General features: G+C 50.0%; 7 protein-coding genes across 10 annotated transcripts in view; all 7 read left to right on the top strand.

Moving 5' to 3' along the window:
- Positions 1 to 611, top strand: part of HOXD12 (homeobox D12) — a 1,069-nt gene extending 458 nt beyond the window's left edge. The window contains exons 1-2 of the mRNA XM_065638222.1: positions 1 to 104; positions 373 to 611. The exon at positions 1 to 104 is cut by the window's left edge and continues 458 nt beyond it. Coding sequence (XP_065494294.1) covers positions 1 to 104; positions 373 to 611 — 343 coding nt within the window. The remainder of the gene's footprint in view (positions 105 to 372) is intronic.
- Positions 612 to 6,866: 6,255 nt separating this feature from the next.
- HOXD11 (homeobox D11) lies at positions 6,867 to 8,281 on the top strand. Its single transcript, XM_065638027.1, has 2 exons — positions 6,867 to 7,473; positions 8,046 to 8,281. Exons 1-2 carry the CDS (start codon positions 6,867 to 6,869, stop codon positions 8,279 to 8,281), a joined length of 843 nt encoding a protein of 280 aa, XP_065494099.1.
- A 7,481-nt stretch (positions 8,282 to 15,762) lies between these two features.
- HOXD10 (homeobox D10) lies at positions 15,763 to 18,254 on the top strand. The gene is made up of 2 exons (XM_065637738.1): positions 15,763 to 16,519; positions 17,904 to 18,254. The coding sequence occupies exons 1-2, from the start codon at positions 15,778 to 15,780 to the stop codon at positions 18,179 to 18,181; spliced, it is 1,020 nt and encodes a 339-aa protein (XP_065493810.1). The 5' UTR covers positions 15,763 to 15,777; the 3' UTR covers positions 18,182 to 18,254.
- Positions 18,255 to 20,710: 2,456 nt separating this feature from the next.
- Positions 20,711 to 23,770, top strand: HOXD9 (homeobox D9). Of its 2 annotated transcripts, XM_065637741.1 has the most exons (3): positions 20,711 to 20,787; positions 22,188 to 22,781; positions 23,181 to 23,770. In XM_065637741.1, the coding sequence occupies exons 1-3, from the start codon at positions 20,784 to 20,786 to the stop codon at positions 23,420 to 23,422; spliced, it is 840 nt and encodes a 279-aa protein (XP_065493813.1). In that variant the 5' UTR covers positions 20,711 to 20,783; the 3' UTR covers positions 23,423 to 23,770. The 2 variants fall into 2 exon arrangements, with proteins under 2 accessions (XP_065493813.1, XP_065493812.1); XM_065637740.1 differs by lacking the exon at positions 20,711 to 20,787 and having other exon boundaries at positions 22,139 to 22,781.
- A 4,464-nt stretch (positions 23,771 to 28,234) lies between these two features.
- Positions 28,235 to 29,963, top strand: HOXD8 (homeobox D8). Of its 2 annotated transcripts, none has more exons than XM_065637338.1 (2): positions 28,235 to 28,781; positions 29,382 to 29,963. In XM_065637338.1, the coding sequence occupies exons 1-2, from the start codon at positions 28,235 to 28,237 to the stop codon at positions 29,672 to 29,674; spliced, it is 840 nt and encodes a 279-aa protein (XP_065493410.1). In that variant the 3' UTR covers positions 29,675 to 29,963. The 2 variants fall into 2 exon arrangements, with proteins under 2 accessions (XP_065493410.1, XP_065493409.1); XM_065637337.1 differs by having other exon boundaries at positions 29,379 to 29,963.
- A 15,975-nt stretch (positions 29,964 to 45,938) lies between these two features.
- HOXD4 (homeobox D4) lies at positions 45,939 to 47,120 on the top strand. Its single transcript, XM_065637339.1, has 2 exons — positions 45,939 to 46,362; positions 46,766 to 47,120. Exons 1-2 carry the CDS (start codon positions 45,954 to 45,956, stop codon positions 47,068 to 47,070), a joined length of 714 nt encoding a protein of 237 aa, XP_065493411.1. The 5' UTR covers positions 45,939 to 45,953; the 3' UTR covers positions 47,071 to 47,120.
- Positions 47,121 to 60,979: 13,859 nt separating this feature from the next.
- Positions 60,980 to 62,886, top strand: HOXD3 (homeobox D3). Of its 2 annotated transcripts, none has more exons than XM_065637335.1 (2): positions 60,980 to 61,475; positions 61,878 to 62,886. In XM_065637335.1, exons 1-2 carry the CDS (start codon positions 60,980 to 60,982, stop codon positions 62,627 to 62,629), a joined length of 1,248 nt encoding a protein of 415 aa, XP_065493407.1. In that variant the 3' UTR covers positions 62,630 to 62,886. The 2 variants fall into 2 exon arrangements, with proteins under 2 accessions (XP_065493407.1, XP_065493408.1); XM_065637336.1 differs by having other exon boundaries at positions 60,980 to 61,491; positions 61,885 to 62,886.
- The last annotated feature ends 4,961 nt before the right edge of the window (positions 62,887 to 67,847 follow it).

Raw genomic sequence — 67,847 nt, 5'->3', positions numbered from 1 at the left:
CTGCACTTCCAGCTTAAAGGAGGACATCAAGAATTCCGTCAACTTGAACCTGACAGTTCAGCCCGCAGCAGTCCAGTCATGCCTCAGACCTTCAGTGCAGGATGGTATGCCTTAAATATCTCGCTTTAGTTAGAGGTGACCTAGTGATACGTGCTTTCTAAGAGATGTCTATAACTGCCTTGTAACCCCCTCGTAACCCATTCGGAGAGATAATTGCTTAATCCGACTCGGAGGTAGATAGAAATTGTGCTGTCAGATGTGCTTTGCCCGATTTGCCGACCTAGTTTAGCTCTGTTATCTTGCGGGGTTTTTTTGCATATTCTCTTTAACATCCAGACTTGATCCACTAAATTATCGACGTGTTTGTTGTAGGTTTGCCTTGGTGTCCCACCCAGGGGAGATCAAGAAAGAAACGGAAACCTTACACAAAACAACAAATTGCTGAATTGGAAAACGAGTTTCTCCTCAATGAGTTTATTAACCGACAGAAGAGGAAAGAACTATCAAACAGACTGAATTTAAGTGATCAGCAAGTTAAAATTTGGTTTCAGAACCGGCGGATGAAAAAGAAAAGAGTAGTAATGCGAGAGCAGGCGCTTTCTATGTACTAGAGCAGAGTCTGCCCGTTCCTGCATGAACTTGTGCCTGGAGTGTTCACCCCTAGAGTAGAGCGTATTCGCGAGTGAATCGCGGGGAGTGGGGGTTTTTTACCATTTAAACCAAGTTCTCGAAACGCGTAGGATCCCTGTGTAAACTGGCAAACGCTGAGTTCTTAGCCAAAATGAAGAAGACAAGCCGGACCAGCATGGAAACATGTATTATCAGCTTTTTACCTTTATTTCTCCATGTATATAGGTTTTCTCCTGCTTCTTACCCTCTCTTTCCCCAGAGTACAAGCGGTGCTAAACTAAAATCGATTTCTTTTATCTGTATGTAAACACCATTTTGCAGCAAAATAAAGGAATAACGCCTAGTAAAGACGTCAGCTCTCTGAGTCCCGGCTGCTTCCTTCATCTGCTGCCCTGCACGCCAGGGCGAGCCTGCGGCGCTGGCTTTTTTTGTGGTTTGGAGTAACCTGCCCGAGCAGCGAAGGGGGAAAGCAGTTAACAAATAAACCTTTTTCTTTCTTCCCTTTTCTTTGTTTTTTTTCTTTTCTTTTCTTTTCTTTTCTTTTTTCTTCCCACCTTGCGCTCGGAGCTGCAGATCCGTCCGCAGCCTGGCAGAGAGGCCACGTGACACCCGCGCAAAGCCCACGCGTAACCTGCGCGTTGTTCCGCGGCGGCGGCCGCTCGCACGGCTCCACTTGCGGCTCCCCTGACCCGACGGCAGGGGCACGGGAGAGGGGGCTGGGCTGCTCCCTGGGCACACAGGAGAGATTCCCCTCTCAGAAGAAGAGTCCCTCTGCCACCTTACCCCCCGCTCCGCCAGCCGGGCCCCGGAGGAGAGCGGGGCCCCGCTGCAGACGACGGGGCGGCAGAGCCGGGTGCGGGTGGTCCCCGCCGCGCCGCCGCCGCCCGTGCCTCCTCAGGTGGCCGGGCCAGGCCCTGACCTTCCAGCGCCGCTGACTTTGGCCTTGTCCAAGTGCTACCCCAAGGAAACAGGCGGAGGAGAGCGGGCGGTGCCGAGGCCGCGGCGGGCCGGGGCAGGGGCCCGGACTGGGGCAGGGCTGGGGGCAATCGGGGCCCCTCTCTTACCAGAGGTGCTGCAGGCGCAGGAGAGAGGAGAGCCCGGAGGTTTTGGTAGGTTTAATTATTTTGTGAGACCGTCCCCATGGCCGTTTCCGCAGAGGTTTTTATGAGAGAAAGGGAGGAAAGCTTTCGGGGTTTATTTGCCCAGATATAAACCTCAGCGGATAACCCAACTAGAGGGGCTGGGAACATTCCCCAAGCCGTTGGATTATTGTTTTAGGACAAGAATTAAATCGATTTTCCTCGCATCTTGCTGACAGGCTTTCTCTGCCGCCAACCTCTGCAACACTAGAGCACTTGGGCTTGCCGGAACTGCAGAGCCAGGGGAAATGCTAGTTATCGACTTGGTCTGATATTTCAGAAAATAAAAAAATCTTTGGGAATCTTAGGTCCGGATTAAAAAGACTTTTGGCTGCGATTTCCACCTAAATCTGTTTCTAATGAAGAGGCGTTTCCACACACGAAACCTTGGGTTGCTAATAATAATAATGATAATAATAATAACAACAACAACAACAACAACAACGCTGGTGGAGCCCGCGTTATTTTCTGGTATATGAAGTAGGCTCAGATATGGTAGTTCGGGGCGTATGCAACAAGGCTAAATAACCACAAGGAGGGTGCAAAGCAGCTACCTATTTACACAGGGCTATTGCCTTCAGGAAGGCAATAAACTTATTATTTCATTAAAGAATCATATTTGAACTTTGCTCCTACCCACTCAAGTGCTTGCAAGTGCAAAGGCACACTGGTCCAGATTATTTTGGAGGTAAATGCAGAATTTCTAGCAGGGCAGAAGTGCAGCCATTTCCCGAAAGCTTTCCAGACAGCCTCAGAGGTAATGCTCGGGTGGCGTTTCGGGAGGGACAAGGAAAACCAGCTCAACTCGGAGGAGCATTTCTCGCCGTCCAGCATGGCCACTCTTTCCGCATTGCCCAATGCAGACAAAAACCTCCCTCGCTAATGGCGGGATGTCTGCCAGTGGAAAAGCGGGGGCGAGGCAGAGCTGGGTGAGAGCTCCCCCAGGGAAGGGGATGCACACCTAGCTAGCTACAGCCAGAGGCAACACCCTTGGGTCCCTCCAAATCGTCAAGGCATTCAGACTCTGTGCTGGGAGCTGGCGCATTGCGGACAATAAAGGTCTCTTCATTCAATAGCATTTCCCTAATTAACAAAACTAGAAGCAACCCCAATGATGCAAGCCAGGGGAAAAGCAAAAAACAGATAAAGCCCTTTTCTTGTTCCCTCCTGGAGTACTATTCAGCTGGCTATAGTCCATGAGAAATGGACCCTTTATGTCGTTCTTCCCTGTTCTAAGCCGCCCCAATACAACCAGTCTCTTTATTACACGAGTGATGTGAAATCCGAAGAGGAATCTCGGGTGAAAAGCAATGTATTATTTATTAAACCTATCTGATCCACGACGATGGCTTATTGTAAGGCTTCTAGTCTAAGTCGCCCACGAAAGGGGAAAAAACCAGAAGAGGTAGGATCTAAATTGCGATGTGATGCAAAAGTATGTGTCCTATGTATGTCTGTATGTTCTTGTATATACACAGATGTGCTTATTTCAGCAGCGCCCGTTGTGTGTAACTGTGTATGCGCACACACAGACGTACGTATTTGCGGGTGCGCACTGACACATAGACACATAGGCGGGACAAAATGGTGCATGATTTCACGCGTGCCCATGCTCCATATTTCAGCTGTTCCTCTGAAGCAGCGGGCGACGACAGTGGCTCCGGGTGCGTGGGGAGGCACACCCGCGTGTGGCAGGGCTGCAGGCATGGGCGCGCCCTGCCTGTGCGGCTCTGCCTGCGCGCACCCGTCTGAGCTGCCCCGGGGGCACATGTGTGCACACGCGTGTGAGGCACGCCGGGTGGGCGTGCAGGAGATGCGCCCGAGTGAGGTGGATGTATCCCACGCCCTCCGGATGGATTATTTCGTGTGTCCAACTGTATTTCTCCCCTTGCCCTGGCTGTGCGGGTGCATGCGGTGCGAGGGGAACAGCGGGCACCCGCTTGCTGCGCCCACGCCCGCATCCCCCCGCAGCATGAAGGCGACCATCCATCCCTTTATTTACTCCAACATAAACATCTTTGCATTCCGACCGCAGACTAAACGTGATAAAGCTCTTCCGAGGGTGCTCTTCATTCCTCCTCGTTTGATAAGGCTGCAAACGCAACTCGGCTTATTGGGAAGGGCTCTGGATGCCTTTGTGCTTCCTAAAAGAGCATAAATAATTAAAGTTTGGCAGGGAGGAAAAGCTTTCTTGCAGAACTGTAGTGGCAATAAATGAAATGACTCAGAATCTCTTCTCCAGTCGGTTTTTACGAGAGCTGCCAGACAGTGTCTGTTCACGTTCTCCAGATACTAGGGGCGCCATAACAAAGTTAAGGTCAAGTTAGTGTCTTATCTTGGGTGGCACAAAAATATCGCATCTTCTCCAGCTGGACTGGGCATATTTTACTCCTGAATGTTATGCAAGACGCCTTAATTTCCACGGATCACTTTTGGAAATGTCACTTGGACCTGAATACTTGGTAATTCCAGGCAACGGTTGCAGATGTTTCAAGACGTCTAACGGTAAAGTATTCGCTTGACTGTGTACATGATGTGCATTTATGTTTTGATGATATTTAATCTGCGTAAGAAAAAAAAAAAAAAAGGGCGCGGGGGATATGTAATGCTCAGAGCAGGGCTGGCACCAGACCCCAGGGTGAAAATGCTCTGGCAGGCGGGGACCCCCAGCTCTGCCTTATTCCAGCGGGCTATCTGCTGCGACATTGGTGTCATAGTCCCAAAATTAGACCGCTTTTTAAGGGACTGTTTCCTAAAAGGGTTGTTCTCGTATTAACAAATCGTCGCCATGTCTTTGAACTTGAATTAGTTGAAACCGGTTGGCTCCTGCGCCAAAATTTAATTGATGCTAGACTTGCGGCATCGAAAGGAAGGTGAAAGATTCTGGCTAAGGTGTAATTAGTCGTTTGAACGATAAAGAAAAATGAAGCTACATAGGTTCCTAGAGTCATGTCTCCTGATGAGCTAGGCGATCAGAAACCTGGGGGCACAATCCAACGGATCCCTGCCCTGCTCTGCCGCAAGCTCAGGGTGGTAAGTGACACAGGAGCCATTTTAACTGCGCAGGCATCATTTTTAGGAGGTTGTTCTGTTACAGCAGAATAGAGAGGGCTCGAAAGTTACTGATAAAGGAAGGGAACGGTGATTTTGTGCATTGATTTCTGATAAGGCTTTGAGAGAGTCTGCCTGCTGGGAGCAATGCGTGGCGTTTGAGGTGGTTTGCGAGCGAGGCAAAAAGGCAAAATCACCATACTGTACAAAGAAAATAAAAAAATGAAAGAAAGGGGAAGAAAAAAATGAATGAGTTTCATGTTATCTGCCTGGCTTTGGTCTTTTGCTTTTCAGGAAGGGCAAGCTGGGCTGCGGTACGGAAGCAAGCCCTTTGGGCAGCCTTCGCCTGCTCTGGGGGGCCGGGGAATGCAAGAGGGGCCGTGCCGGTGGCGGCGGTGGGGCGGGGGGCAGGGTGCGGGGCGCAGCCCGGGCTGCGGGGCTCCCGCCCCCGGAGCCGCTCCGCAGCGCGGAGCCAGGGGCGCGCAGAAGTCGCCTGGCCGAGCCCTCCGCGGGCACCGCCGCTTCGCAGATCCGGGGCGCTCCTGGCCTGCCCACCACTTGCCTGCGGCTCTTTGGGGTCGGTTCCCTACCTGCCGGGCTCTCTGCTGTGGGACTCGGTGGCTGCCTCTTTGGAGGTGATCTGGGGCCTGCCGTCTAGCCGGAGCACCCGGGGGTTGCCTGCGTGTCAGGGGGCAACCCTGCTCAGTGTGGAGATCTCTCCCAGATTTCGGGTGTATTTGGAGAGCGGCATGTGGCAGGGATAATCTGGCTATGCTGTACAGAGGCGGAAAAAAAGGCATTCCCATGAAGAGCTGGCAAACGTTTCTGGAATGAGGAATTGCCTGAGCATAGGGCTGTTGCTGGCGCGTATTATTGATTTTATTCTCTTTTCAGCCTTTGTGACCCGGTTTGTGCTCATCTATGTAAAATCATATTTCAAGGAGAATAAGAAAATTGGCAAAAATGAGCCCTCGAAGGCAGGGCAGCCGCCGGGCTGGCGGGTGTTGTGCGTGTCGCCTGCTCCCAGCCCTGCTTTTCCCTTCCAATAAAAATGAACATTTTGGTGGGAGTTGGAGGCACGGGGAACAGAGGTCACTTTGTGTGCTGGTCTGCTTCCCAAGGAGACCGTGCTTGGTGGACTTCTCTTCCTGCCCTAGCTCTTTGCTTTCTAGAAGAGCTCGAAAGTGTCTCCCTTTCATAAAACCGGCAACTGAGAAATGTTCTGTTTGCGTATTTCTCATTTCAGTTTGTCTCCGCGCTCTTACACAAGAGCGCAGTGTTTGGACTTATAAGCGAGGGAAAATGAGGTGCTGGGGAGTCAAGCTTTGAATTTCGTGACCGGTTTTGATGCCAACTGTGGATTGCTGGAGCCGGGCGGGCAGCTCCCTTTGTACGGTCGAGCGTGTGAACGGGACTTGCTTTCGTGAGCGACCCATCACCCGCTCCTCATCTGTGTGAGCGGCGGCCAGCCAGCATCGCTCCCTCTAACGAGGAGCGGTCACATTTCCCAGCCGAGGGTGCCCGGCCGGGATCCCGCACCCCGCTCTCCCAGGGCCATCTTCCCCGACAGCAGCTGCGCTCCCCGCCTCGTTGCCCGCGGAGGCCGGGCGGGCTGGGTGGCGATGCGGGCGGGGGGCTGCGCGCCGCGGGGCTCCGCGCCGGACTCTGGCGGTGGGCAGGCGCCTGCCCGGGCTGCACGGCCCCAGGTGATCAGCCGCACCACCTACGTGTATCTCATCGCCTGGTGAAAGGATGCGGAGAAAAAGCGGCTATATTTGTACGAACGGTGCGCTGATCTCTCCGTGCTGGGAGGGCTCTTTGGAGAGATCTTAGGAGCCTTTCCGAGGGGCTGATATAGATATAAGGACATTTCTACATCGCGTCACGTGACATAATTACCACTAGAATCAATCAAGATGAATTGCACGTCAGCACACGGTGGGGATTTTTTCTTAGTTGATCCTGTCCAAACCCTCTTGTGCAATAGATGGATCTTGTTCAATGCATTGAAGCCTCCTGGTTGCTTGCAATCGCAAAAAGGAAGACATGACTGAGTTTGACGATTGCAGTCACGGCACATCCAATATGTATCTGCCAGGGTGCGCTTATTACGTCTCACCCTCAGATTTCTCGACGAAACCCTCTTTTTTGTCGCAATCGTCGTCCTGTCAAATGACTTTTCCTTATTCTTCTAATTTACCTCATGTCCAACCTGTGCGCGAAGTAGCATTCAGGGAATACGGATTAGAGCGCAGCAAATGGCAGTATAGGGGCAGTTATGCTCCTTATTACTCAGCTGAAGAGGTGATGCACAGAGACTTTCTGCAGCCTGCGAACAGGAGGACGGAAATGTTATTCAAAACCGACCCTGTCTGCGGCCACCACGGACCGTCTCCCGCCGCCTCCAACTTCTACAGCTCGGTGGGGAGGAACGGCATCCTGCCGCAAGGCTTCGACCAGTTTTACGAGACAGCCCCCGGACCCCCGTACCAGCAGCACTCCGAGGGCGAGGGGGACGCGGACAAGGGCGACTTGAAAGCCCAGAACAGCACTTGCAGTAAAACACCTTCCAGCCAAGAGAAGAAAGTGACACCAGCAAACAGCACCGATTCCCCTTCTGGTGAGGCTGTTGCAGAGAAGAGCAACAGTTCAGGTAGGTATCAGTAGTAAATTGGGGGCAAGGGTACAAGGCCAACACTTTGTCAAGCCGCATTTTACGTGCAATTTTATAAGCATCCAAAGGATTTTATATATCCTATAAGATTTCCTTTACCGTTGTAAAGTGTGTTTACGATAGGAAACCAATTTAGGTGGGCTTAAGGTATTCTTGGAAGAGGATATTAATTGTTATTAAATTGTTGATTCGAGAGGGGGAGACGGGGAGATTTCACAGGTAGTGCTCAGAGCTGCCTTCGCCTTACAGCTTAAGATCTTCGTTTGTTTGGGGCGGGGGGTGTGTGTGTGAGAGGAGTTTGAGAAACTTGGAATTTTTCCAGCCCATTTAAATATCTCTCTGTATTGCTCGAAGTGCTCTCTTTTAAGAAGAAGTTTGGAAATAATCGCTTTTTTGCTAAGTCAACCAGAGAGAAAAAGCCCCAGATTTTTTTTTAACTGCTAGAGGGCTGCTTTCCAGGCAATGGTATATTTTCAAAGTCTGTGATCTCTTCCTAGCTGAGCATGTTCGTAGCAGCAGCATAAATCAGTTTCTTCTCTCTTGAATTTCAGCAATTCCCCAGCGATCAAGGAAAAAGAGGTGTCCCTATACCAAATATCAGATAAGAGAACTGGAACGGGAGTTTTTCTTCAACGTGTACATAAACAAAGAGAAAAGACTGCAGTTGTCCAGAATGCTCAACCTCACTGACCGGCAAGTTAAAATCTGGTTCCAGAATCGAAGGATGAAGGAAAAGAAACTGAACAGAGATCGACTCCAATATTTCACTGGGAATCCCTTGTTTTGAAAAAAAAAAAAAAAGTCAGAGAGAAAGGGAAGAAAGAAGAAAAACAAAGAGTATCTCGGTGTCTCTGACCTGCCATCTGAATGCAAAAGTAAATTGGTTTACATGACACATCCACCCTGCGGAACTCAAAGTTTCATTTTCATGGGCAACTCCACACATTGAATGGCCACTGGAGATTTCGGGGCTTGGCGGAGCAGATTCCTGATAAGGGGAAACTAGGGTAAATCCAAATGTCCACTCTCAAGCATTTCTCGCCAAAGGTGCTTTTTTTTTTTTTTTTTTTTTTTTCTCTCTCACAGTACCAGCAATGGACCTGCAGTGTGTCTGGTAGTTTTTGCTTACAATTCATTGAGTTCGGGGGGAGCTTTGTTGTTGCTTTTGAGCTAGGATAACACTTTCCTCCCTTTAAGTGAATGCGGTTTATTTAAGAGATGGTAAATGTACGTTCGCTATATATAAAATATATATATATGTTTATATTGTCATCCAAAAGCATGGGCCACTGTCTTTTTCATGTGAATAAATGGTTTCTAGTAAAGTTAAGGTTATAGCTTCCGTGCACTGTATGGATTTCCATCTCCGAAGGACCCTAGTGTTTCCCGGGCTAGAGCCAAGTACAGTTAAATAGTAACGGCAGGAAGCCTAGTCGGGTTATTTTAAATGCATTTTAAATAAATACTAGTTTAGATGTCTAACTCTCCCTCTGTAGGTACGCGTAACCTTCCCTGTTCGCTGTGAGGCAGAGCCAACATGGCTGTCTGCAGACCATCACTTCTGATGGCGTTTCAATTAATATAAACAACGAAAAAGGCTTTTTAAAAAACTGATCAGGCTCCCAATAAGCCCAGAATCCCCAACGCCAACGACTGTTCACTTGTTAGTGAAGGGTAAGGCAGAAAGATGGAGGGCTCGGAGAGAGTCAGACAAGAGGCAGCTGTAAACAATTGGCACTAGTGGGAAAGAAAGGGGAAGAAAAAAAAAAAGGAAAAAATATCTTTGGTGGCAGAGGGGTGGATCTCTTAAATATCATGCCTCGGTAGGGCGAGCAGAGCGCGGCGCTTGGCCGGGAGCGCAGCCGCTGCCCCGGCCCGGCGGGCCCTGCGCGGGGGCGGACACCGGCGGAGGTCCGCGCCGCTCCGCTCCTCGCCGCTTTATCTTGCGTGACCTGGCTGGGCTGTTTACAAAACCTTGAACTGTCTAGACAACACCATAAACCCCTAGGTTCTAAACAGCTTAATTGGGTTATATTATACACCTTCTGGTGGGTGAAAAAGAGATTTCCGCAATGTGCAATAAAGGCGAGGAGTGAGAAAAGAATTTGCCTTTTTTGAAAAGGACGAAGCGGCTCTCGCTACGCTCGCAGTTAGGGAAGGCAAAAGTGCCCAAATGAGTCAGGAAAAGCCTGAGAATTCAAAAAATCAAGAAATGGAAGCGGAGCGAAGCATAACTAAAAAAAAATTTTTAAACCCTTTAGTAAGAAAAACATAAGTGTATGCCTTTGAACTTCCAAAATGTCAAGGTCATCACCTTTAACCTTTCTGAATAATTAGGCGCCTTAAGGTTCCTCTGTTATTTTCAACCACCACCCACTCTCTCTCTCTGTCTCCCTCCCTCTCCTTCTCACACACACGCACAACCACACACACGCTTATTACAGCATAGCTGGCCATATTAGCGAATGCATCGTAACGCAAAGAAAATCCCAGCTGGGTCGAGGTGAGCTCTCCATGGCGTGGCAAGGAGCGTGTCCTGCTCTGGTCCTCACCAGCCGGAGCACGGCGGGCTCCCCACTTCCCTCTCCCTTCTCTTCCGCGACCCGGGAATTAGTCCCAAATCTCCTGGGTTTTAGCTCATTTTTTTTTTTAAATGGTTTTCGCTAAAAAAAAAAAAAAAACAACTATGCTGGGGCCTTAAGAAATGCTTTGTATTTTAGGGAGAAAGACAGTATTTCTATGTAGCTTTTCTGCTGGTGTGCGTTTCCCCACAAAGCCCTTTAATTAGAAATGCGCAAAATCGCCGGAATTTCTCAAAGCATTAAGCCTGACCTTATAGCAAAATTTTCTTGTCTCTCCCGAGCCTTAATCCTCAGAGCGAGAACGAGTCGCTTGGTTTTCTGTTCCCTGCAGTGCTTTAACAGTCTATTTTAGCGGACTAATACGCCTTTAAAATTCTAAGACACCGCAAAAGAGGGCCGCGGAAACCGAACCACCCTAGCATTAATCTTGCATAGATTCTCAATATTAGCAGTTTTAAGTTTATATTTAAAAAGAAAGGAAGAAACCCATGACAGAGAACAAATTGAGCTGAGGAGAAAGACGGGGAGAGAGGAGGAAATTCCCGGTGCTTGGCGGCCAACTGCCACAGGAGGGCGCGCCCGGGTGCTGGAATGCCCGCAGCCCTCCCGGTGCTTAGGTCTGTTTTCCCCCTAATAATAATTCCACTGCTAATAAAATATCTAATATATAAGTAACGATAAGATTTCAGGGCCTTCCAAATGAGAAAATAAAGCATCAAAAAGATTTATTAAACAAATAACCCATAACCGTGACGTGCTGGAGAAATATGCCACTTTAACTTTTTTTTTTTTTGGTCGTAATCTTTTATAATGCACCCGAGCTTTAAAAAAATCCCATAATTTTGAGAAAGAAAAAAACTCCTGTGATATTCAGAATTCGTTCCCTAGAACGAAAATCTATTTACTCCTTTAAGGACAGCCTTAATGCGGATGGAACACAAGTAATATAAAAACATGCGTTTCCACAGTTTATCTTTGATTCTTATTCGAGTCGTTTGTTAAATAAATCTCTAGGTGCAGAAATCATATTTTTAAAAAAATATTTTATTTAAAGGCGAGATTAAAGTTAGATCCTGAGAGTGCTTATTTTTTTAAAGAGAAACAGAGAGACTAAAGCGAAAAGAAGATATTTTTAATATCCGAACATCACCTTGCCAGAGCATTGCTGAATGAAAACCCTCTCCTTAAAAGTACTATGGAGATCTATTAAAATGAAACTAGAGATTAGAAAATTAAAGTGAAGCTTATGAATTTCCTGGACACTCTCCAGTGACCGAGCATGTTCTGGTTTTCTGTTTTATTTTTTGTTCCTCCAGTGCGCACTTTTGGTTAGAATCTGTGGAAAGAAAGAGTTTCACTGCTTTCTGCCTATTTGCAGAATTCATCGGAATCTATTTTACGTTGGCTCAGCCATATTCCGCATTTTTTAAAGCCCCGTCTCTCGTGAAAGCATTTGTTGGCACTTTGCTGCTGGGTTGTTGGGGGTGTGTTTTTTTAGAAGTTCATTGTTAACAGTTTCCTAGAAATAGCCTTTCCGTCGGTAATAAAGTGGCGTTGTACAATCGGAGCTCCTCGGGATCCTGACACTCACGGTAGCCCCTTGCAGGCGCGGCCGGAGCCCGAAGGAAAATCCCCCGGTCTCTCGGTGGAGAAACCCACTTCGAGAGGGAAACGTTTAGCGAAGTTTTCGTGTTTGTTTGTTTTTCTGGGCTTGAGAGTGCTTCTTGTGAGAGCCCACACCAGATTCAAAACTATTAGGCTTCATACGAGGTGCTTTAAACCCTCGCAATTACAGTGAGGCCGATCTCAGGGAATGTGAACGAGTGACGGTAGCCAGGATGTGTTGTTAATTTAAATATATATATATACCGGAATATGGAGACGGCCGCTTTACTTCTTTTCATTTTCTTTTAATTTTAATACACATCGTGTAAATGTGATCATTCTGCGTGAGTCTATAACCTCTTATATTCTTTCCCCCCTACTCTATTTTATTCCTTTAGACAGAAAAGACTGCGAGCTATTTCCAAACGTATTTGGGCTTGTTCTTTAAGGAGAACAAAAAGGGCATTTGCTTATTTTCTGATTAAACTACAAATGCGTCAGGAATCTGCCGAACGATAAACGTGCAGCCCAAAAACCGAGGCTCAGGGCTGTATCGGCGACCAAGCTACACACTAAAATCTCCTCATACCAGATATGCACTTCTATGTCCACAGAAATATTGAAATACAATAGAGAAAGGGCTCAGGCTTCCGGCGAAGCTGGTAGTACAGTCAATGCTACTGTGCGATCTCCACGCTCAGAAATAACACCTTTGAAAAAATGGCCAGCGTGCTATTTTGTTTATTTTATAAGCTTTCATATTTAGGAAAAGGAGTAATGTCATCAGCATGTTCTCCCCCCCTCCCCGCCCTCGATCAAAAAGATCCAGGGAGTCTGAACCCTCAGCTCCGATTCTTTCTATGAAAATATGGCACATAGAAATCTGGGCAACGTGACAGTTGGATTATTGAAAGAAGAAAGGACACGATATCGTAGCCAATTTTTTTTCCTTAAATAAAAACTATTATTCGATCTCCCTGCAATATAACAGCGTAGCATAAAATATACAGTCCACGCATTTAAAGACAACCTAAATAAAATGCTGAAATGGAACAAATGAAAGGAATTTTACTAAAAGCTTTCTGGGTTACAGCCTGTTTTTAAAATAAGATATTTCTTGCAATATCTTTGTTACTGAAGGCATCTGCGAAATACCTACCTTCTTTCATACTTCTCTCCCGCCCCCCTCCCATAATGAGACACAAACAGAGCAAATTGCAACTGTGAGAATACTCAGCACAACCGAGAAAAAAATTAATCATATCCCCAGTAATAAGGTTTAGGAAGATAAGGCAGTGCAAATTAAGCCCTGCTGCCACGTCTGGTAACCTCAAGTTTTTAGCCCTGACATTTGCTAGAGGAGAAATCTGTAATGTCCACCTATGCTTTATTACAAACAGTAATTTACATCTACATGGACCCATTGGTTGTTTTTTTTTTTCTTCCTGCCTCGTTCAGAAAAATATGGGGCTCTGAGAGTAAAACCTTTATATTAACGTAGATTGTATATCTCATTTATTGCACAATATTGATTTATTTATTAATGTTAATTACTTGATTCCATTTTAATATGATTTAAAACAAGAGTGACATTAAATGCCCAGAGCCTAAGTCTCCAGTTCCCCAGTGGCTCTCGCATGTTTATTCAACTTCTATTTACATCAAACTTAAACTTTCCTACTGTTCATTTCCAATTAAAAATTGCTGCCCATTTTTAAAAACCCTCATGATTTATCGTGAGCGAAGGGTCTTACGGAGCTGTTTGGCAGTCCTGAATACGATATTTAAATAATTATCATCACAACCATTATCTGAGTTTCCATGTAGTGACACGCAAGAAGTTCATCTTTGCAATTAAAAAAATCAAAGAGCCCTCATATCTAATCAGGAGCCAAGAAGTCAGGTCCTGTAGCACCAGTGAGGCTGGCGTGGAAAGCAGCTCAGCATTTGCTTATTGTTTTAACTTTGCTATTGGGCGAAACCCGCTGCATACCTCTGGGCTGATACTTCAGCTGGGATATTTCTGGGACCCCCTTTTCTTAAAGTGTAAATAAAGATTATGAAAGAGCCATTTGATGGGCATAAAATTCCTGATTAGATTTAACAGTCGAGTCTTAAACTGAGTCAAGGAAAATAGTATTTTGTTTCTTTAAACTCTGTGGGTCGCCCGGGCTGTTGTTGAAGAAGAGGAAATTGCTAGAAAGCGAAGGGGGGGGGATGCCGCGCTCGGAGGGAGCGTCGTGGGCTCCGCCGCAGCTCCTTTCCCGGTGCAGGCAAATCTTAGCAATGGCTCTGATCGTGATCTTAAGCAGCAGCGCAGCGCCCGCCGCTCCGCGCAGCGCTCGGCGGCAGTGAAGCGTGCCCGGGGAGGGCAGGGGCTGCGCCAGCCGGGCGCGGGGGATGCTGCCAAAACATCGCCAAAGCAGCGAATATCGCAAAGGTAATATTGAAACTCTCCGGCAAGCCAGAAGCTGGAGGCTGCAGCTATAAAAGACACTGGCTCTTAACCTGACAATGATGTTGTATTTGAACAGCTGCGATAAGGTTTTAAAAGGTCTGTCTCATTGCCACAGCGAAATTTTAAAGAGGGTTATTGTTTCCAGCAGTGTAAAGCGTACGGTAAAGTGCAAAACACCCAAATGCCAGGAAATAGGGGAAAATTCAAATTCACGCCGGTGGAAAACGCATATTTTCAGCTGTGCGGGAGACGCATTTAAATTTTTAAAAATCCTTTAACGTGCTGCCTGCTCTTGGGGATCTCAAAGGCTGTGCTGATAGTAGAAAGGCCCAAAATAAACAGCCGGATGAATCTGAAACAAAAATTATCAACAAGTTCACTTTGTTTGGAAGAGAGTCCTTGGTAGCATTAGTCCCAGATAAGAAATAATTCAGCTTGAGAACAGCTTAAAAAAAAATAGTAATAAACAGTTTGTACCATCACTATTTATAATATAATAGCTGCGGGCGTAAATATGGTTACGAAGTGGGGGAGGAAACAGTAAAACACGTTTAAAACATAGGGACGGAAAAATCTCATTTGCCATGTTGACAGTTGCTGTTGCCTCCGGTTTTTGTTTTTTAATAATACAGATGCATTTATCTTTCTTCTTAAAAAAAAAAAGAAAAGAAAAAGAAAAAGTTTCTCGAAGAGTTGCAGTGAGGTTACGACTTTCTATACGTTTTTTGATGAGCAATACTACAGAAGGACAAATTATCTTTATCATGCTTTCAGTTTCGAGGGCAAGTGAAATTTTTTTTTTTTTCCCAGGCGATCGGGAGAGAGTGTTGTAAAATAATTTTAGGAATGTAGCCTCCCTATAAAACTCGAGTTATGACAAAAGTCTAGCTTTTAATATTTGACGATTTGTGTTAAAACAAAAATTGACCTTCTCGGTTAGCAGCGAGGAAAAAAATCAATAGTATAATTTTCAATAATTCATAACGCGAACGCCATTATGCTAAATCTTAACTATTAATCTTATCCTTTACAAAGTCTCGATTGATTTGTTAATAAAATATCTTCCCGTGCGCGGCAACAGAGGGTATAACTCTTGAAAAAGCTTCAGAAGCAAGAAAATTACCAAGTAGCCCAAGCATGCAGATGAGGCTTTTATTGATCGCCCCTGATTCCCCTTAATACGCATTAATAAATCCCGCAACCTTTTGTCCCCGCACTTGTCACAAGCGGGGCTCTTACAGGAGCCATGGCGGGGAAGCACCGCATTCCGCCCTCCGCGCCACCCGCGGGGTTCCGCTCCCGCGGAGGCTCCGCGGCGCGGCGCGGGGCGGGGGGGTGAGCGCGGCGGCGCGGCGGGGCCCGGGCTGGTGCCGCAGCGCGGGCGGCGGGCGCGGCGGGGCGGTGCGGTGCGGTGCCGGCGCGGCGGCCTAGGGGTCGCTGTTGACCGCGGCGGGGCGCGGCGGGGCGGCGCGGCGGGGCGCGTCAGCGGCGGGGCGGCGGGGCGCGGGGCGGCGGGCGCTGCCATTGGCCCGGCTGTCATGTGGTCGCGCGGAGGCATCCGCAATTACACGGGAATGTTTTCCTAGAGATGTCAGCCTACAAAGGACACAATCTCTCTTCCTCAAATTCCGCCCCAAAATGTCCTTTCCCAACAGCTCTCCTGCCGCTAATACTTTTTTAGTAGATTCTCTCATCAGTGCGTGCAGGAGTGACAGTTTCTACTCCAACAGCGCCAGCATGTATATGCCACCTAGCACAGACATTGGGACGTATGGGATGCAAACCTGTGGACTCCTTCCGTCTCTGGCTAAAAGAGAAGTTAATCACCAAAATATGGGTATGAATGTACATCCTTATATACCTCAAGTAGACACTTGGACAGACCCGAACAGATCTTGTCGAATAGAGCAACCTGTTACACAGCAGGTCCCCACTTGTTCCTTCACTACAAATATTAAAGAAGAAAGCAATTGCTGCATGTATTCCGATAAGAGATCCAAACTCATTTCTGCAGACGTCCCTTCCTACCAGAGGCTGGTGTCTGAATCATGCCCCATTGAGAACCCCGAGGTTCCCGTCCCAGGATATTTTAGACTGAGCCAGACCTACGCCACTGGGAAAACCCAAGAGTACAATAATAGCCCTGAAACGAGTTCAACTGTAATGTTACAGTTAAACCCTCGCGGCAGCTCCAAACCGCAGATATCTGCTCAACTTCAGCTGGAAAAGAAAATGAATGAAAACCCGAACAACCAGGACAGCACCGCTAAAGTCTCTCAAGTGGAAAGTCCCGAGCCCAAGTCCACGTTGCAAGACGAGCGGAGCTGCCTGCCCGAAGGCTCCGTGTCCAGCCCAGAAGTCCAGGAGAAGGAGAGTAAAGGTCTGTATTACCGAGTTTAAGCCGTGCCGTGGTGTAACTCCAACACGCCAGCACCATAAAGCACGCTCGAATATACTAACGAGCATCACAGCCATCACATTTAATGCTAAGGAATATTGGGCTGCAGGTGCTGTGTCTCTGAAGATTTTGGCAGGCAAAAACGTTACACAAAAGGGTCCAAAGATTTGCTGTAGAGATCTGCCTCTCTCGGGCATGCAGACCGCCTCTGTGATGCGGGGAATGTAGCCGTGTGCTCCTTAATGCGCTGCAGCAGCCAAAAGCAGCCCCATATCTCTAAAAAAGCAGGTCTGGAGGTTGTAAAATACGACCAGCTCAACTTTTCTCTCGTAATTTCGCTGATTTTTTTTTTCTTTAACTGAGCCTTACTGCGGTTTGATTGCATTTAAAGTTAATTACGATCCTCTTAAAATAGGTGAGGAATAGGTACTATCAGGCTGGGTAAAGTTGGAAACAAATGCACAATGAAAGCAGCAGTCCGCTATCTGCCTGGTCCAAAGGTGGAATATTTCAGTGTGGTGCTTTAGATAACCTTGGGTTGGTCTCCAAAAGTGCAACTGTATTTTGAAATGTGTTTTAAAGCTAAAAGTGGTGGTAATCCGATTTTATTTTCCCTTTAAAACTGCACTAAAGCCTTCCTTTAGAATGGCGTGTGTCGAAGAATCCCAAAACGGAAAAATTTTCTCATATCTAAATGTACTTTGCAACCTCTAGGTCGATTTTTATTCTATGTGTGCATGGAGATTGCCTTTATTTATTTAACAGCCCAGCTCTGGGTTGATGTGGGGCAGATTTCTTTCTAGTGGGGAAAAAAAAATCAAAAATGAAAATGAAAAAACCAAAAATCCGAGACACAGGGTGTTAATTTTTTGTGCATTTTTTTGGCTGGTAAAACGTCTATGTCTGCTCCTAGGTGTGCTTGTGTAATTCCGCTGATGGCTGGGGGGAAGCTGCTTCAAAATACAGTGCGAGGGTAGTTGGTAATTGGAGTATTTTTGTAGCAAGTGTTGTGGGAGACCGAGGCGGCCATGGCGAGGCTAGACCCGTTAAACTGTGGCCATGGGGCTGATGTCAGGTTAAATATTGTTGAAATGCTAAACGCCAGCTGAAGAAAACCTGGAAGCCCCTTTCTGGAAGGGGGAGCGCGGGTCAGGGAGGGGTGCCGTGTGGTGGGGATGGGGGAGCCCAGCCTGGCAGCAAGTCCCCTCTCTGTGCCCACACCTCAGTCCAGCTGTGTTAAATGCCCACATCCACGATATCCGTCAGACACTGCAGAGGAGGGGTCATGGCCAAGGGTACACTCTAACAGCCTGAGGTATTTTTGATTTTTTTTTTACTACTTCTTCTTCTTCTTTGATTTTGATAGAGGAAATCAAGTCTGATACTCCAACAAGCAATTGGCTAACTGCAAAGAGTGGCAGAAAGAAGAGGTGTCCTTATACTAAACACCAAACACTGGAATTAGAGAAAGAGTTCTTATTCAATATGTATCTCACTCGAGAGCGCCGTCTAGAGATCAGTAAGAGCGTAAACCTCACTGACAGGCAGGTCAAGATTTGGTTTCAAAACCGCAGAATGAAGCTCAAGAAGATGAGCAGGGAGAACCGAATCCGGGAACTGACCGCTAATCTGACCTTCTCTTAAACCCTAACCCCGGGGGGGACACCCGTGAGGAATGGGCACAGCACCACCACTTGCTAAAGGCGGGAGAGACTCTGGCAAAACCCGGCATTTTCCAGTTTTGTTTTGGTTTGTTTTGGTTTGTTTTGGTTTCTGGTAGAATGTGACTCTTCGTCCTTCTTTTAGCGCTGCAAGTGAATATGTATTACTATGATGAGTATATATAAAATCTAGCACGTGTAATTTATTTTTGTTCTCATCGTAATGCAGGGTAACTATTATTGAATATTATCATTTGGTCTTAACTTATTGGAACTGTCGAACATCCAAGCAATGTGACTTTTTCATGTTTTTACTAACAAAATGGTATTTATGTGGGGCTGTTACACGGGCCATAACGTTTTGAGTACATTCAATACTTTAAGAAAAATAGGGGGGAGGAAACTTTGAGGGCGGGGGGAAAGAGAAGCACATTATAATGTAACTATCCTCGCAAATGAACTTAGAGATTGTCCTTCGTAAAATGGAATATTTCCTTCTTCTCCATTGTAGACATTTCCTTGTGGTGCATATGTGGAATAGTAGTCGTTCAACAGCAATATGTCCTTCTTGTGCATGTTCTGTTCGCATGTATAATGCAATAAACTCTGTAAACTACTGAGGTTCCTTTGGTTTTCTACAAATGTTTAAAGTATGGATGCAGGTTGATGTCCTGATCTTTCTCTGTCAGCAGCGCTTTGGACTGATGTACCTTCTTTGCCATTTTCTGGTCTTTGTGTGTGTCTGCCTGGTTTTATTCCCCTTTTTTTTCCCCCCACCCCTTCTTATTTTTTTTAGGGTTGGGGTGGAGACTAGGGCGGGAAATTATGTAAACCTAATTCATTTATAATTGTGCCTGTAAACAAATGATTAATTGATAAAATGTTGTGTGATGTTCGCAGTCAGACAAATTGAATGAAAAAAAAAAAGAGAAAAAAAAAAAAAGAAAAACGTAGTAAAATATTATGACCTAAACTGGACATCCTCATCCAATCATCTCATAAATGGTAAGTGATAAAAAAATCTTTCTACTGCAAGCTGTCAGCAATATGTATGTCATTTTATTTGACGTTCGTGTGATGATTTTAAAAATATCAGTCACTGCGTGCTTACAATGTGTAGACTTTGATTTCGTGTCTTTATTCGCTTAGAAAAAAAAATCATACCAAATGCAAAGCTGGGTTTAAGTAAACGTTAAGGAGTTCTCTTCTTGGCCAGCTCAAGAGCTTTCGGAAGATGGTGGATGGGAAAATATTCCCTCAAACATCCGGCAGGAGTGGCTTTTTTTGAGGAGAAACACTCCCAAGCGTGCTTACAAAAGTACACCAGCCTCTTCAGACCGACTTTTGTCACCCTGCACCGTTTCTGTTTGCTCAGAGATCGTTTTATTTCGCGTAATTCCATTTTAGCAGCACACATCCAGATAATGAAGTTCACGAGTCTTAACCCTTTCTGTACACAGCTGAAAAATGTTATTAGCACTGGAAGGTGAGGAAGGGCGTCTGTGTGTGAGAGCGGGTGAGTGCCTGTGTGAGCAGAAATCCTAAGCAGAACTGCAAATGGCTTGCAAATGAACATGACTCCAAATTGAAGTGCAAATACTTGGGCATACTTTCACCTTCAAACAGTACTGGAAAAATAGCATGGCTACTGTTTGCTCACAATCAACGCCCATTCCTCCCCTAAGCAGTTTCTAAATCAAGAAATTAAACGCGAGATAGTGCCAATGTTGTCTGAGTTGGTGACACTGATACTGCTTATATTGCAGCTGGTGGAGTTGTATTTTGCTCTCGTCGCTGATATTTAATCTAAGTCAATACTTTCTCATGAGCACGTTTACTCACAGGGCGGAGATATATTTTCCTCAAACCAAAGCATCACCATTTTGAAACTGAAGGAGCCGCAAGCCCGTATGCCTTTTGTGCTTGCTCTCATTTCAAAAATAAATAGCAAAAAGGTGCTAAAAAGAAAGAAAGAAAAAAAAAAAAACCAAAAACCAACCAAACCAAACAAAAACACCCCCAAAACCCCAACACACAAAGCTCTCTAAATGTTGCATATATTTGAACCGTCTTTCGTTTTCCTTTAAAAATACTCACTCCATCACCAAAGAAGTCTCAGCAGTGGGAAGCAATTATCTGGACCTGTACCAAGTGTTTAACATATATTAAAAAAGGACGCTCACTCTAATCTGCCTGCTTTATCAATTTATATCCGCGCGAAGAGAGGGACAATTCTTGGTCATACCACAAACCATACTTCTAGATAAAAATATAAGAGAAATATGAAAACGCGAAGGAAAATGTTGAAGTGAGATGAGGGGGAAAAAAAAAGTTTTAATAATTACCAAACAAAAAGAGAGAAGAAAAAAGGAAGAAAACAACCTAAGAGAGTAATAAATCGTTAAATAAACAGGAATTTCAGCCCCTTCCTCAGACGGGCCCGCGAGTAGGAAGTGTTTTCTCAGCGCTGTTGTTCGTGCCCTCGGCGGGCCGTGCTGCGGGCTCTCACTAACTGTGTGCGTTTCCTCCAGATCCCGGCACAGCCACCATCCGTCGCTCGAGAGAGCCCGCCTGGGCAGAAGACCATGGGTAATCTAGTTTTCAATACTAACCGGGCACCGTTTCGCTCGGGGAAGGATAACCGGGCCGGGAGGGACGGAGGGAGGGGAGAGAAAGGAAGGAAAAGAAAGCAAAGCGGGCAAAAATGTCCCGGAGGCATTGAACGTGGCCAGCGCGGCCGGGCCCGGCTCCCCCTGAACTAGAGGCGGAGGGGGCAGCTCTGCTATTGAGCGGGGGACAGCGGCAGCCCCGGGCCCCTCCGTGGGCCGCAGCCTGCCTGCCTGCGCGGTCCCTGCCCGCGGCCGCAGCGTTGCCCGCTGATGGGCCAGGAGGCCTCCTCCGGGCAGCGTTTGCCCGTGTCCCCTCCCGGGCCGCGCTGGGCACCATCAGGGGGGCTGTTTTGGAGCTGTGTAGCCCCAAAGTTTCGCAGATACAGAAGCGTGTGTTCAGCCACACGTCAGTTGTGCTCGGAGACACAGGCTTTGCTGTTTCCACTCGTCCATTTTATTAGGGACACATTAATCTATAATCAAATACACCTCGTAAAATTTTTATTGAAAGGCATAAAATCATTACAGAGGTCTTCCACCTGTTTTAAAACAAAACAATGGGCATCTCTTTTCAAAAGTGTATTCTTTCCATGGAAACTTTCTGTTTGGAGAGGGGTGGGGGCGGATAATAGTACCCGCATATGCTCTGAAATATGGAAGCACCGCAATGTGCTTTTGCTGTAACATTTTCCTGTTTTATGAGAAGTCGTTACAGTCCCAGCTTGCGACGGTTTGTTTTTACAGGCAAGAATCTCCCTTTCCCAGCGGGTTTCCTCAGCAGCTTGGAGTGTGATTAGCAAGCCAAGGCTGTTGGATTTATTTAAACACCCTGCCTCTCATTGATTAAGAAATGAATGGCAGAAATCACTCAAAGGAGGTGAAGAAATAGTCCGCGCCCGCCGCGGCCGTGGGCTGCCAGCGCGGCCACGCCCGCCGCGCCCCGGGCAGGCAGGGCGGGCAGGCGGGCAGGCAAGCAGACAGGCAGACAGACGGGCAGCGAAGACGGGCAGGGCAGGCGGGCAGGGCAGGGCAGGCAGGGCGGGCAAACGGGCAAGCGGGCAAGCGGGCGGGCGGGCCGTCACGGCGCAGTCCGGGCGCGCAGCCGGCGCGGCGCGCTGTGCGGGGCCGTTGTTGATGATGATTTTTTTTTTAATCACAGCAGCCCCAGTTTAGCGGATTGATTTACTCGCAGTATTGGTAAATATGATCACGTGGGCTCCGCAACCAATGGTTGAGGGTTGCAGTCTGCAAAATACTACGATTGTTCTCCGGGAGGGTATCATATACAGTTAACAGTGTAACCTTTTATATGACTAAGAGGGGAGCCTAAAATGTCGTCTAGTGGCACCATAAGTAACTATTATGTCGATTCTCTCATAGGCCATGAAAGCGAAGAAGTTTACGGGAGTAGATTCGTCCAGGGAGGTCACAGTGCGACCTCCAGGCCATCAGGTGTTGCAGAGAGTTCAGATTTTTCTTCCTGTAGCTTTGCACCAAAATCCACCGTGTTTTCCACCTCCTGGTCCACGGTTCACCCTCAGCCGTCTGCGGCAATGACCGGGATCTACCACCCCTACATGCACCAGCCCCACTTAGGGGCAGCCGACGCCGGCCGCTACGTGCGCTCCTGGATCGAGCCCTTCCCGGGCTTCCCGGGCGGCGGCGGCGGCGGCAGCGGCGGCTCCGCGTCCAGCTCCGGCTCCTCCAACGGGCGCCACTACGGGATAAAGCCGGAGACAGGAGCAGCCGCCTCCTCGTCTTCCTCCTCCTCCTCCTCCTCCTCCAAAAGGACTGAGTGCTCCTCGTCTCGGGAGTCCCAGGGGATCGGTGTGCCCGAGTACACGTGCAGCTCCTTCCTCCAGGAGCCCCGGGAGAAAGCGGCTGCCGGCAGCTCCAAGGACCCCGCCGCCTGCAGCCACAACCCCAGCCCGAGCAGCGATCTGAAGGAGGAGAAACAGCAGCAACTTGACCCAAGTAAGTAAAAAAAAAAAAAGAAAAAGGGGGGGAGAGAGAGAGGGAGAGAGGCAGAGAGAGAGGGGCAGAGAGAGGGAGAGAAAGAAATAAAGAAATAAAGAAATTGCCCCTTTGATTTATTGCCGAAACCTGTAAGGCTCGAATGTGCAAAACTGATAGTTTTACTAACCTATAAAAACGTCTAGACGCCTACCCCAGCGTAAGCAGCAACAAGCACCCATAAAAGACTCCACATAACCACCTACCATCAAGACATCATTTGTACAGTAAACAGACTGGGGCATTAAGGCTTTTATGATAATTCCTCCAAAGTTGTGAAAACAGTCCATCCTTCGTTAAATTAATTTAACGACCTTTCTCTCCCCCCTCCCCGCTCCCTATACACCTCCCTTCTTCCAGATAACCCTGCAGCAAACTGGATCCACGCTCGTTCAACGAGGAAAAAGCGTTGTCCCTACACAAAGTATCAAACTCTGGAACTGGAAAAGGAATTTCTCTTTAACATGTACCTAACCCGAGACCGCCGTTACGAAGTAGCTAGGATTTTAAATCTTACAGAGAGACAGGTCAAAATCTGGTTTCAGAACAGAAGAATGAAAATGAAAAAGATGAACAAGGAGAAAGGCAATAAAGGAGACTAACACTGGGGTAGAAACGCAGTTGGGGAGTATTGCTTTAGTTTAGAGTTTGGGGGTTTGCGGTTGTTTTGTTTTTTGTTGTGTGATTTTTTTTTTAAATTGGTTTTATTCTCCTCCTTACCCTGCCTCCTCAGCCCCCCTATACGTTTCTCCCTCGCCCCCCCCCGCCCAGGAACTTTGAATCAAGCTGGCCTTTTTTTTTTTTTTTTTTTTTGATAGAAGTGAAACGTGGTCTATGTCAGGTAGTTTGGGAAATTTTGTCTTGCTCGCCACCGTGTTTTGCAGAGTCGCTTCATCTCCCCCTCCTCCTTCCCAGACCGTTTGGTTGATGATATTGTGAGTGCACGTTAGCTTTGGGAACTCTTATCTGATGTTAAATGTTTGACATGTTTCTTAAAAGTGATGTAGTATAGATAGTTACTTTGCCAAAATAAAGGTAAGGAAATTAATTATAATTACAATAATAAAATATATATTAAATTACAGTCGCTTAAATCAATGGAGGTGCTGTGTTGTCCACGACTTACTAAGAGGAAACCTTACCCAAAACCTCTGCTTTATAGATCTGAATTTCGCTCCTTCGCAATAGATGCCACAGCCAGGCCACGAGCTTTCCCCTCCTTTAGTGCACTATTAGGAGGTTGTCTCATCCTTGAAGCCCTTCGCAATGGGCCTAACGTCTCCCGGTTCCCCGGCTAGCTGTCGTCCCTGCCCCCGGTGACTGTTGTATTAATTAACCACCCCGTGTCTCGAACTGCGGACCTGTTGTAATTGTTGTCAGTTATTACACAATAAAGTCTGCCGTGACTGAAACGACAGCACTGCGGTGAGAGGAGAAATCTGTGCGGCCCTCGCGATGCCCTCCGCGCCGTCGGTCCCACCGCGCAGCCCCCGCGGATCCCACCGCGGGCCGAGCGCTGCCGGCCCAAGGCCGCGGGAAAGCCCGGCCGCGCTGCCGGGGCAGCAGCACCTCTGGTAGACACAAAGGCCAGAGGAAAATCACTTCCCACCCGGCTCGCCTAACAAGCATTTGCTGTTGGAGGTCAGCGGCGGAGAGGCCGAGTTCGGCCGCGCCGCGTAGGTGCGCCTGCTGCCGCCTCGCTCCGGGGCGCCGCGGGTACGTGCGGTCTTTGAAACAGCGATCCCTTGGGATAATATAGGAAATATTTCCGCACCGGTCCTCAGAGCCAGTGAAGCAAAACGATGCCTATTCGCTTAAACTATTTTGTTCTTCTTGTTTTCGCCATTCAAAACCTATGTGCTCTTTAATCTGAAGGTTAGGAAGCTCGGGGGTGGGGGGTGGGGGGAGTACGACTGCTTACAAAGTTCAGCTTTGTTGGCGAGAGCTCATTTAGCATCGCTTCTCATGCCTTTTGCATTTATAAACACACATGACTTTATCAAGATAATTGAGATGAAGTTCATTGTAAAAAATGCTTTGTTTAAAGAGCAACCATTAAAATGGAGGACCCGTAAATATTTACGAGCAGTTCGGTTAATTCAAGATTAAGGAGAGAGCTGAGAGACCTGGTGTTTAATGTTTTTTACCTCTGTAAAAAAAAAAAAAAAAGGAAAGAGCATGCAATGCCAGGAAAAGGTGTTGCATTGCTTCCCATCCATTGTCGAGAAGATACCTATAATTCTTTTAAAACAGGAAGAACCGTGGTATAATAAAACCATTGAGATGGCTAGACGTCTGGACCTAATGAGTTTACGATATGCTATGGCGCTTTTCTTTGAAACCACCTTATTTTGATGTTTGTGTTTGTTAGAGAGGGGAAAAAAGCCAAAAAATGCAGACAAACCAGGTCTTAACATCTTGGACTATAAATTTCAATATGTCAGCGTTGGGCGAAGGCAACAGACTCAAAAAAGACGCGAAGGTCACGAAACTGAGAGATTTTACAAAGTTCATTGATTTGTTGAAACGCATTTTATTGGATATTCTACTGCCATGAATCCTACGGTGTTAGCCTCCATGTTTTCGAAAGTAACCATGGCGGGGGTTGATCCACCGCTAACAACGCGTAAACAACACTTTATTTTGATGATTATAGCAGGGAGTCTGGTAAGAAACTGTCACCAAGCCCACCCCATCTCTTTTTAATATTTTATCTCAGGCAGATTACATATTTTCTTTTTCCCCCTTTGTTTACTTATTTATAGCCTTGTGTGCGTTTATTTCAAAATGGCAGAAAGAAAACCAAACGTCTCGAACGACGAAACGCAGTCCTTCCATGGAAATTTCTTTTAGTGTCAAACTGAACAATAATTTAACTCCTACTCGTTGGTTGTGTTAATACATGTTTGCACATATGCACAGTCGCGTGCACACGCACACGCATTATACCGAATAATTCACAGGCATGTGTGATGAAGGGGGGGGTGGTGAGCAAAGATCCATCCTTACTTTCGTTTACATAAATCAATCCATAAATACATAAACGCATGGGCAAACAAAATAACATGTTCAAGACAAAAACGCATAACTCTGTAACTACCACACATGGTGTAATATGTGGGGAAACATGATGGAAAACGTGACAGCAGCGGTCTTCAAAGCTTAGGCGTCTTTCCTGGCTGCCATGTGTAACGGAGGCAGATTCTTTGTATACAGTTAATTATAGCACTGGAAAAAATATAAAAGAGAGTCACCGAAAATGGTACTGTATCTCCGTCCGGAAAAAAACCCCACAAACAAACAAAAAATCATCAAAAACCCAAAAACAGTCCAAAAAACCCCCACCAACCCAAAACCAGAAAGCAAAGGAAGAGCCGCTTATCACCGAGCGCCCCGCCGGAGGAGTGCAGAACCGCGCCGGCGTCCCGAAGTGGCACCGGGGCCTTGCGGAGCTGTTTGGGTTTCTGGCGGAACCCCCGGCCCGCGGCGGGGTTGGGAGAGCAGCGGCAGCGCGGAGCGGGAGGGCGCTGCCTGCCGCTGCCACCGGGCACCGCCAGAGGGCGCCCGCGCTCCACTCTAGCGCCGGGGCCGCGCCCCGCTCTCCGCGCCCCGCGCAGCGCTCTCCGCGGCCCCGGCTGGGGGAAGCCGCGGTTTCGCTGCAGATACCGCAGACCCACGCGGGTCGCGGTGCTGGCCCGCGGGACTGGCGCCCCAGAAGGATGAGCATGCAGTGGGGCCAGAGACACCGGCACGGGTGCGGGAAGAATCCGCTGCACTTCCGCGCCCTTCCGCAGGGTGAGGCGGTGTTTCTCTGCCGCTTCTCCCGCCCTGCCTGGCATGGCCTCCTGCCTTCCCGATGCTCTCTTGCGATGGGCTTTTTGCTCCTGTCCTCGTAGCACCGAAAATCCCTGTGCCCCTCCCGGGCCTCTTCCGCACCCCCGCCTGGCCCCGGGCTGCGCGGGGCTCCCTTAGCCTCCGCTGGCTTCCCAAAGGCTTTTCGCCCCCAGCCGCGGGCCCCTTGACGGAGGTTTCGCTGGGGTCCCAGGGCCCGACCGGGCTCTCATCTGTGAGGTAGCCGAGCTGGTCACCTAGACAAAGCAAGCTAATTGGCGTGGAGGCAAGGGTGGTGGTGGTGGGAGCGAGATGAGATGGGGAAGGAGCCTGCAATGCCTTTTATGTAACCACAAATATTTTTTGTCAATTCACACCAGACGGTCATACGTGGCTGTGGCGGGGCCCAATTTTCACCTACATTTTTCGTCTCTCTTCAAAATAGGGCGGACTCAAGCTCCTGGGGGTGTCTATCCGAAAAGTTGTTGAAAGAAGCAGGGAAGAGAGGACTGGAGATGACACCTCTCAGAGCGCGGCGAGCGGGGCCCACGCAGGCAGTCGGGCCGCTCTCGCCCCGCGGGGGCGGCCGGCCCGAGGAGCCGGGGCAGCGCCGAGCCTGCCGGGCAGTGCCTTCCTTCCTTCCTTCTGGAGAACAGGGGTCGCTTATTTCGGACCGCGTCCCCGAGCCGTGCTTAACCGCTCACCCATACATTATTTTTTTTTTTTCTCCTTCTCTCTGCCTCGGTAATGACGTCCACTAAGGGTGAAATGATGGAAAGTATATTCATAGGCATGATTCCCATTAAGTATCAATTAACCTGGAGCCTCAGCCATGCGTGCACAGCGTCAAGGGTACATGTGCGTCTCATTTCCCAGTGCTCTGCTCGCCTGCAAGGAAATGACTCGGAGGGCCCGCTGGTAAGGGGGCCCGGTCACTGCACGCTGCCGCCCTTTGGACCCCCTCAACTGCCATCTCTGACACTCCCGACTCCCTGCGCCGGGCATCGGCTCACTCGGCGGGCCCCTGCCCTTCCCGGCCGGCGGTGGAGTGTTTAGCCGCGCTTCAGTGTTTAGCCGTGGCCCTGAGGCCCAGGCAGCACAGTCTGGGCGGGCTGCGTGGTGTCGCCCCGGGCAGCGCGCCCGCGGTTATCGTGCGGTATCTGCGCGGCCGCCTCGCCCCTGCGTGATTTCGGCGGCTCCTGGCGAGCGCGCACCGGCGGGGAGAGCGGGGCCGTCGCGGCTGGGGTGGATCCGGGCAGGGCTGGGCCGGGTTTTTTTTCTTGCTTGAGGAGCGGCACATGTAAACTGAAGCCAAAAGTCCCCCCTGAGCTCATGAGCGTGTGTGTGTGTGCGCGCGCGGGCTGCTGTGTGCCTAATAGGAAATAGTAAAAGCAGTGAGGCAGGTCATTTTGGGAGCGATTATATTCCAGCCCTGGTCACCACATACACGGAGAGCAGGAGCGAGGAGCGCACGGGCGAGCGGCGACGGCGACATGAGGGCGGCGTAGAGGCACCGGCGGCGGCGGCAGCGGCGGGAGCAGCGCCCCGTGCCCGCGCCCCCGCCCGTCACTGCCCCCTCCCCGATGAGCTCCTACTTTGTCAACCCGCTGTACTCCAAGTACAAGGCGGCGGCGGCGGCGGCGGCGGCGGCGGCGGCGGGGGAGCCGATCAATCCCCCGTACTACGACTGTCACTTCGCGCCCGACGTGAGCGGCCGCCACGCCGCCGCCGCCGCCGCTGCTGCCGCCGCCTTGCTCTACGGGAACGGCGCGGCTGCCGCCGGCTTCCAGCACGCCGCGCACGGCGGGGTGGGGGGCGGCGGCGGCGCGGCCGCGGACTTTTACCACCCGGCCGGGGGGAGCCCCACGGCCGCCTACCAGCCTCCTCCTCCTCCCCCCGCCGCGCCTCCGCCTCCTGCCCCCTGCAGCGGGGTTACCTGTCACGGGGAGCCCGCTAAATTTTACGGATACGATAACTTACAGAGACAGCAGATTTTTACGACACAGCAAGAGGCCGAGCTGGTACAATATCCTGACTGTAAATCGTCCAGTGCTAATATTGGCGAGGAACCAGACCACTTAAATCAGAGCTCGTCTCCTGCTCAAATGTTTCCCTGGATGAGACCACAAGGTTGGACGCAGTCAAAAATTTGCTTCCATCTCACGTCTGAATTTGAAACTTTCTTTACCTCCTCCCGCTTCTTTCCCGCTGCCTCTCGCTCCCTGCCTCTGCCTCCTCCTCTCTCTGCCTCTCTCCCCGCGATTCCTACCACCGCGGTGGCTTGCGATAATAAAGCGATACAGCAAGCAAACAGAAACCTTTGCAGAAGGCGGCTGCCACCCCACGAGTGGCCTTAAAGTCGCCTCTTGGACACAGGGGTGCAGCCGACACTCTCGCCCGGCACTCGCCGCCGCTGCCTGAAGGGGAAGGATGCGGGGCTGTGGGGTGCCGGCTGCCAGATAATAAAATTGGCCTCGTAAAACTCGGAGCCGTAAACCCCGATGCAGGGAGAGAGCTGAGGGGCTTCGTGCGTCTGCTATCGCTGTTTTTCCCTCATTCATGTGTACGCCTCTAGACTCATTCGTGCCCTGCGCTTTATCTCCCCTGCGTTTCTGTGGGACATCTCGAGAGAGAGTTCCAGACAGACCCGAGTCCCCACTCCCTGCCTGCTCCTTGTTTTGAACGACCACACCAACCTTCAAACCCCTATGTTTTTGTTTTAAACAGCAGCGCCGGGTAGGAGGAGAGGAAGACAAACATACAGCCGATTCCAGACTCTAGAGCTGGAAAAGGAGTTCCTCTTTAACCCCTATCTGACCAGGAAGAGGAGAATCGAGGTGTCCCACGCACTAGGACTCACCGAAAGGCAGGTAAAGATCTGGTTTCAGAACAGGAGGATGAAATGGAAAAAAGAGAACAACAAGGACAAATTCCCTACTTCCAGACCGGAGGGAAAGGAAGGGGAAGCCAAAAAGGAAGCACATGATCTCGAAGAAGACAGAGCTGAAGGCCAGACGAATTAAATTTGGCCCTTAAAGCCTTTGTGAAAGGCTATCAAAAATAACCAGCGCCATAGACAGACATCTCGGCCCGTCCCCCCTGTACGTGGTCCTGTCACGGGACGAGTGACCCCGTGTCCCCCGCTTGACATTTCTCTGCCTCGGGTCCTTCAGTTGCTTGTGGTTTTGTTTTTAAACGTATCTGGAGCAATCTCTAGTTTTAACAGTTAATCTACTTATTTTGGAAATTTGATACAGAGTTTGTAGCAGTACATTTCTAATTATATATATAAATTTTTTTTCAATCTTAAAAGACGGTGATTGCAAGAAACGACATAAAGTTCATAATACTAAATACCAATAATCAAGACATTTAAGAAGGCTTTATTAGTCAAGACAAGTGCACTTGTACGTTTTCAATTCTTATTCTTATCTTATATTGAATAAATTAAATAAATTTAATAAAGAAAAGATCTTAGAAATATATTTCACCTTTTGCTATTGATATTTGATTAAAATAAACCCAATTTATTTTAAAAAATGAATAGGCTTCCTGATATCCTTTTTGCAATCCACTCCTTCACTAACCTTCAGAGCATCTGCGGGTCTGGACTAGCTCTCCCCTGCGCCTTTCCCCCGTCCTTCCTCCGATGCTGCGTATTTCTGGGTCTGGGAATGGTACATTGGATACAAAAACTGGTTTTCGTTTCCTTCACCTGCACACCTTGCCACTGCTACCGACACTTCGGGGGCCGCCAGCCACAGGCTCTGCGGAGCCCTGGTCGAAGCAGTAGCCAGAGGGGATGCGGCCCCAGCTGCGGGCTGAGCCCACGCTGCAGCTGGGCCCTGGGAGCCCCCTCGACGTGTGCGCCTCGGCCTTGCCTTCGCCTTTTTCTGTGCCCGATCCCGGGGCTGCGGGGTAGCAGGGCAGGGGGGGCGCTGCTGGCGAACGCGGCCCTTTACTCCGAGAAACAGTCCGCTCCCAGATCGGCTGGGGGCAGAGGGGACCGGAGCGCAAGCCGAGCTCCTACGGGCCCCGAGGGCCGTGTGCGTGGCTTCCACCTCGCCATGCAAACAGCTGCAAAAGCAGGCCTACCGTCCCGCGCGGATGGCGGTCAAACAGAGAAATGCAATTTTTTTTTTGTGGCCTTGCGTAGGACTGTAATGATCTGTGATCCCAAACCACACATAAACGGGAATTTAAAAAAAAAAAGGCTTTTTCCTCTCAAAAATTTATTATCGCACGGTTTGGATGCGTTTCCCAGCGTAGGCTACAGCCGTTGAGGGCAGACCCTGCCACACAGTTCCCCGCAGCCACGGGAAGAGAAGTCTGTTCTCATCAGTAAAACGGTTTAATTTATCTCCCCCTCTTCCCTCCCTCCCCTTTCTCCCGTTCCGCGGCGGGGTCCCGCAGACTGCAGTATCTGAGAGGACCGCCGAGAGCAGTCCTTTTTAGGAACAACAGACAGAGGGCTGAGGTATGAGGTATAAATCCCTACCAAAATTTCTGCGTCATTTTTTCCCTACTGCCTCACGCCCTCGTGAGGGATGATTCCGTGAAGGGAACCGCAGTGACGCGCCAGCCGCTGCGACAAACACGACAAATTTATATTATCCGCCCGATAAACGAGCGTGCTCCCGATAGAGCAGGGACCGAGCCGGGGCCCCACTGGGAAACTCACATCCAGGGGCCTGGGGAGGTGCCGGGCGCCGGCGGCCGCTGTGCCCGGCCAGCGCTGGGGCTGTTCTCCGCACCCACCGCTCCGCTCACGGGAACGGACCCGGCACGGCGGGTCGTCCCTGGGGTCGGGATTTGTACAGCGAGTTTTGTTTATTTCGTTTCCCTTCCTCTTCCCCCCACACCGCCACCGAGCCGGGCACTTCTGCAAAGCGCCAGCTCTAGAGGGAGGCAAAAGCAAGCGGAGCTATTGTTCTCGGTTTATTTTAGTCGCCTAGTTGGTAAAAGGTTGCAAACGAGGGGAAACTTCAGCAAAGAGGTGAAGTAAACATTTTACTGTACTGATTTGCATAAATACATCCGTACCCCTAGTGTACAGGAAGGATGTGGGGCTGGTGGTGGCGCGGTTAAGGAAACTCACTCGCCTGACGTGTAAAAAACCCTCGCTTTTCAAAATAATACCGTTGCCAGGTCTCCGGTCAGGGAAAAAGCCGCCTTCTTCTGCTGCGCTTGCGGCCGAGGCTGGACGCAGCGGAGTCCCGGCCGGCCCTGCCGCGGGGAAACCGCGCTGCTGCCGCCCGCTGCGCGCCCGGGCTGTCGGCGGGGGAATCGGTAATACCTGAACGGAGCATTGCCTAGGCTAATATTTGTCCGCGAAAGAACTGCTGCCGTGGTTGGTTTTAATTTCCAGACAAAGAGAACGAAATTAAATTATTCCTGGAGAAGTTTCCGTTAGCGTCGTTCTCCCTGGGCCGACTGGGAACGCAGCCACGCAGGCTAAAACTGACTTCGTTATGCACACATCGTTTGTGAAGGCCTAGTGGTAAATGGGATCGTCCCTGCCTTATTTATTAAGAAAAACAAAAAATCACTGTAGTTTTTAAGGTATTTCCCCTCACAGCCCGGCAGCTGAATCCCTTCTTCTTTCGTACTTGGATTCTTGCTAAGAAAAAGAAAAGGGAGACAGAAATTGGCCCGGCCGCTCGGTAAGACTCCGGTAAAATCTAAGCCGTCGAGCTCCGGAGAAGGCAGCGGTATTTTGGCAGGGAAAAGCCGTGGCTGAGCCGTCCGCGGTGACAGCGGCAGCGAGAGGCCGCCCGCGACGGCCGCAGCGCGGAGGTACCGCGCCTTTGGTTTCCGTGGAATTCTCCGTTCCCACGTCGAGAAGCTCTGCGCACCATGGGTACTGCAGAGCCACCGCGAAAGGTGCCGGTGCCTCTGCCGAGGGACACGCTGTACGGGTGTGATATTCGCGGGTGTGCAACTACCTGAAGCAGCGTGTTAAAAAGATGCTACATCTTTAGGACTGTTTATTTTTGTTAGCTCTATTTTCGAGGCAGGTACAATCAGCACAGAGGCACTGATGGATGGCTCTGCCTCTTCCCAGAAACAAAAATTGAGCAAGAACCACCCACAATATTCCGGCTCCAAGCCGAGCATTCCCTGTGGACACGGGGCCGATTTTAGTCTTTTCGAGTACTTTCTAAGAATCACATTTTCCCTATTGGTGCCCCAGTTCCGAGCGCCCCCGAGAAGGTTTTAGCAGGGGCGGAGGCAGCCCCTACCGGCGAGGCTGCGGGCAGCCTGGGCGCGACGACAGCACCCGGCGCAACCTGTGGCAACCACACATTTCGGGGTGGGGAACCAGTTCGGACTATTTTTAGGTCGGCGACGGCTTCGACTTCAGCAGTGGGCGCTCAAGGAAATGTGTTTTTTTCTAGGGCCTGGCGGAGCGGGGGCGGGGGAAATGCGGGCAAAACCCCCTTTCGCAGGGGTAAGGACACGGAGCCACCGCCACAGAGCGGTACCCCCCCACTTTGTGCTTTAGCGCGGCCGCTGCGCGGGTATTCGCCCCGCGCTCAGCTCCCCGCGCGGATCTCCCGCGCCCGGCCGCGCCTGCGGGGCCCTGCCACCGCGCCCGGGGCGCTCAGGCCGCGGGCAGGCGGGACCGAGGACTCAGTAAAAGCGCAGCGCGCAGGCGAAAGAAACATGGCGCTGGGAAGCAGTATGTGCAAAATCCGCAAGGAATTGCAGTAAATTCCTTTTTGTTTGAAGAAAATTTACAACTTGGTAATAGACCTTTTTATGACCTATTTGGGCTCGTCATTGGCTGCGGCTGGTCATGTGCAGGCAGCGAGCGCTTTCATGGCCTTTTCCTGATTTCCCTGGCGAATTTCCCCCTGCATTCTGCCTTCAGAGGGACTCAGCCCCTCTTTTCCTAACCTTTGTCTAGGCTGAGGTGTATGGCAGTCGCCCTCATGTTTGTGTCCCAGTCCCCAAAACCCGCGGTCGGTCTCGCCGTCGCTGCGCTGACACTTCCCCGGCCCCGCGCCGCCTCCTCTCCCGCTCCCGCGGAGGGATGCGCGGAGCCCCTCACCCGCCGATGCACCGCCTCCAGCCCCCCGCTCCCCTCTCGCCGCTTGTTGCCCACGCTGCCGCTGTCTCCTCCGACACACGGATTGCTACGCGGGCGCAAAATGGATTACAGCGACCCTCCCGGGCTCCTCCGCAGGCGAGCAGTACCGCGAACCGGTAAGCATTCAACTCCCCTCGGGCTGGCCGCCGGTTCTCCGCGGCCGCGCACCGTTCCGCACAGCGGCACGGCATAGACTCCCCTGTCCTCCTGCCCTGTTTGGTCACCTGTCTCTCGGAGCTCCTTATTCTTGCTATTATTTCCATTATTACGGTTGCTGTTATTGCTATTGTAATTTTCGTTGTTATTATTATCGATAAGAATTGTGAGCATGCTGCGGGGTGCGGCGCAGCGGTTGCGCAGTGTGGGGCGGAAAAGCGCTGCGGCCGCAATGGTGCGGCGATTCGCGACCCTCCGCGCCGAGGGGCGGAAGGCTGGAGCGCAGTGCGCACAGGCAGTTCTCTTATTGCGGGATTTCTTCCAATAAAAGGCCTTTTTCTGGGTAGTTTTGACCCTGCCAGACTGAAGAGCGGAGTGGTGATGCTGCGGTTTATTTTCCCCACGGCGGAAGGGCGCTCGCATAACTTTAAAGCTTAACAGGTGTTTTCACAGGAGAATCGGGGTCAGTGCTCCCGTGGGGGCGGAGGGCGCGGGGCGGTCCCACCAAGCCGGTCGGGCCGGGAGCTGTGCCCGGGGCCAGCCTTGGAAGTCCCCGCCCGCCCCGCCGGGACGGTTCACGACATCTTTCTCCCTCTGTACCGTGGATGAACCAGGGCTGCGACTCCGACCGGCTTGGCGGGAGGCACACGGGCCGGGCTCGGTAGCGGGCAGGCGGCCCCAGCCCCGGGCTCCTCCTCGCCGAGCAGCGCGGGGGCGGGCTGCACGGAGCCACGGCCCGGAGCGCATCCCGCAGCACGGCTACACACCCACGTGGAAATCATGGAGGGCAAATCGGGGACGAGTTATCAAAAAATAACGCCCAAACCCCAGGTTTATTTTGAAATATGTAGAGGAGATAGAACAGTCACGCAAAGTTTATCTGCGTTACTTATACATGTATCTCCATATCTGCGTTACCTATATATGTATACATACATATCTACCCCTCTACTTCTCCCTGTAGAATATATATTCTTTTGAAGTATATTATTTTGAATATATATATTTTGCACATCTCCTCTTCATTTTCAAAATGTTAATGCACAAGAGAAAAAGCACTGCCTGGTATTTGGTGTTTACATGGTTGTTCAGTGATGGAAACGCACTGTGCCATTGCACTGCAGGAATTTAGCAAATCGCCATTTACCTCAAAAGCAGCCACTAATTTAACGGTAAAGCTAAATGCCCGATTAAAGGATATCCACTGAGGGTGGAAAGGTGTGGGACGTGCCCCAGGTACATATTTTGAAGCCGCATGAGAAATTCTTCTTTAATCCATCCACATTCAACTCCCCAGCCTGCTAAGACCGAGCCCAGCTACCGTAAGCGCTAGGATGCCTTTCCCTCCTGCTTTGGCTCTTTGCATTAGCCGACCGCTCTGTGCTGCTGAAGGATTTGGGGATTATTTGGGAGGAATCGTTTTCAGCATAGCAACAGCCTTCAAGAATAACTTGGAAAGTATGTATTGCGTTAGGTTTCGCTCTCAGAATCCCTCCTAGGTGACACGGTAATTATAGCTGCTTGGCTATAAATCTTTCCAAAAACTTCGAAAAATTTCGTCCTTGAGCTGTTTTGAAATTATTTGTAGCCTGGGGGAAAGAAGAAAACAAAAGCAGGATGTTCTAACGAATTGTAATGTGCATGTGTGTGTCTGCGGGTCCATATGCTGACACATACGCATACACATATGCATTTATGATCGTACTGGTTTATGTGGGCGTTCGGCTTTATTTCCTCCTAAACGGCTTCCTTCCTCCCTCGCTTATTCTCTTTATTTTTTCTTTATTTTTTCTTTATTTTCTTTCACTAACATCGAAGCACACATAGGTATGTGTAGGCTCTTAAATATATCTATGTGTTTGTGAGTATTCATAACAAACTCTATATGTGTGTGTATATATATATTGCACATATGAGGACTGTATTTTTGTATATATTTATACACATATATAGCGTGAGTGCCTGTATGTGTGTAGATGTGTTGGTGTGCTGTGATTTTCGGATTACGGAATTCGTATTCACATTTCTCACACCTGCTTCGTTTCCCGACGTGTTCGACAGGATTTATGACTGATCTCATTTTTTTTGTTGGAAGGAAACAGCCGATCCCTAGCCTTTACTGACGCACGGGCAGTAAAAGAACACCACCGCAAAATAACCAGCAGGAAATGGCAGCCTGCGCTCCCGGGCCGTGCCCAGGTACTGCTGGCGCCGGCTGCCCTTTGGGCACTCAGGTTGGGCTCCCGCTTAGCTGCTGCAAATTGCCTGGAGAAGTGCAGCCTCTGCTCCCCGAGTCTGGCAGGGGTTTGGTGCAAGGAGGGGAGGAGATGTGAACTGCGGACCCGGGAAACCCGATAAGACTGAGCAAAGAAATACACGTTGGTTTTGCGCTCTTAAGAGCGCAAATTCTGCCGATACATTAATTTCCCAATAATGTTTCTCTTTGCCCAAACAAATATCATTCTCACGGGGTGTTTTATGAGCGTTGAGGGCAGAAAAAAAAAATCAGAACAAAGACAGTATTTCACCCCTCGGTTGGCAGGCAGCTGTTAAAGGTATTTACGGCTCTACTGCAGTGCGGCAGTCAATGCTGCTGGAGCGAGAAAGGAAAAAACAGGAAGCGAAAGGAAAAGATGAGGCACAATAAAGATTGCAGCAGGTCGCGGGGGCCGGGCGGGACGCTGAGGAAGAGTCTCTGCCAGAGACAAGAGGCAATAAAAGCGCAATTCAGCGGCAGCAGGCTCTGCCCAAACCCAGCACTCGCCTCCCATCACCCGCGGGGGAGGGGGCGGCGAGGGCGGAGAAGCAGCTTGCGTCGCCCACACAGCGCCCCATGCCGGGGGTGACACAAGCTGGACCCCGCGAGGATGCGGGGGCGGCGGGGGGCAGCCCAGCCGCCAGCCCGGGCCCGCCGTCGAGGCCCGGCTCCGCCGCCTGTGCCCGCGGGTGGGCGCCGGCCCGACCGCCTGGGCCGGGGTCACCTGCCTGCGACTCGCACCCTCGGGGCGGCCGGGCTGGGTCGGGGCGCGGAGCGCAGCGGCCACCGGGGGCGCGGCAGGCCCTGGCCGCCGCCACCAGCCATTTTGTCTCCACGGCCTCTTCCAGGAGAAGGCGCTGTAGGACAAGCCTGGCCGCTCTCCCAGCCTGGGCAAGGGGCTCGCCGCCCCCCGCCTCGGGCCCCAGACCCGGCCGCCCGCTTGCCCATGGAAGTGGCCCACCGCCACCCTTCTCGGGCGTCCCCGGAGCCCTGCCCAGCTGGGCCCCAGTTGTCCCACTACCTCCAACGCCGCGGCCTCTCGTCCACGGGCCCCTGCGCGCACCCGTGCGCGCCCCTCTGCACTCCCTGCCTTCCCCACAGTGCCGGCGGGGCTCACCTTGGGTGCCCCGCCGTCCTCCGGGTCACCGGCCCTCACTTTGATGTCGGGCAGCCACCGCTTCCTTCCCTGCCGCTTTGATGTGGGTGCCAGAGCACCGAGGCGGCTCGCACCCTCCTCCCTGACGGCTCCCTTCCCCCGGGCAGAGTCCCCGGCCCCCGCATATCCCCCTGCAAGCCGTGGCCCGGCAGATTTCCCTGCCTCCGCCTCACCTGTTGCCTTCAGGCTTCATCTTCCCCAGCCGTGCCCGGGCATGACCCCGGTGGCCTCTGGTGCCCCCTGGCCGTGCCTGCCCCAGCTAGACGCTCCCACGGCCCTCGGCCTCAACTCCCCCCTCCGTGCTCCTCGCCCTCTTCCCCCGCGGACCCGGGCTGCCGATGCCCCCGTTTGATGTCGAGGCGCGGTCGCTGCCGCCCTGCCCACTCCGGAGCTCTGCTGCCGCCGGATCTGCCCGCGGGCGCGGGGTGCTGCGGGCAGGGGCCTTTGCATGCCCACATCCTGCTCGGGGAGGGCATGGGAGGTGAGGTGACTGTTGAAAAGTCGGGGTTATGATAAAAGCAAAGAGGGCTAATGGGTTGGACGCTATCAAGGTGCTCGATAGTTCTTCAAAGGTAGACATGGAGCCTGTCATTTTCTTGTGGTGTGGGTAGGATGCTGATCGTCATGTTTGCCAAGTAGCATCAAGAGTGACAGTGGTTTGCACATGAGATTCAATTTCCCTAATCCTTTTATCGCAACAATTACCAGAGGAAACCGATTGTTACTGGGTTACTTCATTCCACATCTTATCAATCTCCAGATTGTCAGGCTCAAATATGAGCACTTGCATAAAAGCCTGGAGAATGAACTGGCCAGAGCTTCAAAGTCAACTTGCACATCTGCATTTTAGAGTAGGAAATGTGAAAATCCTCCTAATTCCCTCTTCAAAATCTCAGGGCTAGAATTACTCAGATGCAGAAACATAATCCTTGCCCCTAGATCACAGAGAGTTGTATCTCACTCATCAACTCCTCAATATCCCACAACCTGGCCTTTCCCAGTCCCATCCTCCTGGACACGGTTACCCAAAGCACATGCCCGACCCGGGCCTCTGCTCCCGCCCCGTTTGCCAGGGGTTGGCGCTTCGGCCGGCCGCTCGCCATGCTGCCTGCCTCGCCACGGCTCCTCTCCTCCCCCACTCGAGGGACGGTACCCTTATCCCCAAACCGTGGGCTTCTCTTGCCTACGAGAAGCACTAAGAAGCGATTGCAGACGCGCAGGGAGGGACGTGATACTCCCTGTTCCGGCACGGGGGCTGGAACCCTCCTGTTGCACCCGCCCACAGGGCCCCTGCTGCCCTGGACCGGACCTCCCTCCTACCCAGTACCGGCTGCCAGGTCCGAGGCAAAGGCATTTGATTCTGCAATGTGGTTCCTGTCGTTCCAGGCTGTTTTTCCCACATTTTGTTGCACTTTCCTGCTGCGGCTTTGCCCCACCTTCTCAGGGGACCGGCACCCTGGCTTCTTGCAGCTGTCTGTCGCTGAAGCAGTTCCAGAGGCCATTGAGGACGGGGTTTTTGTGTGCGGGGGTGGCTCGGAGGCTGCCACGGAGCCTGGTGCAGCGCCTGCCGTGCCGACGTCCGGGTGCCTGAGCAGGGCGCGGGATACAGCCCCGTAGAGGGCTTCCCTTCCCTGACCAGGGCTCGGAGCACGGGCCGTGCTCCTCCTGAAAGCGACCCACGAGTCAGCCCCACGCAGGGCAGCCCACCCCTCTCCCGGGAGCCCCTGGCCATATCCCCCGGGCGCTCATCGCCCACCCCAATAACGTTGCTGAAATATCACCTCACGCACTGACCCTGACATCTGTCCTAGGTGGGCGGGTGCACAGGGCGAAAGAGCTATTCCCCAGCTTAGGCCATTGATAAAGCAAGAAGGTGATACCATGTGATTTAAGCGTTTACACAGAGGAAGGAAAATAGAGGAACGCAAAATAACCCGTGTCGGAAAAAAGGAGCAGGAAAGGAGCTCAGGGCGCTTCTTGCTCTCTGGAGAAAAACAAATGGATCAACTGTGATTGGAGCCACCTGAAGAGTATGGCGAGAGCTAAGCTGCCCCTTTTAGGCAATTTTAAGCTTGTATAGCCAGATTGTGTGGGAAATGGCCAAGTAAGAGCAGACCAGGAGCTACCTAACTCTGGCGTTAGACACGCACCACTCAGCTGGTGACAGTCGGTGCCACTACCCAGCGACGAGCTGAAGTTGGATCGTTTTTCAGAGCAGAGCCCCTGCGCGGAGGCGCATCCGGACCCGCGGAGCCGAGGGAGCGGCCGGTCTGCACTGTCCACGGCCGGTCCCCAATGGGGCGGACGCGGTTCCCTGCTCTCTGAAGAAGGTACAAGCTCCTCCTTGAAGGCACCAGGAGCTGCTGGCGGCTTCGACTTCCTCATCTCAGCTATGATAGATTGGGAGCTGCTGCCTGGGTTCCTTTATGCTGTGTGACTGCCAGGGACATTTGACTTCCTGTGCTCGAGCTCCTTGAAATTCTCATTTGCTAACTCACACCCTGCTCCCTTTACACCAGGACTGTTTTATTGTTTTATAACCCTCCTTACATTTCCAGTCCTCAAAGATCTCATTGTGGCAGGCTTCACACTTTCTGCTTTTCCACAGCCCCGCGCCCTTGCTGTTTCCAGCAGTTTGGTCGCTTGCAGAAGTCCTTCGGGTGCCTGGTGAGCCCGCAGCTCCTGGCACAGACCATCTGAGCAACAGCTCAGGAGGTGAATGAGTCGGAACCATTTCCCAGGGACGCCTGACGAAAACGCCATAAGCATCCAGGGAAGGGAGAGGGGGACCTTCCTCTCTCCGAAGCAGCTCTGGGTTTTCTCCTGACGATGGGCTTCTCTGTCCCCTAGGAGATACAATGTAAAGTTTGAACGGGTACCCACAGCGAAATGCACTCGGCTCCTTTCTCAAGAGCAATTTGGGAGCACTAAGTTGCCTCTCAGCAGCTTTTCCTACAACACGCTCCTCAAAAAGGCTGGCATAACGCCGAGGAACTGACCTTCCGCCCACTCCCGCTATCCCAGCCCAGTCCCGTTTTATAGGACAGATTCAGCGAACCTTTATTTAGCGAATAAAAGTTTAAAGCCGAAGGTTATTTATGGTTCCATAGAGATAGGTCCTGAGTGGCTATTTAGAAGCACGTGATTCCAATAAACTTTGTTTTATGGCTTGAGAGTTGACAAGCCAAAATATAATTCCCACCATAAATTAGTTTAAGAGCATACAAGTGCAGATGCTTTCGTTCCTGGAAGCAGTAATCGGGAAAGTGTTAGCAGGGAACCGTCTGCGGGAATGCGGCCGTGCAGGCACCTCTGCTCCCGGGTCCCCCCGGCCGGGGGGCGAGCGCGCAGTAAGTCCGCAACCAGCCTCCCCACCGCCGCGCTCCGCTCCCTCTGTGCCCCTGGAGACTCCGTGGGAGTGGGGAAGCAGAGCTGCGCCGCCCGGCCATGCGGACCGGCTTTGCGGGGAAAGGGGACAGGTAGAGCTCAGGTGGCCAGGGCAGGGCCGGGATCAGCGGGCTGTTCCCCGGCTGAGATTTCTAAATTTAGTGGGACATCTTATCTGAAGCTAAACTTTTTTTTTTTTTTTTTTTTTTTTACTAAATATGTATATGTAAAGGATATAAAAGAAAAAAACCCAAGAATGATAAGGGAGTGTTTAGTGCCAAAATGCTGCTATTCCACTGTCCCCGCAAGTTCTGAATGCTATCCAGAGTGGGAGACTAAAAAAAAATAATTTTTTTTTTTTTTGCAAAACCAGACTTGCGAAGCTCTATCTTGTGAACTCTTGATATCCAGGCAATTGCTCTGGGTGTAATACAATAACTCTCCAATATATGGTAGGAAGGCAACAGAAGAGGTGAAAAACCGCTTACAGAAAAGAAATCCCAAATATTGGTATTTTTACTTTTAAATGTACGATGTGTTTCAGGAGCACTAGACTTTGCGTGGTGTTTTTTTTCTTTTATTTTTTCCCCTAAAGTGATCTTTTAATGTATTTATTAAATGATTTGAAGGAAAGCTCAAGTCAAATCTACCCTTCTCTAATGCAAACAAAGATGCGTGACTCGTGGTTACTGTTAGGTTAATTAGGTGATCTTAAAGGAGACCTATTTTAGAGTAATCCGAGATTTATTCTTACAAAATTGTAGTTCTTTCTGTGCTCAGCATGGATGCTGCATGACATATTGTGACATTTTATGGGTTACAATTTAGAAAAGGTGATCTGAATATTTCCTTCGTAAGTGACTGGACTACCACAGAACAACGAAAAAAAAAAAAAGGCTTTTGTTATCCTTTTTTTTCCATCGGTGAAAGAGGGAGGTCTGACTTTTAATCCTTCTAGAAATTATCCGGTATAAAATCTAAACTATGAATATTGAAAGTGAAAGATCACACCCCAGACACAGGGAAAGCATGTGTTCATAAAAAACTGTCTGAACGCAACGTGGTCCTCATTTGGAAGGGGCTTCCACCCCACCACTCTGCTGCTCACAGGATTTACCACCAGCTCCTCTCCGCCTTCATCTATCAAACGTGGTCTGTAGCTGTTCTCCAGAAATATCACCCGTATGTGGAATACAACAGTAACAAACGTTTTTATTGCAACAGGTTCGGCAGCATGGAAGGACATCCATGGTAAGTAGCCTCTTATTTCTTGTAGCGTTTGTAATGCTTGAAAATCCTGTTTCTTCCCTTCAGATTGGAAGAATTAAAACTGATGTATCCCTGCTACCAAAAAAAAACCCCGAAAAAATACTATGTCAGCACGTGAAGGTTCTTGTGAAGTCGGTTTGTGGTACCGTGTCATAATCCTGGCTCGCGTTAAAATTGAAGGTGCAGCCTCCGGAGGGTTTATTGTAGGGCTGTACAGGTGTTCTCCTGCTCTTAAGCACTCTGAAGCAATTAGCAACGTTTCCATTTTAAGTCGGCGGGACTGTACAGCGCCTCCCCGTGCAGAGCCCGGACGGATCACGTTGTGTCCCAGCGCCTCACAACGCTGGCTACCCCCCCTCTTTCTCCAGGCGGGATTCAAAGCAGAGTCGTGCCTGCTGTCTAACGTTAACCTCGTTTGGCAGAGCCTGGAGAACGGGCGAGAGAGGCGGCTGCAGCCGGGTCGTGCGGGGCGGTAGAGCTGATCCTATGCTACTAGGGCTCTCCGAGCAAGGGAGATTCAAACGTGGATTTAAATGCTGTGTGGGCACGTGGGGGAATAGGTATCTGAGCTTAGGAGGCAACATTTTACTGTAGGGGCTTTTGCATCCCCGATGGTCCCTCATGAGCTGCGCTGGGGACACGGAGGGGAGGGCAGCAAATCAGTGTGGAGCAGGAAATGCTGTTGAACCTTTCTGGCTGGAGTAAGGAGCTAAGTGCACTTAGTCCTGGTGCTTCAGACTGAAACTGGCTCGTTTTTCAAGGAGGAAAATAAAGCCTGCGATATTTGGAGATTCATTAGTTATACATTGCCTTCCCCTCTTCTGCCACCCCGCTCTGACTGGGAGCATGTAGAGGAGCGGAGCTGTGTTTGTGTTTCTCCATGCTTCCTCTCCCTGCTTGCTGATAAATAATCTCTTTCACTGCCTGTGCCAGGCTTCTCTTTTTGCCTTACGTTGCGATATTGGTTTTCGAGCCTTTTAAATATGAACTAAAGAATCGCCTCCAGCGTTGCAGTTTTCATTGTGTTCCATGGGTAACTTTCCCTCACCCCCGCCCCCGTAGCTCAGCCCTGCGCCATGTAGATACCCTTGGCATTTTATTCCAGGGCCGGCCCTAAATGTATGGATTACTTCTTTTCTACCAACGTACATTTAGCATACTGATGATGAACCAGAATACAAAAAGCCTGATAGATCAAAAGCATTTTGTATGGGCAGTTGAACAGGAGGTGAATATATAACGCTTTTGTTCATCAATAACTCTTTGGCTTTGACCTGTCTGAGCAAGTCGTGCAATAAGGTGAAACGCAGGTCACAGCGTCTAACAAATATGAAAATGTGCAGTATCAGGCAGAGCAGGGAGCTGCTACTTCCCTAGCCCCATCACTTCTCCCTTGGCAGCCCTCGGCAGGCTTGTCCGCTGCCGGGGGCTACCCCAAATTCGGGTTCGATTTGGGGGGGATGTTACCCTGTCCGTTCAGCCGCGTGGTTAAGACCCCCCCCAGGGGGGGCATGTATCCCCCCCTCCCCTCAGAGAAAGGAGGAGAAAGCGTGGCGAGCTGCTTAAAATAGTTGGGTGGAGATTGAAATAATCGGGGGGGGTGGGAGGGAGAAAAGAATATTAGAGTCACAAAGTCGTTTCGAGTTGCACTTGCTGTGAAGAAGACACCACCGCAGTGGTAAGAAAGCAGATGTTTAAAAATAGCATCCCAGAAATCAGGCAGCTGGGAGTTGGAGCCAGGCAAACAAACCGGTACACATCGCTCGGATAAACGCAACACCCCCAAATCTGCCCTCCGCAGTGGTTGGATGTATCACACCCGCACCATTATTTGTCCTTATGGTGCCTGTTTTAAATAGTGGAAGGAGAAGAGGTTGACCGCAGGACAGCAGTGAGGAGCTGGGTCAGACACAATTCATGAACTTTTGTACTCCTGTGTGCTGCTGTCGACAAAGTAAAAATAATGAAACTTTGTGATATGTTTGTAAATGATTTCGGCTGACCTCTCGCCCTGCCCTTCACCATAAACGCTACGGCAGGGAGAACCTGGGAGGGTGCGAGGCTGCGGCTCGCAGGCAGCTCGCGGGGATAATAGCTAGACCAGCATAATGGGATGAAGGTAAATTTGGAAACTCTCTTCTTCTCCAGAGCAACTAACTCCAGCCTTTAATCTCCTCTTTTTCACCAATCGCTGTTTCTGTTGTCGGCTGTTGTACTTCTGTTTCGATTTTTTAAAATTTCTTTTTTATTTGGGGGGATTTCTAATTACGGAAAACGTCTTCAGATTCGTGTTAGCCTAAATAGATAAAGACTATTTTCTAAATTTTGCTAACCATTATCATTCTAAATAGAGCAATTCGACCCGTAACGTCCATTTTCCGTAGCGAGGACGTAAACGGCAGAGTATTTAAAGTGAGCATCAGGTCTTTCTGAGAATTTGGTAGGCGAAATTCGTCGCTATAAATTGGTGGAGAGTCGTATAGCTCTATTGCAGCACTAATAACAAGCGTGAATCTTTTCTGAAATGCTACCTTCCTGCAAATCTGTATTTCAGAACTGAGTCCCAGCAGAATAGTTTGCATTCCTCAGAAGACAGTAAGGACTAAGAGAATTGCAAAGACCTGCTATTTTGTAGATGAAACCAGAATGTTATTACGTTGTCTATATATACCCTGTAGAACCGAATTTGTGTGATATTCATATAGTCACAGATTCGATTCTAGGGGAATATATGGTCGATGCAAAAACTTCACCTTTCTGCAAATGGTTAGAAGTTTAAATACTGGCGGAATCAAAAGGCACGTGCGTCCTGAACACTCAGAAATTATGAAAGTTTTGCTGCCTCGCTCCTATTTGCTAGGTTTTAGGACGTTTCTTAAAATTTCAGTTGTCGTTCAGTCGTACCTCTCACTGACAGACTGTGAATTTAAACAGTTAATGTCACCAAAAGTTACAGATTTTCTGAAAAAACATCTACCAATCAGCGAATGAATCTTTAAAAAGATACCCATAAATTAGCTAGATATGCCAGACGTTAGCAAAATTTCCCTGTCAAGGGTCCAGATCGCATCAAAATATTTCCGACAGCAGCAAAAGCAGTATTCACCTCACTTGAATGTACTTACTTGTGCTCCTGGAATGATATTGATGAATGAAGACAGAATTTATCTCATTAAACCCGTGATATTTTTAACCTAATTAAATGCCGTCTCCAGTTCAATTGATTGAACTTTAGTGGTTAAAAGTGAACGGTTTCCTGCCATCTGTATGATTTTACATACGTACGTGTGTACGTTTACATATATACGTGTGCGTTTGCGTCTGTGCGCGCATACGTATACACACATATGAGTTGAAACTTGCAAAGTGAATGAGAAGTTACTGATTGCCTAATTTTATTCAGCAGAACTAAATTCTGGTAACTTTTGGATGACCTCTGCGAGACAAAGACAGGGCAGATCTATTGTACATGATATTACCCTCTTCTTTGACAGCTTTTCTTTTCCTCGCCTCCTAATCAGTTTCTTCCTTTTTAATCCCTCTCCAGCTCATCGCTCTGTACGTTTCTTTCGATATTTTATTTAAAGCGAGGTAACAAACCCCGGTGGCGATTGCGGCTGGTAAATCAGACGGTGGGGCATCCTCCCTCGGGGCTGGGGGAAGGCAGCTCAGACAAAAGGCTGGCCCTACCTGCCGGCCGGGGAGGCGGCCGCCGCCGAGGAGCATCCCTACACCTCCGGTACCTGACTTGGGGGGTGCGACCCGCCGGAGAGGGGGTCACTCGGTTACAGGGATATTATTCAGAGAAATCGGTGGAAATGCGGAGCTGCGGAGAAATCCGGTGATCGGCTCCCGCCTCCCCATTGGCCGGGCCGGTCACATGCCCGCCTAACTTTATTCAGTTGACAGCAAGTAGGAGGGCTCTATGGCAGGGGAAAAAAAGACAACACGAGAAAAATTAGTATTTTCTACCTTCAGAAATTAATGGCCATGAGTTCGTATATGGTGAACTCTAAGTATGTGGATCCCAAATTTCCTCCTTGCGAGGAATATTTGCAGAATAGCTACCTAGGCGAGCAGGGGGCCGAGTACTACAGTGCCTCGCAGGGCTCTGATTTCCAGCACCAGGGACTCTACCCACGGTCAAACTACAACGAGCAGCCCTTTAGCTGTAGCAATGCCCAAGGCTCTGCCGTGCAGCCGCGGGGTCATGGACAGGAGCAATCCGGCCCAGCGAGCCACTTCCCTGGCCAAGCAGAGCATTGTCCACCGCCTCCAATGCCCAACTCGCGAGCCTGCAGCCAGCAGCCGGCCCTCAAACCCCCAAACGGGTCAGCAGTTAAGCAGCCAGCAGTAGTTTATCCCTGGATGAAGAAAGTCCATGTTAACTCGGGTAAGGATCCTCTTCTTACTTTGCTCTTCTACCCTGCTTCCGATCGTCCTCAGCGACGCTCGCTCGAGTCCCTGCCGGACTCGTGGACGAGCTTTTTAAGCCGAGGTAGCCAATTACACTCGTCATAAATTTTTATTGCTGAGGAAATAGGCCGTTGGCCATGCGGGGCTCTGCCGTGCAGGAGAAAACTCCATTTTAGGAGCCTGCTAGAGGCTCCCAGCCTACCTAGCTGCGTGTGCCTGTAGTGCCTGCCTTAAATGAGGGGGAGAACAGCCCGTCCATTGTAAGCAACTGGGACGAATCCAGCCCGGCCACATGCTCGCAGCTCGTAAGCTTTTCTTTTGTAAAGTCGAACCGGCAAGTCAAGATTAGCTTTGTAAAGTTCTCCGTGTTTTTTTCCCAGTGAATCCCAATTACAACGGAGGGGAACCTAAACGCTCCCGCACAGCTTACACCAGACAGCAAGTCCTAGAACTGGAAAAAGAATTTCATTTTAACAGGTACCTGACAAGGCGCCGCCGTATCGAGATAGCCCACACTTTGTGTCTCTCTGAGCGCCAGATCAAGATCTGGTTTCAGAACAGAAGAATGAAGTGGAAAAAAGATCACAAACTGCCCAACACGAAGGGCAGGTCTTCTTCCTCGGGTTCAAACCCCCATTTACAGACTGGTTCCAAGGACCATCAGACTGACTTGACAACTTTGTAGAAGAGGTGAAATTTTCCATTTCATCCTTCGCTTCTGACCAGTATTGTACATAACTGACACTGCCCAAGCAGAACCTGCATGTAGCAGCTAAGGACTCGAGAAACTGTCATCTTTCTTTAAGGTACTGTTGTACAAAGGAGACAAAATGATGCTACTTTGGACTTTATTTTATTTGCCTCTGCTAGCACGTCCTAAAAAAAAGGGGGGGGGGGAAGGTGGGGGAGGAAGAAAAAAAAAGCATCATGCAGGCAGTGGGAATTGGGCAAATATTAAACGAGACCTTCTGTCCATAAAAAGTAATAAATCATTGAAAATGAAACTGTCCTGTGTTTCAGTTTTGAATTCGAAAGTGAAGGTTCGATGTTTTATTCTGGGATTTTCACTTTTAATTGTCTTTTTATCCCATGCAATTTCGGGAGGATGCATTTAGGCAAGTTGAGGACAGGAAATTTATAGCATAGTCTTTAATTTGAACATAAAGACTGGTAATTGTGAACTTTTTGTGCTGCTTTACCTTTCTTGGTATAATGAAAATACTTGCTCATTTCCATAACGTCTCAGAAGGTGTGCATAGGAATTAAGTGAAAACGGGTTATTTTATGTACTAATAGTGTTCGTGTATTTATTTATTTGTTACATAGAAGAGTGAAGATAAAAGCAAAAAAGGTCAAACCAAAAATGGGGAAGGGGAGCTGAAATACAGTATTTTTTCTTCCCAGTCTCATGAACACATGTATAATGTTTACTTGTCTTGAACGTACACAACTTTCTCGTCCTTTTTTTTTGAATTTCCTTTGTGAATAGGGCAAGCGTCTCTGCTCCTTACTGTGTGCCATCCAGGGCTAACAGGCTTGAAATCTGTTTCCAAAGTCTTCTCTGCTCAGCGCTGCGCTTTAAACCATCGATACCTCATTTAAAAACGGAGAAAACAAACAAACAAATAGACCACAAGCCGCCAGGAAAAAAACAAAACAAAACAAAACCGGAGTGAAAAATTAATGCTATTTCTCATATAACCTGAGCCTTTCAAAGCTGAAAGCTGAATGCATTGTTTCTATCAGATTTTAAATTTATTTTCTGCCCAAGAGAGAGAGACAGGTTATGTGGGTTGCTGCTTTGTTTTGCGTGGGGGTTATTCTTGTCCTTTTTTTTTTTTTTTAGAATAATGATTGTTTCTAAGCAGACTACGACACATGAGTGCAATGGTTAGAAATCCCAGCAAGTTGCTTCCAGGGAAAGGGGAAAGGCTTGGATGGGAACAGAGTTGGTCTAATACCCACAGATTTGTCCCTGGCTGATGGCCGCATCGTGCCAAAGTTTTAGTGCGTTAATAACTACCAAACCCAGCCAAAACAGCTCCTTCAGCCACTTACACCTCCGCTCAGGCGGTTTTAAAGCTCAGTCCTTATCTCCTGTACCCTCAGGGCAGCCTGGGAAAGGGACCACACCATCGAAATTGTAACGAGGTGATGCCTTTATTAAAGAGAAAAGAGGCAAAGAAGGAAACCCAGAGCAAGCCCTGAAGGGAGGTGGAAAGAGAGTTAACGTGCCCAACTCCAGGCTGGGTGCTTCCCACCGAGGACTCCCTACTTTCTGGGCTCACTCGGGAAAACACTGGCCAAAATGGACTTGAATTAATTCGAAAATAAAAGGCGACCTTTTCAACAGGGGTGTATTTAGCAGCATTAACTGTGGCCAGCGGTTAATTTCTGTCCTTTTCTCATCCCTAAAAGTCTGCAAAGTGTCTTGTAAGACTTGGTCTTTTCTCTTTGGAGCCTGGAGAAAACTCTTTGTTCTTCCTTAGGGTTAGCCCAGTTCTCAGACTTGCACATAGCAATACTTGAATATCTCCACGTCGTGATATTAAAGATGGATATTCCTGCATTATTCGCATCATTGTTTCTGTGACAAAAAGCACCGAGTTCATACATAGTAAAGACGTCTTTTTTCTGACGCCTTCACGTTGAGAAGCTGAAAAGGTATTTTACTGAAGTTCGGCTAAATTGCAGGAACAGGTTCACCCAGAGGACAAATTTTCTATTCGATTAGTTGTATTTCAGCCGGGAAGAGTGACCTCTAAACCCTTAACCTTTTGGACCCAAACTACCCTTCCCTTTCTCTGGCATGGAGAGCAACTAGAAGCAGCGCTTGAGGAGGGAATTCCTGAGACAAGTTTTCAAGTTTTGTTACTCCCGGTTCCTGTGGTAGCGGCCTTCCGCCTCCAGAGTTGTCCAAAACCCTCCCTATGCTCTTCATACAGATCTGGGGAAACAAAAAAGAAAGGGGAAAAACAAAAACAAAACCAAAAAAACAACTAACCAAACAACCCACCACCCTCTCTGGCTGCTGTTATTGCAAATTCTCCTCCCAGACCCCCGCTGTTCTCTTAAAATCGGTGATAAGTTGGCTGGGAGCAGGGTAAACGTGTTACTCGAGAGAGAGCCACCAACTTTGGCATGTGTGGTATAGTTCAGGAAAATAATGACCTTTGGATAGGCAAATCCTTGCTTAGTGCTTCTTATCGACCGACATGGCTCCCAAAATTAAAGGGCCAAATTCTGCTCCCAGATTTCCTTTCCCTGCCCATTGAAGTCAAACAAGGATGTAGCTGCGAGCAGAATTTGTCTCATTGTCTTTTGAAATGTTAATATCTCCAGGACGAGTGTTGGGTTCAGCAGGCACAGCTCTTACAACCCGTTTTCAAGTCCCCTTTGAGCGAGGCTGGGGCACTCTAAGTTTACATAGTTGTAATTACGCTGTAAGCTCGAAGAATACATAAACTGGAGGCAGAAAGTGCCAAAAGAAATAGTTGCCAGCTGCCAACGCTCTGAAGGGTCAGGAATGTCTGTAATAACGACCAGAAGCACCCACTGGTCATTATCTCCCGTGGAAAACGAACCTGAGGTTTAATTTTTGTTGTTTTTTAACACTCCTTCAGAGTTATTTTGTGTAGGAGAGGAAGCTGGTTATTTTTGTTTATCATGGGTGAAACGTTGTGCATTGGAGCCTTTGTTAAATGGTAGCATTGTCCAGCAATAATCTCATCTCTGTTAAAGTGTTATGCTTTTTATAGACTTTGCCAATGTTTTGCTGCCATTGATTAAAGCGTTATTTATACTAATTGTTGCCTGTAGTTTTGATGTAAGCCATCTATATGCATTTGAAATAATAAAAGGTGTAGAGAAATAGATTCTGGTTTGTACCTTGAACAAACAGTCCTTACAAGGTGAGTCTCTCTTCTGTTAAAGTGCTGGTCCTTCCCATCATTACAGTGTGACTCTGCATAGCATCCTTCCAAATGTCCCTTTGAACAGGTTTGCTGATTGCCCCAGCCATAATGGTGTGACTCTAGGCCAAGCTGGAGTCTATATTTACATTTAGGCTTCAGTTGAAAGTGCCTGTCATCCATTTGCTACTGCTTTGCATTTAACAAGCCCTCCTAGAATGACTCCCGGATTTATGCATGTGTGGTAGGAGGCAAGGAACCACACCTGAAGTCACCTCGATCCCCACACAGATGTGTGCCTTTTAGGTGAGTCCTAGAATGAAATAATTCAAAAAAAAGAAATGGAAATTTGAAATTAGAATGCAGTAAGTATCTTTCTCTGAGCAGTAGGTTTCAATTTTTCACCCAATACAACAGAAAGATCACAAGAAAACATAAACTTGGAGAGTTTAAACTTTCCCATGCACCTAAGAGGAACACAATTTTTTTTCTCCCCTGCGTAAGTGCCTCAGACAACAACGCATACCTCTGGGCAGGAGAACTCGATTGCACTATTTTTGTCATAAGTATTTGTCACTGAGTACTTGTCCTCTCCTGGAGCGTGGTCAAGGCATGAGTCCAAAAAGACAGTCTCTTGTTCAGCCCGGGAAAGGAGCGTGGTGCATAGAATAAGGCATGTGTCCTCACTGCCTGGAGTGCACGGAGGGAAGGGTGCGAAAGTGTTTCTAAGCACACGCTCGCTAAGTTTAAATATCGAGGCACATTTTGTGATTATACTTTCTCTCTCTCCTGTTTAATGGCTCCTCCTGTTACTCCCGATACATCAATACCGTTCTGTATATTATATCACCACTAGTCGTTAAGGTAAGAATGAAGAGGAAAGGCAGAGTCAATAGCAAACCCCACTCACTGTACAGTACAGTAAATAGGGACCTCTCGGTGCAGAGCCACACCGCTTCTAACGGCCATGTTTGTTAGCCCTTTCCCCTGATTTTTTTTTCTTTTTATTTTTTTTCCCCTTCCCCCCAAGCCTAGACACCAAAATACTCTTGCTAGGAACAGTCATAACAGGCAGAATTTCAAAGTGCAAGGAAGATGATAAGAATAGATTTCTACAAGTCCTGACCACGTGATTTGCGAAATAATTAATTCAGCACGTCCCTTAAGAAACACGGAGTCGTCATTAATCTGCCAAGCAAAGGACTCTATCAGACTTGAAAACTGAAGAGATCCCAAGAATATAATATACAAAGGGTGCAAACCCTTTCTCTGCACACCTAGCTCTTTGGTAGCTGCCGAAAAACAGACGCCCGGTACGTAGACATTTTTTACTTTTATTCCTTCTTATTTAAGCCTTAATGAACTCAGCTGTCAAACGCTTGACAAATAGGGCACGCTGCTTCCTGATTTCCAGCTCGGCAGCGGCCGGGAGCCGGACTGGGCGCAAGCGGTGACCTTTGCTTCCCAGGGAGCGGGGGGAAGAGGGCGAGCGCGGAGTCCCGCGGAGCCCCGCGGAGCGCCGTGGACCAGGCAGGCTGACCGCCTCCCGGGGCGGCGGCGCTGGCCGCGGCCGCCTGCGCGGGAAGGCGCGGAAGGAACAATGCGGCTGTCAGGGCAGCCGCTGCCCGGTCCCACCGGCGGGCAAAGGCTCCCAGCTCTTTTGCAGGCAGGGTTATAAATTTTGCCGTACGTCTTTGACAGCGGGGCTACAGCGGGGCCGAGCGCGCCTTCCCCCCGCCACCCGCACAAAGGCCGGTCCGGCCCCGCTCTCCCGCCGCCCTGCCTGCTCCCGCCCAGCCCGCCGTCGCTCACCGCCCAGTGCGGAGCTGCCCGGGCACATTCAGCCGCCGAAGGCAGTACGCAGCCTTTCAAGCCCCCGATCAACAGCCTGGACTAGGGGGAAATTTGATTTGTGTTTCTATACAAAGCCACTTTCCATAAAGTCCATAGAATATGGACAACGAGGCTGAGATTTCGCTATGAAATCCCAGAGTCAGCTGGAAATACTTTCTGCAAACAGGATATTCTTTATTTTCCCTTACTGGAGTAATTTCTAAAAAACCCTAGATTGTAGCTTTTTATTACTTCCGTTTCGGTGGCAGGACAGAGACAAAGTTTCCTATGTTATGAATTATACATTCAAACAATAACACATTAATTCAATTATTCAAAGATGACAAATGTTTATGTGCTTTGGTTGTGACTAAGGAACAGATTTGCTACTTCACGAGAAGTCCTACATTTTTATCAATGAAGTTTTATGTTATCCTGTTGGTCCGGGAAAGAACCCAAACTCCACCAAGACACGCACTAAAATGGACCCGAACATAAATCGCAGCCCTTTCATAAGAGCGTTTATTCCCGCATATAGCCCGGGCTATTTTATCAGTTTGACAATTGCCGGAGTTGTTGTTATAAATCATCATAAGTAATTCCTGAAAGGGTGCGAGGCTGCTGGGGGGCGGGCGTAGACTGTAAATCTTTCTGTTTTATTGCTCTATGAACATATGCTCCGATTGAAGAAGTCTTAGATCCTTTACTGGAGACAAATTCACGCAAAGCTGGAGTCCTACCAGCCAAAGGATTAACATTTCCTTAATACTTTTTCAGTCCCCTTTACGATGTCTTAATTCTGGTGGCAGTGGCGAAGGTGCTCCTTTCTTCCAGCCGTCTTCCATTTTCACATTAAATTTTGCCTTCTTTTTTTTTGCCTTTTTCTTTCTTAAGCCCTAGACTCTGAAAAGGCACCCGAGAGCTGTGGGGCTTTTCCCAGGGGCTTTCGAACTGTCTTTTAAAAAGCCATTTTCTTCTGAATGCTCTTCGTGTTCTTTGCCCAACCAATGCCCAACCTTTCCCTCGCACTTTTGTGTAGGAAGCGAAAAACCTCTCCGTCATCCAAAATGTCTAAACAGCGGTCAGAATTATGTTCGGCTTTGTGTGTACGTACACAAGTATGCAGAACACGCTGTGTGTGTAGGGGTTGCTGTATGTACACACAGACACGCGAGCTCGAAGGGCTCTGCAAAACTACTCAGACGCCGAAATACATGGCTGACGGAAAAGGACATAAAGAACCATTACCTCTTACTTGAGGCGAGATTTAACTGCATCATTTCGAAGAAATATAGGATTATAAATCCGAAGCCGTACACAATAATTTACATTGAACTTATGTTTCCATCACTGGACTCCAATCTTTTTATAACTGGTTTGCAAAGTCAGGAAAACCAATGTAATTTAGATAAATGTTACAATGCACTTACGGTTCGTATTGTAAGGTAATACGTTACTGTCAGATCCCCATGCTTTGGATGGTAATGAAATCATAGCAGATGTTAGATTAGGTGTGGTGTATTTATAGCTACAGATATGTTAGAAAAATCAAACGGGGGAGGTAATATAATTTTTTTTCTGCCGAAGTGGAATTGTTGGGGAGCTTTGTGGGCACACATGACTGATACACATCGGGTTTGCTCCATGTCTCTTCATACACACAGAGAGGGGAGGCAGGCTCAGGGCAGACACACACACGCACAAATGTCATGAGGTTTGTATTTTTTTTTTCCCCAACGCTTCTGTAGCCTCCAGACAGTGGTAGTCCCCGCTGCCCCTCATCTTCCCGGTACGGAGAAGGAGAAAACAAAAATTCGCGCACGCCAGTGAGTCCCAGCGCCTTTCCACCGGTGCAGCGCTGCTGCGGAGCTGCCCCCGGCACAGGTTCTGGGCTGCAGCCGGTCCCAAATGCTTCCTCTTTCTCCGCCGGGAATTTCTGCGCCCTGCGATCATTCTGCGGAATTCAACTTTCCCCAGGCCCCGCTGGCTCCGCGGGGCGCGTAAGTGCGGGTGCCGCCGCGGTGCGGAGCGTTGTGGTGCGGAGAGGTGCTGGGCGGCGCGGAGCTCTTGGAGAGGAGAGCGGGCTCGGCAGCGCGGCCGGGCGGGCCGGTACGCGGAGCGCGGGGGGCGGCCCACACCGCGGGGCCCGGCGGGGCAGCCCTGCTGCGCGGGGGCGCAGGCGGCCGCGGGGAGCGCGGCAGCCACGGCCCCGGCGAGCTGCTCCTGCGATCACGTGGGCGAATATGCCTGTATTTTAAGGCAGTGCCTATATTTCTGATTATAAAGGGGTTTCTGCTGCTCGCCCCCCCTAAATTCATCAATGGCCGCACGATTTAAAACCAAAACAAAACACGAGCCGGCCAATTGCTGCCTTGGGTTCCAGGAGACTGATGGCTAAAGGGTTGTGTGTTGATTTTTTTTTTTTTTAAGGCCCAACAAATTCCGATTTCCACTCGCTGTCTTTTATTGGTAGTTGAGTCTGAGCCTGTTTTCGTTCTATCGGGAATTCTGGTGTATGGAAATGTCTGTAAAACCGCAAGATCAGGTTTAGGAGAGTATTGTCTGCAGACAAAGGGTGAAGGATATATTCTAAGAACTGCAAGCCCAGATCCTGAAAAGTGAGGAGCCCAGGTTTATGATAAATTGATACCCAGGTAAGCAACTGCATGTCAAAATGGGACCTTTAACCACAGGGGCTGCATTATCGCCTTTCCTCAGAGACTGTCTGGAATTTCTTTGCAATTTCTGCCCGTAACGGCTGCAAATGCATGGAGTGATCTCCACCTCCTTGAACGTTTTAAGCTGTATCTTCTTTTTACTATGCTAGTTAAATAAAAAGTGAACTGCTTCCCAAAGGGTAAGGGAAGACGTTTATCCCTATCTTTCGCAATCTGCAGTGGTTTCAGGAAGGGAATTACAAATAAGAAAATAAACGAGGGAGAGACAACTTTGCTAGATGCTCTCATTGCCAAAGTAAGATTGAGCATCACGCTAATGCGTTGCCGTGGATAGCCGGGCAGGGGGTAGCCGTGTTGACTTGTAAAGGGCGATTTAAAATAGGCTCATCGGTAATGTAGTCCCTGCATAGGGTCTCTTAAATATTCCTGCCAAATGCCTTCCCAAACCTTTCCTCCTTGCCGTGCATTCGTGTTCCTCAGTGGCTGTTGTTTTTCTCCTCCGGTTGTTTTAGTGTTGATATTACCGGTATGCTCATGCCTTCGAGTTACAAACGCTGTTTGATGCGCGGCTTGATATTTATCTACCGAGAAGTTTCTTGCCCTGCATTTGTGTGGTTTGATCAATAAGGTGGTGGGAAGGTGCCTGGGGGGGACCGGTGCCTCTCTGGGCGGACTGGGCGGCTGGAAACAGCCACACAGCCTCCCCGTATACATTTGCAGCTCAGCTCCCTCTTAAATTGTTGCAACCAGCTCGGCTCTCCCAGGAACGCCTGTTTCCACTGTCTTGTGGCCTGCCTAGAGCCCAGGTGAATTCTTGGTTATGTCTGGTAGAGAGACTCCGTATAAAGCCCGGATTTGTGCTGGCGAGCAGGAGTGGGTGTAAGGCTGCACCCTTTCCGAGTCACCCGGCGAGCCCTCCGCGGGGGCCCCGCGGGACAGAGAGGCGAGGGGAAGGGGAGAAAGTTGGGGTGGATTTTTTTTCTTCTTTGCGTGTTGCACTGCTCGATGAGAAGTTAAAGGCAGTGAACATTTTTCTTATCTGTATGCCTCCAAGCTGCTGGCCTGCCAAGTTAGTCAGCTGAATCCAATTACTGCAAGCAGCATTTCATTTGGCTCGATGGAAGCACTCACTTATAACTTCACCTAAAATTTCAATAATAACTATATTGGGCCCACGCCTGAACAATTCTAAAGATTTCCCTGGGTTTAGCCCTGGCAACTTCTCCTAGGTCGGCTCTGCAGGAGCCGCGCTGGGAGCAGAGCACAACCCCGGCGTGTCCGGGCTCCCCTCTCAGCAGTACAAACTTTGAAGGATATTCTGGTGGCCGTGGAAATCTCGGTATTTGGCCAAGCTCTCGTCGAGTAAAGCATGTCTAGAGCAAGAACGCTATCGCTTGTGAGGCTGAGGAGCTGCTTCGGAAAGGGATGAGAAGTCGATAATTAATTAGGCACAAAATGAAAACTTACCATGCCAATCAACAGAAGCTAACAATGACTCGGTTTGCAATATTATGATCTCTCCGCTCAGGGGCCAAGGTGCAACCCAAGTTACGTTGATTCCATACGCCCTGTAAAGTGCTATTTCTAATGAATTCTCGTTTAAAAAAATAAAGCACTTGAAGTTGACGTACGCCCACGTTAATGTATTATATAAGATGTTACCGGGACAGGCCCAGGCCAAGAACCTGAGCGAGCATCATGTGTAATCATGAAGCTCCACTTCCCTAATTCCAGTTTGCCAGCATAAATTAAGGTGATTTGGAGAGGGAATGTTGCATCCTACTGGGTTTGGGTAGGGAGAAAGAAGACTTGGTGGAAAGTCGTAAGGTCTGTTGTGTTGTGAGCTATTGGAGGCGCTTCCGTTGGTTGTTCATTAAGTGGTGAGTTATTGCTATACGAGCCAAAGGTCATTTAAAAGGCTTATGGTGGCTAGATATCGTCTTCATAACGACCTGGGCTTCTTTGTGGGGGATTTTCTGGCACTCTTAAGTTCTTAAAGTCCTGAGTCGACACTTTACACAGCCAAGTGCAAAATACTGATTTCGAGCCGCAAATATTTGCGGCGTATTTTCAGCGCTTGGGTTTCTTCGCTTATCTTTCTCTCTGTCTTAACCGGAGGGTGGGGAGAGGAAGAGCAAGTGACGCGCGCTAGCTCTGTTCCCGCGGAGCGCTCCGCGGACCGTGAGCGCGGACGGCGAGTGTGGTGGCTGTGACCCACGGAGGTGATCGCAGCTCCCTTGCAATTATGCTCCTGTCTGCCGTGCGCTGCTTCTCCGCACCTCTCCGCGCCTCGGCCCAGACTGGGCGTTCGGAGAGGCAGGCGCGACTCCGCGGCCGGTGCGCGGGGCACGGCGGAGCGGGTACCTCCTGCAGCCGCCCTGTCCGGGTCCAGCCCGGAGTATTTTTCTCTTTTCTTTGCTCCCCATCTCTCTCAAAGCGCTATTAAGAAATGAAGAGAGCATCTGCCCTTTGTCTGGTAAAAGATCTGACGCGGACTGAGAGACACGGTGAGGGGCTGCCGACGAGGGGTGCATTTATTAACAAAGTCCTAAGGAAGAAAGTCCAAAACAAAGCAGTTTCCACTGAGAATTCTCACTTCTGTTGCAGGTCCGTGCCCACGGATTATTCAAAGGAACCTGAAGATCCTACCCACACAGTTAAAGTCAAAAATCAAGAAAAAACGTAAGTGTGGTGAGTTCTCCAGATTTCCTTTTCCATCCATCTCTCGCTTTCACCAGCGCGACAGGCCCTTCGCAGGGAGCAAAGCTGAGCCCGGGCCGCCGGGCGGGAGCGCTGCTCGGCTGAGCCGCCGCCGCCGCCACTCGGGCTCGCCGCCGCCCTCAACGCCAAATAAATAACAGCAGGCAGAAAACCCCGCTGAAAGTAACCCATGGTCAGAGGGAGCCGAGCCCGATTGGGAAGCAGCCAAGCCCCGGACCCAGCCGGGGAGAGCGAGTGGTTCCTCGGCGGGGAGCTCAGTAGGTAGTTTTAAGAGATCTCACGGCCGCCACCGCTCCGTGCCGGAGCCAACACCTCCCCCACCCCAACCCCCCGCGCTCCGCTCTCCTGTCCGCGGGACCTCTCCGCGATGCCCGGTGCTCTCATCCTCCCACAAAGACGAGAGCCCCCCGGCTCAGGCGCAGCGCCAGCGGTGGGTGTCTGGCCACCCGCACGCCCGAGGCAGAGGGTCCCCTTCGCCCGGCTCCGCTGCCCGCGGCCCGGTGCGGCAGCCGGGTCCGGCGACGGCTTCAGCGCTTTCCTTATATACGGGGCTGTCCCGGACCGGTGGCCGGGAAATGTGCCGAGCGGGGGATTCTTTTGCCGGGCTTCCTCCTACGCGCCGGCTGCTTTGCACTTCTGAAAGTGCCGGGGCTTGAGAAATGTTTTCCTTTTCATTCCTGGCCGGAGCGTTTAGTGCCCCGGCGCTAGGAGTCATAAATTTTGTTACAAACCGCAATGACAGGTGCATTGATATGCACCCTGAGAGCTCCGGCTGCTTTAATAACCGCTTCGCTGGCCGCGCTCACCGCCTCTTATTTATTCGGTATCATATTAGATATTGATCCTAAGCAGAATTAAGTGTAGTAGAAGTTTTAGTAGAGAACTGCTTAATACGAAAAAGTCGCGAGGGAAGCAGCTGGCAGTGCCGGGTCGGTATTAGCGTGGACCGGCCGCGCTCCGTACACACGCGCGGGTGGACGCATGGGCTCCTGGCTGCTCCCCAGAGAGAGACGTGAGAGGGTCGGTAACCTCCAAAAGCGCTGGAATCAGTGGCGGGACAGAGTCCCATTATCGTTTGCAACGCCTAGCAGTTCAGATGAGGTTAACCTTTCTGGAGAGGAGGAAGGGAAATCTGAAACACAGACATGGATACTATGCGGTTTCCTACCCTCGATGCCTCCGAGCCCACCTCCCATGGCTCGGCCTCACCATTTGGATGTCACTTTTTTTTTTTTTTTGAGGCTGTTTCTGGCCAAACCCCCAAGTGTTGAGCTCCTGTTTGGTGTTACCTATAAAAACATCACCCCGGGCCTTGCACTCATGGAAAATCAAAACCTGGAAAGGTCTCTCTCCTTCTTTCCCTCTCTCTCTTTTTAAGATCTAAAGATGAGCCACCAAACAGTTGAGCATTGTCCATGTGATTTATGGCCCATAGCCTCCTTTTTAGGTTCAAGCAGAGTTCACAAGCAGTTGGTATTTCAGAAAAGAAATAAGGCCTTTAACAGCTTAACAGCAAAATTCTTTCTTGAGATTCTGCGTGTTCTTTGGGGAACTATATTTTACAAGGCACATAAAAGCCTATGCTTAAGGCAGTGTTGTGCTAACAAAAGTCCTCAGTCCAGACTGATTCTGAAAATGTAGATGATAGAAGTGGAAAACGGGCGATAGAGTTATTTTGCAGAAAAATACTTTCAAGACTCGTCAAGATTATCGCAGTGTATTAAAACTCATTTGAACCGCCACCGTCCATTTCCACAGACTTCAAACAAACCCTAAAATTTTCCAGGAGAGGAAAATAGCTCTTTCTCCATTTCCATCAGCTTCACATATCATCTTAGGCTTTTGTTCAGGGAAGAAAAGGACCCCAGCGGTTTGTGACAGAGGATAAACCGCCGAGAGCGGCCGCGGATCACAGCTTGCTGAGGTTATTCTGAGTTGTACAGACGTGTCTCCCCGTGAATTTTAGAGAATAGGCCAGCGGTACTTGACGGTACCAACTGCTGCAGGAGAAAAAGGAGTACTCTGGTTGTATTGCTTATGCATAGGATGGGGGATGTTAATAATCGGCCACTGTTCAAAAATTTCTAGCTACTCTTCTCTGGTATGTTAATAGGCTGAAACTCTGAAGAAATACAAAGAATTCTTAAGATACGTTGAGTTACAGACTTAGGTTGCTAGGTGAAGTATGTGATAATTTACAAAATTACCAAAAATGTCGGAGAAAATCGCTATCCCACAAGAAAAATAAAAAGAGAGAATATTAAAAAGCCACAACAAATTTGTAGAACGGTTTCCATTTTCCAACAAGCGCAGATAAGTTTCAGGAGTAGCAAGGGGAAAGTTAACAGCACCCTGCCCCAAAACATCTGCCCTAAGGGGACAGTGCGTTTTCGGTCTGAGCAGCTTGATGGCGGGGCCGGGGGCCGGCGTGGGGAGCGCCATAAGTTTGCGGGATGGAAAAAGAAGAGAAATCTCTAAAAACAATCTCGAATGTCTCAGGTTCTTTCTACTGGGGACAAATAAAAGGAGAGAGAAACGTTGGGTGAGGGAACTTAATTCATCGTAGAATTAAAATAGGGTAGCTGACCTGCGACTTCCTTTATAGTGCAAAGTGAAGGGAGTGAATGGCGCCGGTTATACTTTAACTTCGGAGGAATCCGGGGAAAGAAGGAGGCCGGGTTTACAAAAGGGACGGGATTTTTTCTGCCTCTGTCCGGCCGCAGCCCGGGCTTCATCCATCATGTCAGCCGTGTGCGGCCGTGCGCACGCGTGGCGGGCGAGGGGGCTCAGCCCAAATGGACCGGTAGGTCCCTGGGGACACCAACCAGCACGGCCTCGCGTTGCTCACGAAGAGCCCTGGCCTGCAACCCCGGGGGCCGATCCCGCGAAACTCGTGCGGGAACAGTCCAAAGACAGGACAAAGCAAGAAAACACTCCCCAAAATGCCTCAAAAAGTGGCCTCTAGGAAGTCCCGCCAATGTGTCTCTGTTCCCCTCAGCACCATCGCTCTCGGGTGGCTTCTTCCCTGCTGTCTCCTGGTCCTTCCCTAGTGTGTCCTGCTCTCTCCCTGATGTGTCCCGCTTTGCCCTGCTTCCTGCCTCGTGACCCTGCTCCTTCTCTGGTGTCCTTTGCTCCCTCCGTGGCGACCCTGGTCCTTCTCTGCTGTCCTCTGCTCCTTCCTTGATGTCCCCCAGTCCTTCCCTCGTGTCCCTCCGTCCCTCCCCGGTGCCCCTCGCTTCTTGTCCGCTGTCCCCCGCTCCGGCCCCGCTTCCCCCAGGCCCACCGGCCCAGCCGAGGCTCGGGGTGCCAGCGTGTGGAGCGTGCCGGGACCCGCCGGGCCGGTCCCATCAGGAGCCCCTCACTGAAGGTCTCTTTTGTGTCCCCACTGTCGCCCTCCCCAGGTGGCTGCGAGTGGCCCGGGCCGACGACGTGAGGCGCGGGGACCCAGTCAATGTTATTTGACCGGGGGCCGCGGGCCTCGGCGATAGCAGAGCGGAGGATGCAGAAAGCCGCCTACTACGACAACGCGGGGCTCTTCGGGGGCTACACCTACAGCAAGGCCGACGCCTATCCCTACGGCGCGGCCCACCAGCCCTACGGTCAGGCCGGCCTGGACGGCGAGTACCCCGGCTCCGCCTGCTCCGTCCAGGGCTCGGCGCCCGGCCGCGCCCCGGCGCACAAGGGCAGCGAGCTGAGCGGCAGCTGCATGCGGACGGCCGGTGGTGGCCCTGGGGGTAGCCAGCCCCCGGGCGTCGGCGAGCAGCAGCCCCCGGCGCTGCCGCCCTCCTCCCCGCCCAACCACCCTCCCAGCGCGCCCCCTCCGAAAAAAGCCAAGGGGGGGCCCAACTCCTCGGGCTCGGCCAACGCCACCCTCAGCAAGCAGATATTCCCCTGGATGAAGGAGTCCCGGCAGAACTCCAAGCAGAAAAGCACCTGCGCCCCCTCAGGTAGCCCGACATCCCCGTGCCGGCCCACTGCCCGCTCGGGGAGCTGGGCTGAGCCCCTTGGGCTGAACCTTAGGCTGAGTCCTCCGCTCCCAGTCCTACCGGGCACTGCAGGTGGGGCAGGCTGGGAGCTCCCGCCCTGCTCCCCCTGCCAACCCAGCGGCGGCAGGCGCGGCCCTGGCTGGTCCCGCCAGCGCCTGGACGGGCGGCCGCTGGGGGCTCCTGGTGGGACGCAGCTGCAGGGGGGTGTGTATGCCGGGCAGAGAGGGGTGGGACGCCACCTCCGGGTCCCCTTCGCCCCGGGTTCACAGGCGCCGGCAGAGCAAGAGGGGGCGGCGGGGCTCCGGGGGGCCTTGGGGCGGCTTTCGGGAGGGACCAACAGCTCTTTGTGCCTCTTCCCCGCAGGAGAGAGCTGCGAAGACAAGAGCCCCCCCGGGCCGGCCTCCAAGCGGGTGCGCACAGCCTATACCAGCGCGCAGCTGGTGGAGCTGGAGAAGGAGTTTCACTTCAACCGCTACCTGTGCCGGCCGCGCCGGGTGGAGATGGCCAACCTGCTCAATCTGACCGAGCGGCAGATCAAGATCTGGTTCCAGAACCGCCGGATGAAGTACAAAAAGGACCAGAAAGCCAAAGGCATCATGCACTCCCCCGTCGGACAGTCCCCGGACCGCAGCCCCCCCCTGAGTGGCCCAAACCACGTCGGCTACTCCAGCCAGCTCCCCAGCGTCAACAGCCTCAGCTACGACGCGCCCTCGCCCACCTCCTTCGCCAAATCCCAGCAGAGTATGTACGGGCTGGCCGCCTACACGGCGCCGCTCAGCAGCTGCCTGCCGCAGCAGAAGCGCTACGCGGGCGCGGAGTACGACCCCCACCCCATGCAGAGCGGCGGCGGCGGCTTCGCCAACCCCAGTCTGCAGGGCAGCCCCGTCTACGTGGGGGGCAACTTCGTGGACTCGATGCCGGCCTCGGGCCCCATGTTCAACCTGGGGCACCTGCAGCATCCGTCCTCCGCCAGCGTGGACTACAGCTGCGCCGCCCAGATCCCCGGCGGCCACCACCACGGACCTTGCGACCCCCACCCCACCTACACGGACCTCTCCTCTCACCACACCTCTCAGGGACGGATGCAGGAGGCGCCCAAGCTCACGCATCTGTAGCGGGGCGGCGGCCGGCGGGGCCCGCTCCCCTCTCCATTACCTCACTTTTCTGGCGGGACAGTGCTACTTTGCTCTCGAGTGCCAACAGTATTAGTGGATTTGTTTCCCCTAGCAGCTCCCTTCTCTCTTCCGCAGCCCCGAGTAGGTCCGTGAGCAGGAGCCTTTCTCTTAGAGCTGTGTTAAGCATGACAGTGCAATATACTGCAAACCGAGGGACTGATAAGCTGGTAATGATGTACTTGAAGGTAAGTCTTAGAGATGCCGTAGTGTTAGCAGCGCGTCATGCTGAGGTGTTTTAGACCAGTCGTGAGCGGTGGGAACTCGCCCGCGCGTAAGCTTATTTCAGAGAAGTTAATTTATGGATTCTTCCGTAACGCAAGGATCGCATCGGACTAAATGATATGTATTTATTATTTTAAGCGAGACATTTTTGTATCACTGATTATTTATCCTCGTCTTAATGTATTTATGTGGGTATTTGTAGAGTTTCTTCACCAGTACTTTGGGAGAGCGATTCAGATCCGTGGTGACTTACATTTCACCTATTTAGTATATTCGGTCTGAGCTAGTTGAGAGAGTAGTCTTGAACAATTGTAACAGTGGCTGGTGTTTGTAGTTTATGTAAGGATTAATTAAGACTGCAAGTCGTTAGTCATTAATAGGGTAAAACAAACAGTGGCATCACACAAAAACCCGTTACACTTTAAAAAATATGGGAAGTATTTTAAAAGTATTTATTTCTATCCGGCTGCCCCGACTCGAGCGCCTCGGTGGCTTTGCTGGCAGCTGGCTCGACCGAGTGAAGCCATCCTCGGTTGGAAGTGCAGCCACTTTGAGGAGGCGATCTACAAAACGGGGCACTTGGCCATCTTGTTTCAGATCAAATCCTGCATACAAAACGCTCGATGAGGTTAACATTTATTTATTGTCTGGGTATCTGTCACACATATTGTTATTTCAGTGGACTATATTTTTTTGTTTGTTTGTTTTAAGTACATCCTGGCTATCTGAAATAGGAAAGAAATTAGATGCTTAGAACGCAAAAAATTAGAAACCCTCTGATAGTGCTGATTTCATTAGGGTCTCCATAGCAATCCGCGCAGCAGCTGCCGCCTCTTTTGTTATTTATACTGTTGTCTTTATACTAACCATAAATCAATTTTTTAGACATCTTTGGAAGCCAGAGCTTTTCCTCTTGTTTTTCATAAAAATAAACTTTGAAAGAAAATTGACAATCAGCTACAGCCAGCCGAAGGGGAGCCGCCGGGGTGGGGTGCGGGCAGCGGCTTTGTGGTGCCGCCGCCCTGCCCAAGCATCCAGAGGGACACCGCCGCCTCCCTCTGCCACGAACGGGGCAGATAACACGGGGAGGATTGATTAAAAAAAAAAAAAAAGAGGGAGAAAATAGAATAGAAAAAAATTTAAAAAGGAACGATGCTCTGAACCCTCGTGTTTCCTCCTCTCTAGTTACACGGCTGTGTTGAATCCCTCCCTGGATTTATAGAGATACTTCTTTTGTAAACGTTGTCATTAAAGTCTCTTCCTGATGGTACATGTCGCTCCGAGAAGCCTATTCTTACCTTTTTCTGAAAGTGTCGAGTTAAAGATTAATCCGAACTTCTGTATTCCTCACTAAACCGACTGACGCGCCACTTCCCAGTTTGACAAACACTGCAGCTCTTACTCTATCCTCTACTGACAGGACCTGGCACTCCTATTGTGAGAAATATTTTAACTCCTCCAATTCTGGTCAACACAGACAAGTTTAATTTCTTTCTTTTCTGTTTCTTTTCTTCCTTCTCCCTGCTTTCTTCCTCACCTTCTCGTATTTGTGTTTGGCTGGACAGTAATGATTCAAAATATTAGTTAGGGTTTTATTTCCCCCCCCGTGCGATTTTACAATGTCGCGCCCTGTTGAGAAGTGTATCTTTTATTAAATTTGACTTTTACCCAAACAAATTTGGATATATGTGTTGTAGATCTGTAAACAAAACAGCACAGAATAAACTGCTTTGTTTGGAGACGTATTTTAACCATTTTGAGCCCTAAAATTATTTTCTATGGATTTTTTCGCTAAAGATTGTTTCTTAAAAGTTCCATCCAGGAATAAACAGAACATGCAAACAACATAAAAGTAGGGCTGAACATTACTTGGGAATATTCTATAACATTCCATTAAATATATATATATGTATATGTTTGTATCTGCAAAACCTTCTGTAATCAATGTATCCATGACTGAAATTGTCCATGTAGATTTTTTTGTGTGTTCTTGAAAACACAATGTACCTGTTCTATCTGCAAAATGGCAAGGCATCACCATTTCTGCACGGCCATTCCTGGTGTAACCCAATGTACTTTTCCCAAGTGTTTCCCACCTTTATTCTCTGTAGGCTGTTCTTCAAACAGTGTCTGCTCTGACTTACATTACTAGTCCTTCATTAATTCTGTTAAGAAAAGGCCATTTAGAGATAGCCCTCCCCAGTTCTCAGGAAGAAAGGGGTTTCAGAGGAACCCTGACCACAAACATGGTGTTACTGAGGCACACTGCCCTGAACTATTTTCATATTGCAGAAGGACGGGGTTTGCAGACTTGGCTTCCAGTGGGGGAGGAGGAGGAGCATGTGTGAGGGGGAATCTTGTAAATAAATTCACTTTCTTCTCTGTGACTCTGGCAGAGGTGTCTCGTTTGTAATGTCATAGAAGTCCATGATGATAACCTAATTATTAGAAGTAATGTTACTTTAGCGAGATCACTGTCATTTTTACAATGTTTGTACAAGCATCAGCAATCTAGAGGAGAGAGACACTTTGGCACAAGCCAGACTTTTTCTTGGCCCATCATTTAAAATCCATAAATTATAAACAACCCTCTTTCACACTCAATAGGAACTCAGCTCCTTTGCAACAGCATCTGATATGCTGAACTCTGGTCACCCATTTAAAACACAACTTGGCAGCCAAGGCCAGGCCTGGGGCTGATCCCAGCCTTGCCTTTCTTTGAAAATAGGAGCCATAGCATCCCTTCCTCTCCTTCCCCCCTCTCTCCATCTGCTCCAGACCCATAACAGAGTCATTGAGCTACAGCCTCTAAATGTCAGCAGCACTGCAGCAGTGTTTGGGATATGGAGCTGCCAACAGCAGCAGTTAAGGGGCATTCGGGGTGCACTGAGCTTTAGTGAGGCCATGCAGGTTCTTCTGTCCAGATCAGTGGGATTTGGGTCTCCCCTTATTGGTTTGGCCCTTACAGTAACCCACCACTTAATGGGACTGTAGAAGTCTCCCCTCTGTAAAGGGAGACTAGGCTTTGTGTTAGCTCTGTGCAGTCGGTGCAGGGCTGAGCTGCCCCTTTGCACCATTTTTGTTTTGAGGGGAGCCTTGTTCTTGTCTCTCTGTCTGGTGAGCAGCACCAGGGCAGGGGGACCTAGGCAGGCACTGCCAGGGGTTCCCAGGGGAGGGATGCCACTGTCTTGCAGGTGCTACTTGTGCAAGGCTGGGGAAACAAAGCCAAATAACTCCTGGGAAGAGCCCTGCAGGCTCCCAGCCCTGGTCCCTGGGCAGGCTGGGACGGGAACCCAGGGCACCCCACATGACTGTCACCATGGGACCACCACCTGGGTCACCCAGGGCTGCAGGTGACCTTGTCCATGGGTGAAGAGAAGGCAGCTGGCTGCACAACCAGGAGGTAAGGACAAGTGGGGGGAGGCTGCCTAAGAAAAAAGGAGCTCATCAACATCAACTGGAAGCTCACTGACTTTCTTGGGGACCAGCTGGGTCACCGGAGCTCCATGGCAAGGAGTCCAAAGGCAGGACCCCACTGGGGTCTCTGAAGCCCTACAGGCCCATGGGAATCCCTGCAAAGCAGCCTGCAGGGAGGTCCAGGCACAGGAAGGACTACTCAGCTAGGCAAAAAAGAGGCTAAAGGGAATGGGACTTCTGGGCTACCACTGGGAGGGTTCCTCACTGACAGCTGTTGGCTGAGGAGGGAGGGAAGGAGCTGCAAGTTGCGATGCCATCCTTCTGTGTGCCAGCCTGCCGTGTGTGCCCAGCGGCTGCACACAACGGCAGGCTGGCGAAGGCGCAGTGTGCTGTGTGGCCAAGAGGCCCAGGCGTCCAGCACCGCTGCTGCAGACGTGCCTGGGGACAAAAACTGGAGCCAAACGGGCAGCACGAAGGGGCTGGTGCTGCTGGGGTAGTTACGGCTGCAGTGGCAGGCTGGGCACCACATATATATTGATGAACCAACTACTTCTGTTTTTAAAAGGCATGAGATGGGCTGGACCAGAGCTCAGTTGGCCGCAGCCACTTTCCAGGGACTGAGCAGCAGGTTAATCCCTAAACAGGCAATGGCTCTCTATTCCCATGTGAGCAGCGGCAGTGGGTATACCATGGTCCTCACTGGGAGTGGAGCTGGCAGGGGAGGGAGGGGGCTGGCTCTATTAAGGGTCATCAATCAAACGATGTGCACTTTTCACTTGACAGTTGTTCCTCCTACTTCAGCTTGGGCCTGAGCCAGCTGGAACTCCACCAGAAACCCCAGCCAGCAGAGGCAGAGTCCAGTCCTGGAGCCTGAGAGTCATGGACTAACGTGGCTTTCAGCTGGCAGGATGGGACCGAGCCCCTGTGGTCAGAAAGGGTGAGATCCAAACCAGGATGCTGTAGGCAGCAAGGTGCCTGTGCCTGCACATCCCCAGGCCTCTTCAGATGCTGCTCAGGACGAGAGGTGGGCCTTTGTCTCCACCTCCAGAGCCCAGGCTCCTGGAGCTCCCTGAACTGCTCTGGGATGAACCTCAGAAAGGCTCAGCTGCAATGACCATAAGCACAAAGCTGAAGGAAATTAGCACAGGATCTGTACTAGGCAGGATGGAGGTCTTCTGGGTAAAAATACTCGTGAATGTTCAATTTGAACATGGGTTAATTTTTTCTTTATTTGCTGATGTGCGGTTTTGCTTGCAACAGCAGAAGTTTTGGGAGGGGGTAAACAACCCCATGCTGAGTGCGGTGTGTAGATTCGATCTTTCCTTGAATTAACCTGGGCCACCTTTTAGGATCTTGGAGAGCAAGAAGGGCTAGACAAGGCAGAAATCTTGTCTGCAAACCCTTCAACATCTCTGTTTTTGCACACAGCAGTATGGCTTACCTCGACACCTCTGGGTTACCAATATGTGTAATTTTTTTCTTCCTATCAAATTCACAGCCACAGGACAGGAAACAGGGC

This window comes from Caloenas nicobarica, chromosome 6 (genome assembly GCF_036013445.1).
Source record: "Caloenas nicobarica isolate bCalNic1 chromosome 6, bCalNic1.hap1, whole genome shotgun sequence".
Classification (NCBI taxonomy): Eukaryota; Metazoa; Chordata; class Aves; order Columbiformes; family Columbidae; genus Caloenas; species Caloenas nicobarica.
The sequence above is the reverse complement of the archived record's forward strand: the minus strand, read 5'-3'. Positions and strand labels throughout refer to the sequence as shown.

Excerpts from the sequence above, each read along its gene's own strand:
- HOXD3 (XM_065637336.1), top strand. The coding sequence starts at position 60,980 with ATGTTATTTGACCGGGGGCCGCGGGCCTCGGCGATAGCAGAGCGGAGG. Across the intron at positions 61,492-61,884 it reads TCAGGTAGCCCGACATCCCC|CTGCGAAGACAAGAGCCCCC; the intron begins GTGCCGGCCCAC and ends CGCAGGAGAGAG.
- HOXD8 (XM_065637337.1), top strand. The coding sequence starts at position 28,235 with ATGAGCTCCTACTTTGTCAACCCGCTGTACTCCAAGTACAAGGCGGCG. Across the intron at positions 28,782-29,378 it reads TCCCTGGATGAGACCACAAG|CAGCGCCGGGTAGGAGGAGA; the intron begins GTTGGACGCAGT and ends TGTTTTAAACAG.
- HOXD11 (XM_065638027.1), top strand. The coding sequence starts at position 6,867 with ATGACTGAGTTTGACGATTGCAGTCACGGCACATCCAATATGTATCTG. Across the intron at positions 7,474-8,045 it reads AGAGAAGAGCAACAGTTCAG|CAATTCCCCAGCGATCAAGG; the intron begins GTAGGTATCAGT and ends CTTGAATTTCAG.
- HOXD4 (XM_065637339.1), top strand. The coding sequence starts at position 45,954 with ATGGCCATGAGTTCGTATATGGTGAACTCTAAGTATGTGGATCCCAAA. Across the intron at positions 46,363-46,765 it reads GAAAGTCCATGTTAACTCGG|TGAATCCCAATTACAACGGA; the intron begins GTAAGGATCCTC and ends TTTTTTTCCCAG.
- HOXD10 (XM_065637738.1), top strand. The coding sequence starts at position 15,778 with ATGTCCTTTCCCAACAGCTCTCCTGCCGCTAATACTTTTTTAGTAGAT. Across the intron at positions 16,520-17,903 it reads CCAGGAGAAGGAGAGTAAAG|AGGAAATCAAGTCTGATACT; the intron begins GTCTGTATTACC and ends TGATTTTGATAG.
- HOXD9 (XM_065637740.1), top strand. The coding sequence starts at position 22,139 with ATGTCGTCTAGTGGCACCATAAGTAACTATTATGTCGATTCTCTCATA. Across the intron at positions 22,782-23,180 it reads ACAGCAGCAACTTGACCCAA|ATAACCCTGCAGCAAACTGG; the intron begins GTAAGTAAAAAA and ends CCCTTCTTCCAG.